At 42.4% G+C, this 72,089-nt stretch overlaps 2 protein-coding genes and 1 long non-coding RNA gene across 3 annotated transcripts; all 3 read left to right on the top strand.

The window, feature by feature from the left end:
• Window positions 1–4,632: 4,632 nt before the first annotated feature.
• LOC109149052 lies at window positions 4,633–6,553 on the top strand. Its single transcript, XR_002048911.1, has 2 exons — window positions 4,633–5,141; window positions 5,933–6,553. It is a non-coding gene; the product is annotated as an uncharacterized LOC109149052 (long non-coding RNA).
• Window positions 6,554–32,781: 26,228 nt separating this feature from the next.
• Window positions 32,782–53,655, top strand: LOC109149049 (methylsterol monooxygenase 1-1-like). The gene is made up of 3 exons (XM_019296671.1): window positions 32,782–33,100; window positions 46,334–46,481; window positions 53,611–53,655. Exons 1-3 carry the CDS (start codon window positions 32,823–32,825, stop codon window positions 53,653–53,655), a joined length of 471 nt encoding a protein of 156 aa, XP_019152216.1. The 5' UTR covers window positions 32,782–32,822.
• Window positions 53,656–62,919: 9,264 nt separating this feature from the next.
• Window positions 62,920–66,174, top strand: LOC109149046 (protein FAR1-RELATED SEQUENCE 12-like). The gene is made up of 7 exons (XM_019296670.1): window positions 62,920–63,013; window positions 63,354–63,431; window positions 63,522–63,808; window positions 63,908–64,469; window positions 64,554–64,587; window positions 65,071–65,383; window positions 65,764–66,174. Exons 1-7 carry the CDS (start codon window positions 62,920–62,922, stop codon window positions 66,172–66,174), a joined length of 1,779 nt encoding a protein of 592 aa, XP_019152215.1.
• Window positions 66,175–72,089: the final 5,915 nt, after the last annotated feature.

Below are 72,089 nucleotides of genomic sequence, written 5' to 3'. Positions count from 1 at the left end.
TAGTGTTTTCCATTAGCAAAACTTAACTAGAGAAACAACCTTTTGTATCGATCCCCACAGACGGCGCCAATGTTGGTTTTACGGCTTAGGGCAGCTGGACGGCGTGTTAACACAACCGTAAAGTACTAAGTAAACAAAGGAATATTTGGAGTAAAAGGTGAGTCAGAGTAACGATAAGTGTATTGAATTCAGAACCCTCTATAATGTGACCTTAGGGGTATTTATACAAGGAATATGGCCTTGAAGAAGGAAAGAAAGAAGAAATTAACTAAAATAATCTTAAGAAAGCTACTAAAATTGCTAGAATATCTTTCTAATGTGAAAAAAAGAAGTTACTTGCCGCACAAGGAAAACAATCTTTGTTGAATCTGCTTTAACTGCGACGCGCACTTGATCGGGGACACACCGACTGCCTAGTCTGGTCCTAACCGAGGAGACTGGTACACCGCCCGAGTGCCATACTATCCTCAGGCTGTCAGGGGGCCTTCCTCCCCATACTACTAAGTGTGCTAGTCGCCTCCACCGGACTGCCTATAGCATACCTGACTAGGTACCCAGTCAGGGGTATCCATCAATAATTATTATTATTATTATTATTATTATTATTATTATTATTATTATTATTATTATTATTATTATTATTATTATTATTATTGTATTGTGAGAAAAGTAATTATAGAAGTTTAATTAATCTTATTTAAGTCCAAGTTTTCAATATTTATAAGAAGAACTCCACCTTTATCCCCATTGTTTTTTAGTAATCCTCAACTGCACATCTACTCATATGGATGACTAAGTTTATTACTCACTTTTTACTTGAGAGCATATTCACGCACACATAATCGACGGGACTGGGGTTAAACTTTTGATATCCTAATCTAAAGTCAAATATGAAAAAGTGTTGATTTTCACATTCTAAATTTGCATCCTAATATTTACTAATTAATGTGTTAATAAAACTTTTTATATTTATTGATTGCTTATAAATTGTAAACCCACCACAAGTTAAAATAAAGAATTACACACATTAACTTAAAACCCCTCTTTGATTATTATATTGTTGGCAATTCTTTATTAACTTGATGTGAAAGATTAATATAGAAGTAGTTAATAAATAAAGCAAAGACTGTGGCACTTGGGTCTTCAATGATGCTCCGGAGGGCCTTGGTACCTTCCTCAGCCATGACGCAGGGGTGTCTTTATTCGTAGAGCTAGATAATCTTGAAGCTTAGCCTCTTTTTCTCTACAAATATATATATATATATATATATATATATATATATATATATATATATATATATATATATATATATATATATATATATATATAGTTAATAAATAAAGCATATTTATTTTAACGTCAATAAATATGAAATAATGATCTTAACTTATGAAAGATGTATATTTCACGTGAACTCTACCAAATTGACTTGTTAACTACTAAATTATATTAATTAAACGAACTTTGTAGTTTAAGTAGTCCAATTGATATAACTGTCTCAAATACTTAATTGATGGGCGCAACTAATTTAATTTACATGGCTTAATTGATGTGTAGTGCATCTAGACATCTAGACATATCTTCAAATTGAATTTGTTCCTCAACACATGCATTTGATAACACTAACATTTTAATTCCCTTAAATAAGGTAGCACATTGAACACACTAAATAATCTTTGAATTTACATGGCATGCATTGTCAAATTGTTATTATTAGTACTACAACATTGTTAGAATACGTGTATGTGGGGCAAATTATTACGTGGATCATGGTCCAAAATGACGTCGTTAAATTTTATGAATTAGAATAATGTACATTATGAGTTATAATAATATATCTTATGAGTTAGAATAATGTACTTTATGTGTTAGAATAATGTACTTTATGTGTTAGAATAATGTACTTAATGCATTAGAATAATGTACATTATCTATTAGAATAATGAAACTTCTGAGATAAAATAATATATTTTATGAATTAGAATAATGTATATTATGCTTTAGAATAATATATTTTGCAGTGATTCGCGTAAAAAAAGTTACACAAAACAACAACGTTTTTGAACTATGGTCCACACAGCTATGTGGACCACATTCTACGCAATAACTATAGTGTATGTGGTTCAAATCCTCTAAAGGAAGAAGTCAGTCCACATGGAGCACAACTATAGGATTTGTTATTCTGCATGTTCAAAGATCTCACCCCACAATTTTCTCTCCATTTATTTTCCTATTGAATTATACTATATATATGAGTATATGTATTCTCACATTCTACTCTGTCATCTTTATTCCATGATGTGACAACTAAGAATAAGTTATTTTGAGAAGTAGGGCTTAGTTTAAGAGTTTGATTAAAGGCCATTTTCGCCTGCTTAGGGAATGTGCTTTTCTCAAATCCTCTGTTATTCGATCACGTGAGTCCCAAAAGTATCAACATCAAAGACTTTTGAAAAAGAGTAGAAGTTAAAAGTAAAAAAATAGAAGCGCACCAAGTACTTTTCTTTCAAAAGTACTTTTCTTTCTTATTTTCTCTCTATCACTGTCATATAAATAGGTGTTGTAATAAGCCATCAAATTAAATCATCAATTCATTACAAAGTTATCTTTTACATCTCTTCCTTATATCTAGTTTAGATATTTTTGTGATACTTATTACATTATCGAGCTTGTAATATTTATTACACTACTACTCTTTATTACCAAATTTTGTCCCTAGCTACAATACTTTGTCTTTTTCCCCTTATTTATATTTTCAACTTTTCTATATAATTCTCAATTTCGATTATTTGTTTCCACACTATTATGCTATATTCCTAACAAACATGATATAACGTGGACGCTTTTATCAACAAAAGTTTACTCTGACTTTCTTTCATGAAATATTGTCTTTGTTATCACATGTGGGCTCCTACCTATACCTTTCAGATAGTACGTTGTTGCATGTGACTATGTGAGGTCGTTGTCTTGCAAACAACGATTGGGTTGATGATTATGGGACTGGGGAACACACTGCAATCCTAGTGAAAGCCAGTCTTCATATATACCACAGTTGTCATGGTTGGCCAATAAAATGCCTACTACATATACTTTTAAATTCTACTTCCTCGCTTTTAATTTATCATACGGGTCTCAACACTGTTGGAAATTATGGAATTTCCGGCCACCTGAAAGTGATCTTATATCAAGTCAAAAGTAAAAAGTTGTCGTAAATAGCAACACAGGTTTTTCCGGATACCAAAAGTGGTCGGAACAAAGCTTTTGACTTGATTTAAGATCATTTTCAGGTGGTCGGAAATTCCATAATTTCCAGCAGTGCAAAAACAATGTATATATAGATCAAAGATTTGTGAGATGAAATAAAAGTTGAGAGTAATAAATGAAAATCCATGTAGTATTTTTGGTAAGATAATAACCCATGTGATAACCTCCATCATTGAATTGAGAGTCAAGAAGTAGCCAACTTTTGAAACAACAATACTTATTGCATGGACCGCGGTCTACTGTGTGGACCACGATCGTTTTGCGTAATTTTTTTCACGCAACCAACTACAACATACATTTTTATAACTCATAATGTACATTATTCTAAAGTATAATGTACATACATTATTCTAATTCATAAAGTACATTATCTTACTCCAGAAGTTTCATTATTCTACCACATAATTCACATCTAACTCATAATGTTTATTATCCCAACTTATAAAATTCAACGACGTCGTTTTAGATCGTGGTCCACACAACCGTGTGGACCGATAATTTGCCTTGAAACATTGCACAATAATTCATTGATCAAAAGTTCTCTTGAGCCAAAGACGATGTACAAAATTGTTGCTTGGTGTAAAAAAAACATGTTCCATTGGTGAGTATAGTTGCCATATATTTGCAATAATTGGTGGTATTTGTTAGAGCAAATATATTTGCAATTCAAATTTATTGAGAAAACCTAATATGTTAAATTCAATGACGTATGTACTACTAGTGAATATCACAGTTATCCTATCGCAACTCACAAAAATAATACTATACACCTTAATTACTTTGCCAAACCTGCATATATATTATAATTTGGTCTTAAATAGTTGTCCATCAAGCTCAAATGTACTGTCAATGAGTGGCGTACAAATTGATTGGCAAGAAACTTTATGCTGCTGGCACTGACTTGGCCACTGTCCTATTGCGATTGAGTCTAGCTGATACTGAATCAGCCCCTGCTACTGAGAGTGGAGGAGATACTCCTACAGTATGAGTTACTTTGTCTACTATTCTGACAAAAAGGGGGAGAAGAACTTGAGGGGCAGAACATTAACTTGAGGGGGAGCATTACTGCATTACTTACCATTGCTTATTGTTTTTTGAGTTAATGACCAATTTAGTCCTTCGACTATTGCGAAACTACCGATTTGGTCCTCAATTATAATTCTTGCCAAATTAAGTCCTCAACTTTTTAATTTTTACCTGATCTCGTCCTCTGTCTATTTAACCGTGAAGCCTCTGTCTTCCTTAAGGATAGTAATGTAAATACACACAACCTTTGACTCAATGACTTTGAATCACTATTTACTGCCTTCTCCACATACCCTGAGATGGTTGAAGATAATCTGGACCGAGTTGCAGGAGTAATTCACCATAATTACGCTCAGAGTGGCTAGCATATAAGCTGTAAAATCGTCAGTCTTGGCCACTTTGTTCAACATAATCTTGATCAGTATATCCATTGCTCGTTCATACTCTGGTATGAGGACTTTCTTCTTAAATGAGAACTTGAGATTAGCAGGGGCTGCCTCAGATTTGATTTCTTCTCAGAAGTTCTGCGCGTTATAGGCGTACTGGGAGAGGTCAGGATGAGCTCCTTCAGGGATTGCAAAGTCGAATGCCGCCCTTATATCTCCCATGGCTCAAGTGAATTTCTTCTCCTACAATCCTCGTGTTCATAAATGATAAACCATTATGTGAAATCAAGCTTGTGAAGGTAGTCGTGGGTCAGAAATCTCATCAGCCCACAGTCGCTGAACCTCTGCATAATCTTCTCTGCCAGTTCTTTGACAGAGGCGTGTTGTATGAAACCATCTCGGTCTAGGAAGTGAAGTGGGTTTTAGAGAGAGAGACGGTGAAGGAGAAAATCAGTCCAGCAAAGGTTTGAATCTTCTTCCAAAAATATTCCCCACTCATTCCCATGCTTTTAACTTTTCCCTTTTTCTTAATTCCTGTTTGATTCTGGGTGCTGTGCTCAATTGCTTCAATTATTGCTTGCTTCAGTATGGGTTGGTGGGGTTTTCTTTCTTGGAAGCCATTAATGGAGAATTTTCAGAGCTTTGAGAGGGAGAAGGGAAATGAGTTCGATAGCTGTGTGTATTTACATAATTACATTACTATCCTTAAAGAAGACGGAGGCTTCACGGTGAAATAAACGGAGGATGAAATCGGGAAAAAATTGAAAAGTTGAGGGTTTAATTTGGTAAGAATCATAGTTGAGGACCAAATTGGTAGTTTTACAATAGTCGGAGGACCAAATCGGTCATTAACTCTTGTTTTTTGGTTATGCTTTTGGGTCTGTATTGTTTAAACTATTGTCCTCTAGTGAGGATCCTTTGAAGGCTTGGATATTTTATTATGCTAAGCAGCTATTTGTTAGTTTTTAGTTTAGCCGTTGTCTTTAAAGTTGTTATTAAACTTTTGTCAAATAATAGCCAAAGGGGGAGTTTGTTAGTGTTTAATATTGTTAAACCCTATTTTATGATTGGCTATATTGTGACAAATTAGATAGGCGTAGGTTTAGTGTCCATGTGATAACTGAAGAATATTCTATTAGAACATAAACTACACTAGGAGGTTTTTTGGAACCTAGCAGACGGTCTTCACAACCTTTCTTTCAAACCGGCATAGTAGTTACCATATTGTGGTTTTAAAAAACTATCCTTGTTGCAGTCATAATTACAAAAAAGAAGGCGTGACAAGTAATCTATGTCTACAAGGAAACCCTAGAAGATTACTTGTCATTCAAGATTCAGAGTTGTTTTATATGATAGAAGGATGTCGAAGCTTTGAAGACTTTTACACGAGAGATTAATGTTTGTTCGAGAGGCTCATTCTACGAGTTTCTAAAAGTCCATTCTCTAAATCATCATCTGATCTTCTTAATACTTTTGTGATCGGAGTTAAAGAAGACTTATTGAGAAAACAATTTGCAAAGTGATTATCCGTGGACCGTATTCCATTCATCTGCAGTGCAGTGGTGGGTAAGTCAATGAGACGGACAGCTACAACGTGGATCTCCAAACGAGGGACTCTTTGGACTACCGATTGCATGGATTTCCGCCTCAACAATCCTCTATAAGCTTCATCAGATTGGGTACTTACATTGTGAGGTATATCGCACATTGGGTTGAGATTGTGGTTTCTTTACCATCTGTATGATTGACTGGTTGTGATAGTGGATTAGACTCACTAATGGTGGTCCCAAGACGTAAAAACTGTTGTATCGAACTGGGTGTACAATACCTTGTGTATTTTTCTTCCTGTTTAACTTAATTTTCGCACTTTTTCTTATCTTTGTCACACGAACTGGTTGAAGAAACTTATTATACTGAGTTAGTGATAAGACAAACTCTCAATATAATCAAATTAATACTGAATCATTAAATAGATACAATCTATATATACACGAATACAGAAATTTCACTTAAGCTTTTCACAGGAGAACCCTTGTTAATCTTCTATGTAGATCAGAGATCTATGACAAATTCAACACACAAGGTTGAATGATCCTCCAAGATCTTAAATTTCTTTGAGTTTTTAAGTCTCTTGGAAAACTAGATGAATTGGCATATATAGCTTTTGAATGCTTTAGTGTTTGATATTAAGTAATAGACCTTCTATGTCTCATCTCTTTGGGATTTCTTCTATTTGTAGTTGTATTTTCAATATGTTCATTAGAGGGAACAAATTTAAATCTCCCACTTGCCATTAAAATATTGTGGCTGGATTTGACAAGTATAGATGACATCCAATAGCTACTTACAACTTGTCCATTAAATCCGGCTTTATGTGACTTTCATGGTAGTTTCTTAAAAAGCATGTATCCACATTTGATATTGTGAAAATTCTCCAAAAGTAGTAAGGATCGAACAGAGGATGTTGGTCGAAAGACCCTACTACTTATCATCCTATTATAAGCTCTGATACTTATCTGAATAGTCTTGTTGCTTGATATTGAAAAGTTGTACGTGCTGCTATGTAGAAGTTGTGTTGCTGAAAGTACTATTGCTCAGGGTTGCAAAACTCGGCCGCCTAGGCGCTAGGCGGCACCAAGCCTTGCCGTTTTGGCCTAAAGGCGGCCAAAACTCGGCCGGCCGCCTAGGCTGCCAACTCGGCCGAGTCGACCGATTTCGTCCGATTTTAACCGATTTCGTCCGATTTTGACCAATTTCGTCCGATGTCGTCTTTCATTAATTATTGATTTTAATATTATTATGACGTTATGACTTAGAAATTATCATTATTTCATTTATTTGGATGTGTTATTTGATTGAATGTTGAAAACAACCTCATTAAAATTGTCAAACTATAAGTCTGTTACTATTTTTTTTTTAATTTTTTTGGTGCCCGCCTAGCGCCGCCTAGATTCCGCCTAAGCGGCGGCTAGACCGCCTAGGCGCTAGGCGCTGCCCGGCCGCCCGACTTGCGCCTAGCGCCTACTGCAACCATGTTGTTGCTTGAACTTCTACTGTTTACAAAAGCCTTACACTAAAGTGTCATCTCGCATCATGAACCATAAACTAATTTTTTTTCGCCTAGCCTTTTTTGTAGGTTTTCCGATAAACACTATGACATGGCACCGATTTCTGCTTATTTGGGCTTATTTGTTATGTGACGCGGCTTTAATTAAATAAGATGTAGTCCATGTAAGCCTTAATTAAATAATAATTAAAAAATGGCTAAAACTAATTCACGCTTCCCTTCCCTCGATAAAATTCACCCCATTTCGCACGTCTGCCGCCTTAGTGGAAAAAAATCGCTGGACTCACCCGAACCCGTCGAGCCTCAGTGTTTTATGGATATTTCCTCCGTTTTTCCTGGTCGGCACCACCGAGGTCTTCACTTACGTCGGTGTAATGGCCTCAGGAGAAGAAACAAACTAATAGACTAAAGAAGGCAGAAGCAAAACAGCGTCGTTGGATGTCCGGCAGTTGCAACTTAAAAGTTGAAGAACGGACGACGTCGTTTGAAGGGTAGTTAGTAGTTGAATCTATTAGTCTGTTAGTAGCGAACTGAATGTATTAAAGGATTTGATTTTTCCAGTTTTGGCTATGTATGAATAATACTGAGTTCTTCGTTTTCTCACATCTCTCATCAACTCTCTCTCTCTCTCTCTCTACCTTTCTTTCTCTCTATCTTTTACCCCCTTTCGCAACCTAAAGCTTTACAATTAGTATCAGAGTCCTCTAATGGAGGCAAGAGTAAACTGATTGGAAGCAACCGTCACAGATTTGAATAACAGGATGGAGGATCAATCTAAGGCAATGCATGCCTTACCTGAAAGGATAATAGCTCAGGTAGATGCTAAGCTAAATGGTTGGAAGGATGAGATTCTAGAAACAATCCGATTGAATAGGCCGGCGGTGCCGGTAATAAACTCCATTCCCGGAGAATCGTCGGTTAATGGAGCTGGTCCAGCAGCGCGGTCAACCTCACAACTGTTGCTTAATCAACAAGGGATGAGACTGGGGAAGGCCCCTGCCGCTCTAATACCACCAGTCGAATTGGAGAATGGTGCATCCACTAACATCGAATCCAGCAGAAAAATTGAACCTGCTAGGATCGATAGGGATCGGGGATCAAGAGTTCCCAGGGAATCGCAGTTTAGATCACAGCTGGACAGCCCAATTATGAAGTACAAATATGATTTCCCTACATTTGAATATGATCAACCCCGATTGTGATAAGTAGATGTGAGAGATTCTTCTTAATGACTCATATCCCTAGAGCTGAGATTGTAAACATACTGTATATGAATTTGACTGGAAGGGTTGGGTTGTGGCTTGAAGGCTATTTGAATGGATTGTCTGGACCCTTCCAGTGGTCTATGTTTGCAGAAGCTATTTGCAAAAGGTTTGGGGGAGACAGTGGGGCAGTAATGGAGGAGTTTACAGGGTTTAGACAAGTTGGAGGGGTACTAGAATTTACAGATAAATTTGAGGAGTTTAGAGGCCTGCTATTCCAGAACCACCCCACTCTCACTGATGCCTATTTCTTAGAGGCTTACGTAGCTAGGCTCAAACATGCTCTTAGGTGCTTTGTGAGAACCTCTCAACCCCAAACCTTGGCAGATGCTATGTGGTTTGCCAAGCAATTTGAAAAAGGGCTCATAGCTACTGAACTACCTAAATCCACCAGCCAATATCTTCCAAAGTTCTCCCAACCCACAAACTCCCAATTCACCAAGACCTATAACACCAAAACCCTAGAAAACAAAATCCCTACCAATTCCCAAAGCAGTACTGCATCCAATAACCTAAATAGCACTGCCAAAGGGCCTGAATTAGCCGTGTTTAAGTCCCGGCTAATAGAACAAAATAGGTGCTTTAGGTTCTTTGAACCTTGGAAACTCGACCATAGGTGCAAGGGCTCTACCTTTAATATCATTGAAGATACTGAGTTCTATGATACCTCTGAGGATTTGAGGTAGTGAGGGATAAGAGCAAGAAGGCAGGAGGAACAGTAATCAGGCTGATGTGTCATTGTATGTTGTGATATGGGAGGAGAAGGGCTTAACACCATTAAACAACTGGGAACAGTTGGCAAACATCATATAGTAATCCTAGTTGATAGCAGAAGTACTAATAGCTTTTTAGATCCCAGAGTACTCACCCAACTAAGGATTCAATCTGATCTGAGAAGGCCCACCCCCTCAGTGTGATAGTAGCTAATGGGGAACAAATACTGTGTGACTCCATTTGCAGGGAACTGAAGTGGCAAATCCAAGGTGAGATGTTTGAAAAAGATTATAGAATGTTGAAACTAGGTGGTTGTGATATGGTCCTTGGCATGGATTGGACAGATCAGTTTGCACCTATCCAACTCCACACCAGGCCACCTAGTATTTCATTCCACATGGAGGGAAAGAAGGTTCCGTTAAAGGGGCTGAATAGAAAGGCAAACAGATTGCAATCAGCAACCAGGGGAGACATTAAGAAGTGGCAGAAGAGTGGGGTGCAAGGGTTCCTAGTCCAATGTGAAGGATTAGTTGTGAGGGAGTCTGAGATCATGTGTTTCTCAGTTCCTGTACAAACAGAACACAAGGAACTAGTAAATTTAATTAAGGAATTCCAAGAACTATTTGAAGAGCCAAAGTCCTTACCCCTAAAGAGAATTCATGATCATTCAATTCCCTTAATACCAGGGGCTCAACCTGTGAACAAGAAGCCCTACAGGTACTCATTTGATCAGAAGAACATCATAGAGAAAATGGTGGGGGAAATGCTGGGAACTGGAGTGATTGCAGAGAGAGTTTCACCCTTTGCTTCTCCTGTGTTGTTGGTACCAAAAAAAGACAACACTTGGATTTTGTATTGACTATAGGGCATTGAACAACATAACAGTCAAGAACAAATTCCCTATTCCTTTAGTGGAAGATCTTTTCTCTGAATTGGCTGGATCCAAATTCTTCACTAAGCTGGACCTAAGTGCAAGATATCATCAGGTGAGAATGCAAGAAGGGGAGAAGTATAAAACTACATTTAGAACTCAACAGGGCCTTTATGAGTTTAGAGTGATGCCCTTTGGCTTCACTTATGCACTATCCACTTTCCAAGCCCTTATAAATTATGTGTTCAAGCCCCTATTCAAAAATTTTGTCTTGGTTTTCTTTGATGATATATTGGTCTACAGTCCTGACTTGGAGAAACACTGGGATCATCTCAGGGCTGTGCTACAACTGATGAAGGAAAACCAGCTCCTAGCCAAGCTCAGCAAGTGCTCATTTACACAAAAAAAGTGTGGAATATCTAGGGCATATAATCTCAGAAACTGAGCTTGATACTGATCCAGCTAAGCTACAGGTTGTAGCTGAATGGCCAAAACCAGGGTCTGTTAAAGAGATTAGGGGATTCCTAGGATTGACTGGCTATTATAGGAGGTTTATTAAATCCTATGGAATTATCAGCAGGCCTGTAACAAACATGTTGAAGAAGAACTTCTTCTAGTGGAGTCTAGAAGCTGAAACTGCTTTCAGCAACCTTAAACAGACACTCTGCTTAGCACCTATTCTAGCCCTTCCAGACTTCAACAAAACTTTTGTCATAGAGGCTGATGCAAGTTACAAGGGCATGGGGGCTGTTCTGATTCAAGAAGGGAGACCTATACCCTATTTCAGTAAGGCTTTTGGTGATAAACATCTAGGGCTATCCCTTTATGAAAATGAATATCTTTCCATCATCAATGATGTTGAAAGGTGAAGATCATACCTAGTGGGAAGGCAATTCATCATGAAGACTGACCACCACAGTTTAAAATTTCTCCTAGAGCAAAAGATAACCACTGCTATTCAACAAAAAGGATTGGCCAAGCTGCTTGGGCTACATTATACAATACAATATAAAAAAAGGTGCTGATAATTGTGTTGTAGATGCCCTCTCTAGGAGAATAGCAGACCAAGAGCCTGAGTTGAATGCCATTCTCAGTATGAAACCCCAGTGGATGGAAGACGTGGCTGCAACCTGTAAAGGGGATATATGGGCTCAAGATAAGCTAACCTTAGTGCTTATTGCACCAGATGAAAACCCCAACGTAACTGCCAGGGAATGATTGATCAGATATAAGCAAAGATTGTATATTGGGAACAAGGGGAAATTGAGAGATTAGCTCATGGTGTAGATGCATAGTTCACCCTTGGGAGGCCACTTTGGCCAGAGGAGAAATTATCACAGACTCAAGTCCTTATTTTATTTGGATGGAATGAAGAAGGCAGTAGAAGAAATGGTAAGGCAGTGTGAGGTATGTCAGAAGTGTAAGTCAGAAAATGTGGCCACCCCTAGGTTGCTCCAACCATTAACTATCCATGATCAAGCCTGGAAGGGAATCTCAATGGATTTCATAGAGGGGTTGCCAAAGTCCCAAAGCAAGGAGGTCATATTAGTGGTGGTGGATATGCTCACCAAGTACAGCTACTTTATTGTCCTTTCACATCTCTATTCTGCTGAAAGTGTGGCCACAGAATTCATGGAAAACATCTACAAACTCCATGGGTTGACTGAGAGTATTGTGACAGACAGGGATAAGGTATTTCTCAGTAATTTCTGGCAGGCCATTTTCAAACAAATGAAGGTGCAGCTGTGTATGTCTACTGCTTATCATCCCCAGTCTAATGGCCAGACAGAGAGGGTGAACAGATGTGTGGAAATCTACCTGAGGTGTATGGTATTCAAAAAACCAAAGTCATGGGCCAAGTGGTTGCATTCGGTTGAATTTTGGTACAACACTAACTTCCACTCTTCCCTACATTGTACCCCTTTTCAGGCAATTTATGGCTACAAGCCTCCTATGCTGGCATTGGGAGATAATCCCAGAACTGGGAAAGAGGGATGGTTGGCTGAAAGAGAAGCACTGATGGCCATTTTGAAGGACAATTTGAGGGCAGCACGGAACGGAATGAAACAACGGGCAGATAAAAAGAGAAGTGAGAGAGAATTCCAAGTAGAGAATTGGGTTTACTTGAAGGTGCAACCATATCGACATGAAATTGTGGCTGTGATAACCAATATAAAGCTATCAACTAAGTATTATGGGCCTTACCAGGTGATAGAGAGGGTAGGAGTAGTGGCATATAGATTAGCCTTACCCCATGGTGCACAAATACACCCCGTGCTCCATATATCACAATTAAATAAGTCGGCAGGTGAGCATAGAGTGGTGCAAGAAGAGCCTCTCTTGACTGGTCAGGAAGGGGAAGTATTGGCGCATCCCATAGCTGCCTTAAACAAGAGGTTGGTTAAAAGCTAGGAACAATCAGGTAATGGTTCAAATATTAGTTCAATGGGCAAACCTACCGGTCGAAGCAGCTACTTGGGAAGATTACCATCACATTGTTAAGCAATTTCCTTCTTTTGATCCTTAGGGACAAGGATCTGGTAAAGAAGGGGGTAATGTAATGGCCTCAGGAGAAGAAACAAACTAACAGACTAAAGAAGGTAGAAGCAAAACGGCGTCGTTGGATGTCCGGCAGTTGCAACTTAAAAGCTGAAGAATGGACGACGTCATTTGAAGGATAGTTAGTAGTTGAATTTATTAGTCTGTTAGTAGCGAATTGAATGTATTAAAGGAGTTGATTTTTCAAGTTTTGGCTATGTGTGAATAATACTGAGTTCTTCGTTTTCTCACCTCTCTCATCAACTCTCTCTCTCTCTCTACCTCTCTTTCTCTCTATCTTTTACCCTCTTTTGTAGCCTAGGGCTTTACAGTCGGACAACTCGAATTCTTCTACGACGAGGCGACGAACGGGACGAGAAGTCTGAGCAGTGTGCTGTTCTTGAGCGAGATCGGAATTAGGAGCTGGCTAAGCACGGCGTTGGTGAAGATTGTGCACAGTGCCTCTGGTGATGGTGAAGGAGGGTGTCTTAGAGATAACCTAAATGACAGCAAACTTATTACTTCTACCCGATTAGTGTTTATCAGTTTCTGCAAATCCTATTTGTTTATTTTATATTTTAAAGAGTATTTATGTTTCATGGTAAAACCAACAATTAGAAAGAAAGTTGAATTTTAATTTATGCAGTCAAATCACAAAATTTTTGCTCACTGTCAGGGGAAAAGAAATTGAAGCAATTTGGACACTAGTTCATGTGCTGATAGCAATACTGTAGAATTAGTGTCCTTTTTTATAGGTTTCTGAGAAGAATTCTTAATTGTTATTAAGAGAATCAGGAAGTTGCGTTATATGTCCGTTACTGCAGCTGATGTTACAATGCATTGCTACAAGATGACAAGTTTAGTTTGCAAACAAATATTTGTTATGTTGTATTCAATTGTTGCGAGGAAATACAAGGCGCGAGATGGCAGTAGAGGGAGTGCTGTCGCCGATGAATCCATTGTTGTTGATCTAGTTTCCGGCCGACGGTCTAACTATGAAGCTGAACGATGTTGCAAATGGACTCCAGTATTTAATTATTATTTAATTAAAGCCACGTCACATAACAAATAAGTCCAAATCAGTAGAAACCGGCGCCATGTCGTAGTCTTTATCGGAAAATTTACAAAAAAGGTTAGGCGAAAAAAAAATAATTTATGATTCAAAATATCACTTATTAAAGATCATGGTGCGACATGAATAATCAAGAATGGTTTATAGTGCGGGATGACACTTTAGCCAAAGTCTTACTATTCCCAATCCATTGCTGCTTGAAGCTTATGCTGGTTGTGAGAGCCTAGCTTGCTGCTCTCATACCAATCATTATTGCATGGACCATGGTCCACACAATTGTATAGATCATAAATAAAAAGTACATTTTTAATATACTAAAGATACATTATTTATATACTAAAAGTACATTATTTTAATACTGAAAATACATTATTTTATATATACTATCAAATAATGTACCTTCAATACACAAATAATATACCTTTAATATATTAAAAATGTACCATATATTCATGGTCCATACAATAATTTGCCCTCTCCCCCTCGATCTTGTTGTCTATAAAATCTTGTTGCTTGATGTTGTCAGCGTCTACGTTAGCCTCCAAATACTTGCTGCTTCTGAGTGTTGTCTCTATCAACTCTTGCTCTTGTGACCTCATTTTGACGTCAGCATGCACAAAAGTCTTGTTGTATTGAATTTCTTTTGAATTCTAACTCTGAGGCGATTTTACAACTAACAAAGACTTGAATACTAGATTTATAACACTAAAAATTTAAGGGTCTAGAATCTTTCCTAAATTACATTATCTCTAACACTATTTACCTAGCTACTACAGGGTGTTTGGTTGGAGGAATTTTAAATTCCCTTCCCACTTAATTCCCACCTAATTCCAAAGGCCATTAAATTCCGTAGTTTGGTTGGAGGGAATTGCAATTCCATGGAATTGCAATTCCCCCATTTTCATAGAATTAAAATCCCATGTCCCCCCTGGTATTTTAATTCCTAGGAAAAAAAGATAGTGATGAGTCAAAATTACCCCTTCCTTTTTTAACCTAAAATTAATGTCTAACAACAATAATGGACATTTTTGACTTTATACTACTTATTCCCTTTCAATTCCCATGTATACCAAACATTGGAATTGAAATTCCCAGTAATTCTATTCCTATCAACCAAACACTGGAATTTAAATTCCCACTTTATTCCCAGTAATTCAACTCCCATGGAATTACAATTCCTTTCCCACATAATTCCCCCCTCCAACCAAACGCCCTGTAAAAGTAATTGCTGAATAGAAGCAATCTCAACCAACTTTGTATATTATCACGCGGTTCACCAACCCTCAACGTACTATTCATAAACCGATTTCCTCTCCTTCTCCATCACATATTATTCTATCCGCTGCAAAATTTTGGAAATAAAATCTTTTGGCTGCTCTTCTATTTTACTTCTTTCTTTCTTCTTCTTCTTCTCCGTCTTGTACGTTGGAATATTCTCCAATATATCGATCGAGAAGAAGAAATATAAATCTGGGCAGTAGCTATCATACATATATATAATGTTGCCTTATCAAACCCTTGAAGAAGCCCAGATGTCTCTAGGAAGAAACCTGACATTTGGAGAGACATTATGGTTCAAATACTCCGCCCAGAAATCTGATTACTTGTTGTACTGTCACAACACCCTCTTCTTCTTCATCTTCTACACTTTAGTCCCTCTACCCTGGATCATCATTGAGCGCCTGAGGTCTCACAAATTTGACAGATTCAAGATTCAACCCAGAGCTACTCATTCCTTGTCTCAGATCATACACTGCTACACAAAAGTCGTGCTCACTTTTGTCTTCTCCGTTTGCCCTCTCCAGATCTTATCCTATCCCATCATCAAGGTATGTATTTAATCGTGTGTGTATTATGCGCATGAAAATGTATTAGATTATCTCTCCCCCAGACAGGTAAAGTTCAAGAGAAAAACTTGGGGTTCAAAGAAAATATTCTTGATAATACATGAATTATTTGAAAGATTTGTTATGTTTCAGCTAAAAAAAAACTAAGTTGACGCTTGAATTGCACATATTATATTCTGCTCAACAGAATCAACTTTATTCCTCTCCCATTTTGTCTTTTCTCTCACTATAAATGTGGGTGGTCTTGAAGAAATCCAAGTATTCTTTATAATAAACCTTGTATGTTTGTTGTAATTCAAGTAATTGTAAATATTAGATTTTAATTTTATTAGAAAATTTACCATGCCTACAAATGTAAAGATCTGGCAAATTATTGTGTGGATCATGGTTCACACAGTGTTGTGTAAACCATAACAAAATATATATTTTTAATATACTATAAGTATATTATTCGTGTGTCGAATTTATATTATACAAAATAATGTATAGTCAGTACTCAGGTGATGTACTTTCGCTAAATATAATGTATATTTTTAATATACTAAAAATATAATATTTGTGTACTGAATTTACAATATTTGATAATATAGTCCACATAGCTGTGTGGACCATAATGATTGTGTAGATCTTGTGTTAACAAGTGTTTGTTTTATTATCAAAAAAAAAAAAAAACAAACAAAAAAGTGTTTGTTTTATTATTTTATTTACATTATCTTAGTACTTTTAATTATGTCAGAAATATAATGTGTTTTAGTAGTATGTACCTGTCGAGAATTGAAGCTCATTTTAGGTCCAAGAAAATTGATCCATGAATTCAAGATTCAACCAAGAACCAATCATTGCATGAGAGGATGAAAAGCTATAGGGAATTATTGAAGTAATGTGTATTTAAAACGCGACAAAATTAAAGTCTCTGTACTAAAAATCTAAAATATGTTTGCTTGTGCGCTTTCTTTTGTTTGTTTGTTTGTTTTTTTTTTTTTTTAATTTTATTTTTTGTTTTGTTTTTTTTTTTTGTTTTTTTTGTTTTTTTTTTTTTTTTGGTGTTTTTGTATTTCTTTAACTCACTTGCTTTAGTCTATAAACCGGACAAATCATATTTGACAAGCTAATAGAATGCTCGTCCAATGCATCAATGAAAGAAAGTACACTCCAGCCCGAAAAGTTTGTCTGAGATGATGAAACATGATTCTTATACAAAAAGTCCATAAATTCGATTCTCGTCACAATGGAAGCCGCGTTGCTGTGGGTTTTTCCTGTCCCCCGGATCTCTGCGCATTAATATTGTGTAAAATTATGCGTATAATATATCTGTCCAATATTAAAATGATAATTTTATTTAAATAGACTAAAAAAATTGATTTGTAAACTAAAAAAAAAAAAAAAAAAAAAAAAAAAAAAAAAAGATAGAGAAAAAAAAAAACTAATTTGTAAACTTAAATAGTCCCGGAAAAGTAAATAAAGTAAAGATAGAGAAATTTTATAGTGATTCTAGGATTGTGTAATTCTTCCACTCCACTCTTCATCTCCCGTTATAAGAAAATTCACTATGTAGCTAGAGTTTTTCCAAACAAGTTGACAGGATAATAGGGCTGGCACCCGACCCGGATCATAAGTGGGCATCTGACCCGGCGCCATATTTGACCTGGTACCACATGGAAACCCAACGGACAGAATTTCAACAGGTGTCACCTTTATTGCCATTGAAGCCACCATTGATGCCACAATTGATGAGAGAGAATTAAAGACTTAGCTCCCCCTTTATGTCCCATGTTGTTACCGTTAGCACCCTGGTATAAGTAGATGCTCCCCTCAGCTTGGGAGGACACACTGTACTTTCCATACTGAAACTAAGGCAATACAACTATTGTCACTGTCTTATTCGTTACTTTACAATATATTTCCGGTAACATATTTACCGTCATTGGTCCTTTCATTAAGAGCCTGAGTCCAATACTAAAGCAGGCTATGACACACACAACTCATTTCTTTTTCAACAACAAGCTTGAAAGAATGGTGTCCCGCAGCTCCCACGGTTCCCACAACGTGAACAATGGCAATGCCTCAGGTGACCTCCGGGACCAACTCACCAACAATCGCGGAGGGGACCTCCGAGAACAGCTCAACAACGGGAGGCCCGGGGACCTTCGAGACCAACTCAACAATGGAGGAAACCTCCGAGACCAACTCAACAATGGAGGGGACCTCCGAGACCAGCTCCACAATGGAGGGGCGAACCAAGTCGTGAACCTCCAGGCGACCATCCAGCAAGCAGTGGCAGCGGCACTAAACCAAGTGGCGGTGGGACTACAAGGCCAAGTGCCCCCGCCGCGGCCTCAGGAAATAGAAGTAGAATCTCCACGAAGGGTGGATGCCCAGAACGCAACTCGTGCCGCGAGGGTCGCAGGGCGACGCACTAGGACCGGGGGTCCGGGAGAGGGCACCCAGAGAAGCGGACCGGCCGGATGGCAACCTAGGCCCTCCCGCTCTGCCTTAGAACGGTTGGGACACGGGGCGCCTGCTCGGCAAGGGCCGGAGTCACGTGCCGAGGGATCCTCCGCTAGAGGCCCTCGCCGACACAAGGAAAGAGAAGCGGAGAGATCGCCCATAGAAAGGATGGGCGAGTCTCGTGGGCCGGCCCCGCGCCGCCACGGTTATGAGTCGGCCCCGCGTCGACACTCGGATGAACGACGCTTCGATGAACCGGCCCCGCGTCGGCACTCGGCGGAGCGACGCGTCGATGAGCGGGCTCCGCGTCGGCACTCAGCGGGCGAACGACGCATTGGTGTGCGGGTTCCACACCGACACTTGGATGGACGAAACGTCGAGGAACCAGCTCCGCGTCGACACTCAGATGGACGGCACGTCGACGAATTAGTCTCACACGTGGAGGAGCGGCAGCCGGCCCCGCGCCGACACCCTGACGAGTCGGCCCTAGTCGAAAGGCTGCAGAAAAGGATCGAGGAGTTAGCAAGAAGGGTGGAGGCACGGGAGCAGTCGCCGGAACCCGAGGTACGAATGGCAGCACCGTTCTCCCCAAGCATCATGGACGTACCTCTGCCGAGGGACTTCAGGTTACCCGCCATCAAGGCGTATAAGGGAGCCACTGATCCGCGTATCCACATGACTAGGTAAAAGGCTGCTATGGTGATAATTGGGGCAGGGGACGCCATCATGTGCCGAGCGTTCTTGTCCACCCTGGATGGAACGGTCCAAGATTGGTTCAACACCATCCCTAGCCCGGCCGGCCGGCAACCTAGGCCCTCCCGCTCTGCATTAGAAAGGTTGGGACACGGGGCGCCCGCTCGGCAAGGGCCGGAGTCGCGTGCCGAGGGATCCTCCGATAGAGGCCCTCGCCGACACGAGGAAAGAGAAGCGGAGAGATCGCCCATAGAAAGGATGGGCGAGTCTCGTGGGCCGGCCCCGCGCCGCCACGGTGATGAGTCGGCCCTGCGTCGACACTCGGATGAGCGACGCTTCGATGAACCGGCCCCGCGTCGGCACTCGGCGGAGCGACATGTCGATGAGCCGGCTCCGCGTCGGCACTCAGCGGGCGAACAACGCATTGGTGAGCGGGTTCCACACCGACACTTGGATGGACGAAACGTCGAGGAACCTGCTCCGCGTCAACACTCAGATGGATGGCACGTCGACGAATTAGCCCTACACGTGGAGGAGCGGCAGCCGGCCCCGCGCCGGTACCCTGACGAGTCGGCCCTAGTCGAAAGGCTGCAGAAAAGGATCGAGGAATTAGCAAGAAGGGTGGAGGCACGGGAGCAGTCGCAGGAACCCGAGGTACGAATGGCAGCACTGTTCTGCCCAAGCATCATGGACGTACCTATGCCGAGGGACTTCAGGTTACCCGCCGTCAAGGCGTACAAGGGAGCCACTGACCCGCGTGTCCACATTACTAGGTACAAGGCTGCTATGGTGATGATTGGGGCAGGGGACGCCATCATGTGCCGAGCGTTCTTGTCCACCCTGGATGGAACGGTCCAAGATTGGTTCAACACCATCCCTAGCCCGGCCGGCCGGCAACCTAGGCCCTCCCGCTCTGCATTAGAAAGGTTGGGACACGGGGCGCCCGCTCGGCAAGAGCCGGAGTCGCATGCCGAGGGATCCTCCGCAAGAGGCCCTCGCCGACACGAGGAAAGAGAAGCGGAGAGATCGACCATAGAAAGGATGGGCGAGTCTCGTGGGCCGGCCCCGCGCCGCCACGGTGATGAGTCGGCCCTGCGTCGACACTCGGATGAGCGACGCTTCGATGAACCGGCCCCGCGTCGGCACTCGGCGGAGCGACACGTCGATGAGCCGGCTCCGCGTCGGCACTCAGCGGGCGAACAACGCATTGGTGAGCGGGTTCCACACCGACACATGGATGGACGAAACGTCGAGGAACCTGCTCCGCGTCGACACTCAGATGGATGGCACGTCGACGAATTAGCCCTACACGTGGAGGAGCGGCAGCCGGCCCCGCGCCGGTACCCTGACGAGTCGGCCCTAGTCGAAAGGCTGCAGAAAAGGATCGAGGAATTAGCAAGAAGGGTGGAGGCACGGGAGCAGTCGCCGGAACCCGAGGTACGAATGGCAGCACCGTTCTGCCCAAGCATCATGGACGTACCTCTGCCGAGGGACTTCAGGTTACCCACCGTCAAGGCGTACAAGGGAGCCACTGACCCGCGTGTCCACATTACTAGGTACAAGGCTGCTATGGTGATGATTGGGGCAGGGGACGCCATCATGTGCCGAGCGTTCTTGTCCACCCTGGATGGAACGGTCCAAGATTGGTTCAACACCATCCCTAGCCCGGCTGGCCGGCAACCTAGGCCCTCCCGCTCTGCATTAGAAAGGTTGGGACACGGGGCGCCCGCTCGGCAAGGGCCGGAGTCGCATGCCGAGGGATCCTCCGCTAGAGGCCCTCGCCGACACGAGGAAAGAGAAGCGGAGAGATCGCCCATAGAAAGGATGGGCGAGTCTCGTGGGCCGGCCCCGCGCCGCCACGGTGATGAGTCGGCCCTGCGTCGACACTCGGATGAGCGACGCTTCGATGAACCGGCCCCGCGTCGGCACTCGGCGGAGCGACGCGTCGATGAGCCGGCTCCACGTCGGCACTCAGCGGGCGAACGACGCATTGGTGAGCGGGTTCCACACCGACACTTGGATGGACGAAACGTCGAGGTACCGGCTCCGCGTCGACACTCAGATGGATGGCACGTCGACGAATTAGTCCTACACGTGGAGGAGCGGCAGCCGGCCCCGCGCCGGTACCCTGACTAGTCGGCCCAAGTCGAAAGGCTGCAAAAAAGGATCTAGGAGTTAGCAAGAAGGGTGGAGGCACGGGAGCAGTCGCCGGAACCCGAGGTACGAATGGCAGCACCGTTCTCCCCAAGCATCATGGACGTACCTCTGCCGAGGGACTTCAGGTTACCCGCCATCAAGGCGTATAAGGGAGCCACTGATCCGCGTATCCACATGACTAGGTAAAAGGCTGCTATGGTGATAATTGGGGCAGGGGACGCCATCATGTGCCGAGCGTTCTTGTCCACCCTGGATGGAACGGTCCAAGATTGGTTCAACACCATCCCTAGCCCGGCCGGCCGGCAACCTAGGCCCTCCCGCTCTGCATTAGAAAGGTTGGGACACGGGGCGCCCGCTCGGCAAGGGCCGGAGTCGCGTGCCGAGGGATCCTCCGATAGAGGCCCTCGCCGACACGAGGAAAGAGAAGCGGAGAGATCGCCCATAGAAAGGATGGGCGAGTCTCGTGGGCCGGCCCCGCGCCGCCACGGTGATGAGTCGGCCCTGCGTCGACACTCGGATGAGCGACGCTTCGATGAACCGGCCCCGCGTCGGCACTCGGCGGAGCGACATGTCGATGAGCCGGCTCCGCGTCGGCACTCAGCGGGCGAACAACGCATTGGTGAGCGGGTTCCACACCGACACTTGGATGGACGAAACGTCGAGGAACCTGCTCCGCGTCAACACTCAGATGGATGGCACGTCGACGAATTAGCCCTACACGTGGAGGAGCGGCAGCCGGCCCCGCGCCGGTACCCTGACGAGTCGGCCCTAGTCGAAAGGCTGCAGAAAAGGATCGAGGAATTAGCAAGAAGGGTGGAGGCACGGGAGCAGTCGCAGGAACCCGAGGTACGAATGGCAGCACTGTTCTGCCCAAGCATCATGGACGTACCTATGCCGAGGGACTTCAGGTTACCCGCCGTCAAGGCGTACAAGGGAGCCACTGACCCGCGTGTCCACATTACTAGGTACAAGGCTGCTATGGTGATGATTGGGGCAGGGGACGCCATCATGTGCCGAGCGTTCTTGTCCACCCTGGATGGAACGGTCCAAGATTGGTTCAACACCATCCCTAGCCCGGCCGGCCGGCAACCTAGGCCCTCCCGCTCTGCATTAGAAAGGTTGGGACACGGGGCGCCCGCTCGGCAAGAGCCGGAGTCGCATGCCGAGGGATCCTCCGCAAGAGGCCCTCGCCGACACGAGGAAAGAGAAGCGGAGAGATCGACCATAGAAAGGATGGGCGAGTCTCGTGGGCCGGCCCCGCGCCGCCACGGTGATGAGTCGGCCCTGCGTCGACACTCGGATGAGCGACGCTTCGATGAACCGGCCCCGCGTCGGCACTCGGCGGAGCGACACGTCGATGAGCCGGCTCCGCGTCGGCACTCAGCGGGCGAACAACGCATTGGTGAGCGGGTTCCACACCGACACATGGATGGACGAAACGTCGAGGAACCTGCTCCGCGTCGACACTCAGATGGATGGCACGTCGACGAATTAGCCCTACACGTGGAGGAGCGGCAGCCGGCCCCGCGCCGGTACCCTGACGAGTCGGCCCTAGTCGAAAGGTTGCAGAAAAGGATCGAGGAATTAGCAAGAAGGGTGGAGGCACGGGAGCAGTCGCCGGAACCCGAGGTACGAATGGCAGCACCGTTCTGCCCAAGCATCATGGACGTACCTCTGCCGAGGGACTTCAGGTTACCCACCGTCAAGGCGTACAAGGGAGCCACTGACCCGCGTGTCCACATTACTAGGTACAAGGCTGCTATGGTGATGATTGGGGCAGGGGACGCCATCATGTGCCGAGCGTTCTTGTCCACCCTGGATGGAACGGTCCAAGATTGGTTCAACACCATCCCTAGCCCGGCCGGCCGGCAACCTAGGCCCTCCCGCTCTGCATTAGAAAGGTTGGGACACGGGGCGCCCGCTCGGCAAGAGCCGGAGTCGCATGCCGAGGGATCCTCCGCTAGAGGCCCTCGCCGACACGAGGAAAGAGAAGCGGAGAGATCGACCATAGAAAGGATGGGCGAGTCTCGTGGGCCGGCCCCGCGCCGCCACGGTGATGAGTCGGCCCTGCGTCGACACTCGGATGAGCGACGCTTCGATGAACCGGCCCCGCGTCGGCACTCGGCGGAGCGACACGTCGATGAGCCGGCTCCGCGTCGGCACTCAGCGGGCGAACAACGCATTGGTGAGCGGGTTCCACACCGACACATGGATGGACGAAACGTCGAGGAACCTGCTCCGCGTCGACACTCAGATGGATGGCACGTCGACGAATTAGCCCTACACGTGGAGGAGCGGCAGCCGGCCCCGCGCCGGTACCCTGACGAGTCAGCCCTAGTCGAAAGGCTGCAGAAAAGGATCGAGGAATTAGCAAGAAGGGTGGAGGCACGGGAGCAGTCGCCGGAACCCGAGGTACGAATGGCAGCACCGTTCTGCCCAAGCATCATGGACGTACCTCTGCCGAGGGACTTCAGGTTACCCACCGTCAAGGCGTACAAGGGAGCCACTGACCCGCGTGTCCACATTACTAGGTACAAGGCTGCTATGGTGATGATTGGGGCAGGGGACGCCATCATGTGCCGAGCGTTCTTGTCCACCCTGGATGGAACGGTCCAAGATTGGTTCAACACCATCCCTAGCCCGGCTGGCCGGCAACCTAGGCCCTCCCGCTCTGCATTAGAAAGGTTGGGACACGGGGCGCCCGCTCGGCAAGGGCCGGAGTCGCATGCCGAGGGATCCTCCGCTAGAGGCCCTCGCCGACACGAGGAAAGAGAAGCGGAGAGATCGCCCATAGAAAGGATGGGCGAGTCTCGTGGGCCGGCCCCGCGCCGCCACGGTGATGAGTCGGCCCTGCGTCGACACTCGGATGAGCGACGCTTCGATGAACCGGCCCCGCGTCGGCACTCGGCGGAGCGACGCGTCGATGAGCCGGCTCCACGTCGGCACTCAGCGGGCGAACGACGCATTGGTGAGCGGGTTCCACACCGACACTTGGATGGACGAAACGTCGAGGAACCGGCTCCGCGTCGACACTCAGATGGATGGCACGTCGACGAATTAGCCCTACACGTGGAGGAGCGGCAGCCGGCCCCGCGCCGGTACCCTGACTAGTCGGCCCAAGTCGAAAGGCTGCAAAAAAGGATCTAGGAGTTAGCAAGAAGGGTGGAGGCACGGGAGCAGTCGCCGGAACCCGAGGTACGAATGGCAGCACCGTTCTCCCCAAGCATCATGGACGTACCTCTGCCGAGGGACTTCAGGTTACCCGCCATCAAGGCGTACAAGGGAGCCACTGACCCGCGTGTCCACATGACTAGGTACAAGGCTGCTATGGTGATGATTGGGGTAGGGGACGCCATCATGTGCCGAGCGTTCTTGTCCACCCTGGATGGAACGTTCCAAGATTGGTTCAACACCATCCCTAGCCCGGCCGGCCGGCAACCTAGGCCCTCCCGCTCTGCCTTAGAACGGTTGGGACACGGGGCGCCCGCTCGGTAAGGGCCGGAGTCGCGTGCCGAGGGATCCTCCGCTAGAGGCCCTCACCGACACGAGGAAAGAGAAGCGGAGAGATCGCCCATAGAAAGGATGGGTGAGTCTCGTGGGCCGGCCCCGCGCCGCCACGGTGATGAGTTGGCCCCGCGTCGACACTCGGATGAGCGACGCTTCGATGAACCGGCCCCGCGTCGGCACTCGGCGGAGCGACGCGTCGACGAGCCGGCTTCGCGTCGGCACTTAGCGGGCGAACGACGCATTGGTGAGCGGGTTCCACACCGATACTTGGATGGACGAAACGTCGAGGAACCTGCTCCGCGTCGCCACGATCGGCCGAGGCGCACGCCTTAGCCACGATCAGTCGAGGCGGCTCCTTGACCACGATTGGCCAAGGCGACGCCTCGGCGACGATCGGCCGAGGCGCACGCCTTGGCCACGATCAGTCGGGGCGACGCCTCGACCACAATCGGCCAAGGCGACGCCTCGGCCACGATCAGCCGAGGTGCACGCCTCGGCCACGATCGGTCAAGGCGACACCTCGGCCACGATCGGTCGAGGCGACGCCTCGGCCACGATCGGTCGAGGCGACGCCTCGGCCACGATCGGTCGAGGCGACGCCTCGGCCACGATCGGTCGAGGCGACGCCTCGGCCGCGATCGGCCGGAGGCACGCACCTCGGCCTGCATACAAAAAAAATAAAAAGGGCCGAAGCTCATCTCGGGCACGATCAGCCGAAGCATCAGCTGTGATTAACCAAAATGCGCGCCTTGACTTGCCAACCTAGGCCGAAGCCCGTCTCGGCCAGCATAAAAAATAAAATAAAATCATATGTGATTTGTAAAATAAAATCACATACTCAGGATCAACCGGGATTCTGCATGATATCAAGCAAATTCAGTCTTACTCCGTAGTCAACTCAAACACATCCGTAGACTCAGGAGTAGGGGGGACTGGTGACAGGATAATAGGGCTGGCACCCGACCCAGATCATAAGTGGGTATCTGACCCGGCGCCATATTTGACCCGGTACCACATGGAAACCCAACGGACAGAATTCCAACAGGTGTCACCTTTATTGCCATTGAAGCCACCATTGATGCCACCATTGATGCCACAATTGATGAGAGAGAATTAAAGGCTTAGCTCCCCCTTTATGTCCCATGTTGTTACCGTTAGCACCCTGGTATAAGTAGATGCTCCCCTCATCTTGGGAGGACACACTGTACTTTCCATACTGAAACTAAGGCAATACAACTATTGTCACTGTCTTATTCGTTACTTTACAATATATTTCCGGTAACATATTTACCGTCACAAGTACAATAGTGAACTGGTCATATATTGTATTAAGATATCGTATGATATAGTTACATCCAGGGACGAACCCAGCATGGGGGCAGCTGCCCCCACTCTCCCACCCTCACCCCCACCCCTACCCCTATATTATCCTTGTATGTATATATGTATATATAGAACATGTTTTAAGTATAAGTATAATAAAACACAAAAATGTTAACAAGTATTGATTTGGTTTAGTTGGTAGGGTGTGTATTAGGCCTTTGGTAAAGTTAAGTGTTTGAATCTTATAGTGCACAAATATTGGTTTTATGACCTTTTACTATTATTAATAGTTACCATATATATTTTGAGATGTGTAATTAACAATGCATTTTCTATTCTAATTATTTTATCAAATTAATTATGTTTCATATTTTATTATGAATATTTTTATAAAGTTTTGATATGTTTTATTTTTTACTCATATCTAAAAATATTTATGATTATAATTTTTAAGCGTTCATCTTTTTTTTTCAAATTATCTTTTTCGTTGTAATGTCCACCCCCAGTGACAAATTATCCTGGGTCCGCCACTGATTTTGTCCAATGCCTAAATGAAAAGAAAGCTCATTCCTGGCTTTAATAATGCATTGCCATTCACGTACAACACTACTTCTTTATAAACTATCACAGTATGCGTACGTGTTGGTGCTAAAATAGTAAAATGAGTGTCCAATGTATTTGTTCAACATTAAAATGATTATTTTATTTAATATATTAAAAGTAATAAGAAATAAAAAAAATGATTTGTAAATTTCAAAACATATATTTTATTTTTTAAAAAAAATAAAATAAAAGATTTATTCAAAACTCAAAAGTGGTTAATAAAGCTACTTAGATTTTAATTAATAAAATTTAATACATTTTCTTTATCGCCTTTACTTTTGAAAAATTAGAACAAAACACATATAATTTTTTAAAATATAGTTATAGAGTTATTTGATTGTTTATATTGAGTTAAACAATAAGCTAGACTATTATTCCAAGAGATATGTAAGACTTTCTCAAAACATGGCAAGCACTGTACAAGGTATCTCATTGCTAATTTTGGATGTTGACAAGTTATTCAAGGTGGACCTTTGCCTAAACAAGCAAGTTGCGTAAAAAAAAAAAAAAAAAAAAAAAAAAAAGTGAAAAAAATCATAATTTATAAATATATTGCAAGCAATAGTTGGCTAAAAGTTCACAAGTGTCAGATCAAGGTAAAATAAAATATTGCAAGTTGCATGCATATTCCAAATTTGTCGATCTCTTTCTAATGGACAAAATTGAATCCAATTGTAAATAGGAGTAAAGAATGGTGAAAGAAAATAAAATGCAACAAACAAACTCTTACATCTAGATAACTTTTAGCAATCTTTTTTCAAACTCAGTCCAGATTACTCCAAAACTCTGAAAGTTTCAAGGGTTATCTAACAATACTTAGAGTCTTCTATAGTTGGAGGATTTGTCAACTTTGATTGAATTGGTGCTATAATAATCTCTGTGTAGTAGAAAGATGAGGAGTAGTAGACTTGGTGAGCTCTTCTGAAATGCTTAACAAACTTGTGGTAAGCTTGGTGATCAAAACTCAAGTTTGCTTCACCGTAATTTGTGGAGACAAAGTTACTAGTGAATAAAGGAGACAAATAGATGAATTAAACTATTCTCAAACTACTATAAATTCTTCTCTTACTTTACTTTATCAGAGTTTATATTCTTACTTAGTCTTATTCGTACCTAAAAAGATTTTTATATTTACAATTAGCCAAGTGTGCTAAATTAATTTTTCAATGTCAAGCCTCGTAAAGTGTTTTGACTATCTAGATAAAATTTTTAACATAGTCTAAGTCTACTCTAAGAGGGTCTTATTGAGAAATTAACTTATTTAGTAGTTCACTTCAAAAATAATTTTTCTATAAAATTGTGAATAAATTTTAAATTAAAATTTGCTATGTTTATTCACTCCCTCTCCTCCACCTACTAAAATTGGGACCATTAGATTTGATAGAATATCTTTTTACATCTAATTTAGTTTTGAAATTAGTTAGATATTTATCTCAATGTCTAAAACTTATATATATATATATATATATATATATATATATATATATATATATATATATATATATATATATATATGTATGTATATGTATCCGACAAGTTTAAAGTAGATGAAAAAACAACACTAAATTTAAGGAAATACATAGTCATCACTTCCTCTTTATATATAGGTATATATAGTAAGATACTATGCTTACTCCTATTTTTTTAATTTTTACTGACGTAGCATTCAAGCACGTTTAAATAAAGAATTTTTTGACTATTTGGTTGTCATATCCTATTTAAAATTAGTTGGTGATGAATAGGTGAACATTAACCATTCAATCACGTCTTTCCATGATAAGTCACATCTCGAAATGAGCAGAGATTGAACTCAGCTAACCCGACCGACGCCCAACAAGCATGCTATAATCACTGTTGGAAATTATGAAATTCCCGACCACCTGAAAGTGATCTTATATCAAGTCGAAAGCAAAAAGTGATCGAAATAACAACAAAGGTTTTTTTGGATACCAAAAATGATCGGAACAAGGCTTTCGACTTGATTTAAAATAATTTTCAGGTGGTCGGAAATTCTATAATATCCAGCAGTGAATTTTTTTTTCAGTAATAAAACCAAAATATTTGACCAAGAATTTCTCTTTAGAGTTGCAATTATAATTGTTTATGATTTAATTTGCGTGCAGTGGGTTGGAATAAGGACAAGTTTGGCATTGCCGTCTTGGGGAGAGTAGTTTAAATTTTAAATCAAACAGGTCAAATTTGATATTAAAATTGAGCTCAAATTCGAGCCTAAACTCGAGCTAGAATTCGAGCTTGAACTCGAGCTCGAGTTCAGGCTCAAATTCGAGCTCGAGCAGCTCGACAATTGCCGAGCTCGAGCATCAGTTCATGAGCTCGAGCTCGAGCTCGATCAGTGCTATCATTAACGAGCATGAGCATGAGCCTACCCGGGCTCGGGCTCGACTCGGTTCGTTTACACCCCTAGCTAAAAGTTCACAAGTGTCAGATCAAGGTAAAATAAAATATTGCAAGTTGCATGTTCCAAATTTGTCAATCTCTTTCTAATGGATAAAATTGAATCCAATTGTAAATAGGAGTAAAGAATGGTGAAAGAAAATAAAATGCAACAAACAAACTCTTGCATCCAGATAACTTTTAGCAATCTTTTTTCAAACTCAGTCTAAATTACTCCAAGACTAAGTTCAAGGGTTATCTAACAATACTTAGAGTCTTTTATAGTTGGAGGATTTGTCAATTTTGATTGAATTGGTGTTATAATAATCTCTATGTGTAGTAGAAAGATGAGGAGTAGTAGACTTGGTGAGCTCTTCTGAAATGCTTAACAAACTTGTGGTAAGCTTGGTGATCAAAACACAAGTTTGATTCACTGTAATTTGTGGAGACAAAGTTACATATTAATGAATAAAGGAGATGAATAGATGAATTAAACTATTCTCAAACTACTACAAATCCTTCTCTTACTTTACTTTATCACAGTTTATATTCTTACTTAGTCTTATTCGTACCTAAAAAGGTTTTTACATTTACAATTAGCCAAGTGTGCTAAATTAATTTTTCAATGTGAAGAGCCTCGTAAAGTGTTTTGACTATCTAGTTAAAATTTTTAGCACAGTCTAAGTCTAATCTAAGAGAGTCTTGTTGAGAAATAACTTATTTAGTAGTCCACTTCAAAAATAATTTTTCTATAAAATTGTGAATAAATTTTAAATTAAAATTTGCTATGTTTATTCACTCCCTCTCCTCCATCTACTAAAATTGGGACCATTAGATTTGATACAATATCTTTTTACATCTAATTTAGTTTTGAAATTAGTTAGATATTTATCTCAATGTCTAAAACATATATATATATATATATATGGAAGAGTTCATGTGCGGATATATATAGCTTCCCGTGCGGTTAGATCTGAGCCGTTGATCAAATCTAAATCAACGGCTCAAATCAATGAAAATTTTAAAAAAAAAATGCGTGTTTGGAAGAAAGCCACGCACCTAAGTGTTAGATCTTAAGCACAAACTCAGGCACATTAAGTACAAAACTCACGCACATTAAGTACAAACTCACGCAAATTAAGTTCAAAACCCACACACATTAAGTACAAACTCACAAACTCACGCAAAGTACAAAATCCACGCACATTTTTGGACAAGAAGACGCGCTTTTGGTAGACGTTCTTGGTAGACGCTTGTGGTTTTGGTAGACACGTACTTTTGGTTTCGGTAGACGCTTTTGGTTTTGGTAGACGCTTTTGGTCATTTAGACGTGCTGCATGCTTCTTCATCCAACACACATTAAGCACAATCTCACGCACATTAAGCACAAAACCCACGCACTTTAAGTATTAACTCACAGACTTTAAGTTTCAACAATTACTGATATTAATCACTACCCTCACACACATTAAGCACAAACCCTATGCAAATTAAGCACAAACTCACACACCTTATGCACAAGACTCACGCATATTATATACAAAACTCATATTAATCACAGAACTGCTCACATTAATGTTGACCTAAATACAAAAATTACAAAATTGCCACTGCGTTTTTTTTTTTTTAAATTTTGGTAATCCTGGACGTTGATTTAAGCGAGATGAATGGTCCAGATTAAACCGCACAACCGCACCATATATATATATATATATATATATATATATATATATATATATATATATATATATATATATATATATATATATATATATAGAATAAAGTTTAAATGCGGCGGGGTCTTCCCGTGCGGCGGTGCAACGGAATTCCAGAATACACTAACAGTATTAACAATATGCACCAACAGTGTAATAAAAATACACCACAATGAAATGCAATAAAACATCACAAAATACACAACAGACTCAAAAAAAATACACCATATAACTCACCACCCCCAATGGTGTATTTTCGAACAGTGTATGGTGTTTTTACTCACACCTAATGGTGTGTGTTTGGTGATGCGGGGCTCTGTTTACTCTGTTTTGTGTGGTGTATTTTCCTAACGTTGATGGTGCATATTTGTTGAACTATTGGTGTTGCCGCACCGTAAGACACTGTCGCACCTGAACTCGCATATATATATATATATATATAATTGCACTCGGGTGCGAATGAAGCGCCCAGAAGGGAATATGCGAACGAATCAGCGCGCCACACATGTACAGATCTAATGGATTAAAAAAAATGCGGTGGTTTTTTCGTAAATAATTGAACATCGAAGTGCAAGTAAAATGTATTACAAGTGCATGTAAAATGTATTATAGGTGCAAGTAAAATTTACACTGAGCATCAATACTAAGTGAACATATGGTTATAAGTAGTTGCACCTATAGTTATAAGTAGGTGCACCTAGGTGCATGAATGTTTGCCGGAAGTGAATGTTAACAAGGCAAAATTACATGCACTTATAGGTGAAAGTAGTTGCACATATAGTTATAAGTAGTTGCACTTATAGTTATAAGTAGGTGCATGAATGTTTGCGGGAAGTGAATGCTAACTAGGCAAAATTACATGCACTTATAGGTGAAACTAGTTGCACCTATAGTTATAAGTAGTTGCACCTATAGTTATAAGTAGGTGCACCTAAGTGCATGAACGTTTGTAGGAAGTGAATGTTAACAAGGCAAAATTACATGTACTTATAGGTGAAAGTAGGTGCACTTGTAAGTGATTTTACTTGGACTTCGATGTTCAATTATTTACGAAAATGCCACCGCATTTTTTTTAATCTATTAGATTTGGACACATGTCGCGCGTTGATTCGTTCGCATATTCCGTCCTGGGCACTTATTCGCACCTGAGTGCATCACTATATATATATATATATATAAATGGATTGTGAATTCTTTTATCTTTAAATTTGAATAAAAATGAATGAAACTACAACAATTAAAAACAAATAAAAAATGTCAAGCATCTTGTACTTAGATGGCATGTGAGAGGTCAAGCTTCAGTGGAGGCGTTGTTTTTTTTTTGAATGCTACTAGCTCTATTACATTGTAGTATCTGTTCATATACTTTCTCAACCTATTGGAGGCCTTGTTGATTCTTTGTGTTTCATTAAGTTAAGAAATGAGAGGTCATGAGATAAAGGCTCAGTGAAATCCGAAAAAGTATGTTTCAACAGATACTACATCTTTCCATAATAAGCCACAGCTCAAAACGAGCCGGGAGCTGCACCCGGCAGACGCCCAACAAGCTTGCTATATTTTTTTTTCACTAATAAAACCAAAATATTTGACCAAGAATTTTCTTTAGAGTTGCAATTATAATTGTTTACTCCCTCTGTCCCATTTTGCATGTCTTACTTTCCTTTTTAGTTTGTCCCAAAATGTTGTCCTCTTTCCAAAATTGAACATCACCATCATTCTACTTTTTCCCAAATTACCCTTATGACTTTTGCTTTTATTCCCAAAAGTGAAAAAGTGAAGGGCATAATTGGAAAATACATAACATTTACTTTAATTCCTTAAAAAGCGTGCAAAAAGCAAATGAGACAACCAATTGGGGACGGAGGGAGTATGATTTAATTTGCGTGCAGTGGGTTGGAATAAGGACAAGTTTGGCATTGCCGTCTTGGGGAGAAATGTTGAGCCAAGTGTTGGTGTATTTCCTAGTAGAGGACTATGCCAATTACTGGCTCCACAGGATTCTCCACTGCAAATGGGGTTATGAGAAAATCCACAGAGTCCACCATGAATACATCGCTCCAATGGGTTTTGCAGCTCCCTATGCACATTGGGCAGAGATCCTAATTCTTGGCTTTGCTTCATTCCTTGGCCCTCTAATGGTCCCTTGCCACATCACCACCTTCTGGCTCTGGTTTATTTTGCGTCAAACCGAAGCAATTGAGACTCATAGCGGGTACTTACTCTTAATTCTTAATTCCGGTTTTCGCAGTTTTTGTCTTTGAGTTATAATTCAAACTAGTATTTGTCCCGTGCGATGCACGGAAAATATATTATAAAAATATATCTTATATGAAGTTTTTCCATATATAAAATTTTTGTTATTTAATAATTATTATGTGTGAATTCCTATGATAAAATTATGAATATAAATATATTTATAATTAAAATAATATTTAAGGTGGGTGATTACTACAAATCTTAAACTATATTAAAAATTTAGTACATAGTATTTAATATTACAAATTTTTAAGAACTTAGTAAACTATAATAGTAATTGAATTACAATTTTAGAGTCACCACGGATCAAAATTTTTATACCTTTGAGATTTCTAACTCTAGATGTAGCAACATACAGTTGACCTTTAAAGACCAAACAATCACAATCTTAGTTCAAACATTGATTTTTTTCTTCCAAATACTATCGAATTAAGTGTGTAATCAATAAAAGATGAGAACTAATAATTCGAGAATATAATCTTAATGTTACTAAGCCTATTTCACGTCAATTAAGTTGGAGAGTGTTGGTGGATAGTATCCAATGAATCCACGAATAACGCATCTTTGTCTCCGTAGTCCTCGATATGTACATCAACAATATTAAATATTAGGCCGCCTAGTTATGCTATATATTAATTTCAAACTTATGGACTTTGGGGTCGCACGTGTGGTGTGCATGCATGCTTCTTAAAGTCATATGGTCTTGTGGAAATTAAATGTAAATTTAATTTTCACAAGACCATATGGCTTTATTATAATTAAGATGTAAATTTAATAAGTTAATACTAGCTGGGGCTTTTAAAGTATAGTGGAATGGTCACGTTTAGTTCTAAACTTTCAATTTAATCACCTTTGATCCTTTAACTTTTAAATTTAACCAATAATTGTGATCATTCCGTTAGTTTAAGTAAGGACAAAGTTAGGACCAGGACTGACTAAAAATTCAAAAATTGAAGGACTACGAGTTATTAAATTGAAATTTTAAAACTAAATGTGGTGGTGTCATTATACTCGAATTACCTCAGCTGATATTAACTTTAACGAATTGATTGGAAACCCGGAAAATGATATCTGGAAATCATTTTCCGGGTTTTCACTATTTGGAAAGAAGGAAAATTTAAAGTCAACGAAAAATGAGTCATTGGTCAATGAAAAATGGGCTTGTTTTTCCTAAAAACAACTTCCCCTTTTCTAAAGGGGAAGTCATTTTCCGTATGTTGACTTTTCACTCTCTCCACTTTCACGCTAGTTTCTTCTTCATCTGCTGGCTTCGGAAACCAGTACTCACTGATTTCCGGCATTCTTCTGAAAACCAGTGAGCACTGGTTTCTTTTAAGCTTTGGTTTCCGGCGGGAAACCAGATTCCCGCCGGAAACCAAAGGTATTTTATTTTATTTTTTATAATAAAATACCAATTTGGTTTCCGCACGGAAACCAGACATGGTTTTCGTATCGGAAACCATGACATGGTGTCCGGCGCGGAAACCCAGATCTGGTTTCCGCCGGAAACCAATGAAGACCTTTTTTTTTTTTTTAATGTACTTATTTTTAAATATTATAGGATTATATTGAAAATTATTTTACTATTATTATTATAAATATTTTTAAATTCTAAATAAAATAATTAAAATATTTATTTATACAATTCTACTCATTTTTCAGAAAATGAACCAAACACACCGGTGCAGTTTTCCATAATGTAACCAAACACGGGAAAAGAAAATGTTTTTCAAAAAATGACTCGTTTTCCGGAAAATGACTCATTTTTCAGAAAACATTTTCTAGAAGTCATTTTCCTGCTTTCCAAACGGACCCTAATTTTAATCTTTAATTATCATGAGTTGCATCATAAAAATGACTCTTTTAGTCCTCTAGAAAATGAATAAACTATTTGTGAAAGTTAAATTTTAATTTAGTTCCTAATATATTTCTAAATGATGAAAATAGACACTTTTGTGATAATTAAGAATTAGGGTTAAAATGGAAACTCATGATAATTGAGAATTAAATTTACATTTGACTTATAACTTATGAATAAAAAATGTAATAATTCCTTTTTATATACATGATTTTAATTATTAAAATCTTATATAGAGAATTAGGTTTCAATTCGATCTTATCTCTCATTGATGTCAAGTTTATAATGTGACGGATATATTAGGAATCGACCCGCACCGACCCGGGGGCGCGAACAAGAACGGGTCCTGGGGCGGCGCCACGTACCCGCCCCGGGCGGGGCCTCGCCACGTGGCCCCCGCACGGGCCACGTCGGAGACCGGGCCGACCTCCAAATGGGCTCGGCCCGAGCCCATGACGGGCTCGGCCTGGCCCCACAGCACGGCCCGATCGCGAGACCAGGCGCGGTCAACTCGGATCTAACCACCCCCGCTTTAGGGGGTGGCGGTTAGGGGCGGGGGTTGTATAAAAACCCCCCACCTTGTCCAGTTAGGACACGATCTACTTTACGGACACACTTTGTACTGAAGAATCATTGTAATAGCCAATTCCACGGCATTTAATACAATCTACGGTCTCACGGTCTTTACTATATCATTCGTATCATTTATCTATTATTCGTACTCTTATTCGGGTTAGTTAAGTCGGACCCCCGGTTTAATTAATTCCATCAGTGGTGCTCTTGTTGAGAGCTGCTGTACAAGCTTAAGCGCTCTCTCCCCACTATTGTTCATCGACAGCGATGGCACGATCGAGATCCAGCTCTCGTCATACCAATGGTTCCCGCGGCACCCAGCTCGTCGCGAACGGGAACGGCCCCAACGGGGCCCCCGCCCCCAGCATCCAACCAGCCGCCTCCGCCAGGTCGGGGGAGGATCTGAGGGCCCAGCTCACCAACCACCGCAGTAGCGGTGCGACACCAGCTCCCCCCGCCACCCCCGCTCCAGCTCGTGCACTCATCCAGGAAGGGGTGGCGGTCTTCGAGCAAGCTTCCACCGCGCTGGCGTGCGTCGCGGCGGGCCTCCGAGCAAAGGAACAAGCCGCCCTGGGCGCCGCCGGGGGGGCGCCGGCGTCGCCTCCGCCTCCTCCTACCCGGGGGCGCAGCGGCCCGAGCACCCGCCCGCCCCAGGCACCTGTCACCCAGGGGGAGGTCAACTCGCCTCGACCATCGGAGAGGCGGGGAGGAGAAGATTCCCGCCGAGACCGTCAGCGTGACGACGATGGAAGGGCGCCGACCCAAACCAGGCCCGCCCTGGAGAGATTGGGCGATCGCGTGACAACCCGGGATAGGTTGGGTCCGAGGCCGGCCAATGGGCCACCGGCGGCGGAGTCATGCTCCCGCCGGCCGCCACGACAGGGATCGGTCACTCGGAGGTCGCCGAGCCGTGGGCCCCGCGCCCTACCGCGACACGAGGCAGCCTTGCGCGGGTCAGCAGGTCGGGTTCCCCGACTCCACCCGCGACGCGAGCAGGCCTCCCAGGTCGAACGATCGGGGGAAACGAAAGGTAGAGCTCCGAGCTCCCATCTGGTGGAGGTCGAGAAGCTGCAGAGGAGGATGGACGAGCTCCAACGGAAGATTGATGAGAGGGACGGGTCTCCGGAGCCCCAGGACGTGTTGGCCTCCCCATTCGCGGACACCATCATGGCAGAGCCCCTACCTCGAGACTTTCGCTTTCCCACCATTAAAGCATACTCGGGGACCACGGACCCGCGGGCACACCTGACCAGGTACAGAGCCGCCATGATGATCACCGAGGCAACAGACGCCATCCTATGCATGGGGTTCTTCGCCACCCCGGACGGGCAGGCACACGATTGGTTCGGGTCCCTCCCGGCGGGGTCCATCTCCACCTTCGCGGACCTCACCCGGCAGTTCCTATCCCATTTCGCCACCAGCATACAGCGGAAGAAGCAAATTGCCGACCTGTGTGATTTGAAGCAGGGGAGCTCGGAATTACTCGCTGAGTACCTCAGCAAGTGGAAGAAAGAGGCCATGGGGGTCGCCTACTTTGATGGGAAGTCGGCCATAGTGATTTTCCGGAACAACCTGAGGTCGAGCGCCTTTCACCAAGACCTCATCAGGTACCCCCCCAGGACCTATAACGACCTGATGGACAAGGCAGCAAGTTACGCTGACGCCGAGGCTGCCGAGAAGAGGAATAAAGAGCAGGAGGAAGGACGTGGTCGAAAAGACAAGGCACCCCAGGAGGAGCGCAAAGCACCGCGGGCGCACCGACGTGAGTATGCTGAGGGGCCCAGACTGAACCCCACACGCTATCTCACCCCGCTGACACAACCAGTGGGTACCATTTTGACGCACGCGGAGGACCAGGGAATCGTGGTGTTCCCGAAGGAGGAGTGCATGAAGATATCGGCGAGGGGGGATCCCAACAAGTACTGCAGGTTCCACAGGCAGAAGGGGCACGATACAGACGAATGCATCCTCTTGAAGCGACAAATCGAGGAACTCATCCAAATGGGTTACCTCGGCCAATTCATTAAGAGGCCCGGCCAGGCGCAAGGGCAGGCACAAGGGCAGGCGCAGGGCCAGAAGCCAGGTAACGTATGGAGGAAGGGGGGTGGCCAGGCGCCATCCACCTCGGCTCCCCGCAAGAGGGACCATCACGACCACAGCTCCGAGGAGGAGGAGAAGACGACGGAGGACTCCCAGCCCCCGAAGAAGCGGACCATCTACGTCATCTTTGGGGGGCCCGAGGGAGGGGACTCACCAGCCGAGCGGAAGAGGTGGGCGAGGAGCTTGTACGTGGGGGAGGTCACACGTACCCCCCACGAGAAGAAACCAAAGAGGGAGCCCATCATGTTCACTGACGCCGACCTGCCAGATGGGCCCTTCCCCCACCGAGACGCCCTGGTGGTTAAGCTGGACATAAACAACGTGGTGGTGCACCGGGTGCTCGTAGACACGGACAGCTCGGTGAACGTCATGTACTACGACACGTTCACCCAGCTGGGACTCTCAAGAGGACAGCTGGAGCAAGTACGGACCCCCCTGTCCGGGTTCACGGGGGACTCGATCGAAACGGAGGGGTCGATCAATTTGGAGGTGGAGATAGGCACCCCACCGCACACCAGGAGGTGGGAGGTCGAGTTCGTAGTCGTCAAGATCAGTTGCGCCCACAACATTATTCTCGGCCGGCCCGCCCTGGAAGACCTCAGGTGTGTGATTTCCATGGAGCACCTGTGTCTCAAGTTCCCAACACCAACCGGGGTTGGGGTCGTCCGGGGAGACCAAAAGGTGAGCTGCAGCTGCTACCTGAAGGCGTGCCGCCAAATTGGTCAGAAGGACCTCCAGGTCCATACCATTGCTGAGAAGGCGTTTCGAGAGGAGGCAGGTCGACCTCGAGCCGAGCCCGTGGTCGAGACAGAGGAGGTCATCCTCGACCTCAGCTGACCTGACCGGGTCGTGAAGGTAGGGGTCGGCCTCCCGGCCGACCTCCGGGCACGGATAATCGACACCATCAGGAGCTACAAGGAGGTCTTCGCATGGGGCCCTGAGGATATGCCGGGCCTGAGCCGAGACGTGATCACGCACAAGCTGGCTGTCGACCCCGCGGTCAAGCCAGTCCAGCAACGCAAAAGGTACCTCTCCGCTGAGAGGAGGCAGTTCGTCAAAAAGGAGGTCGACACCCTGCTAGAGATCGGCCATATCCGGGAGGTCATATACCCCACGTGGTTAGCAAACGTAGTCCTCGCCCCGAAGCCACCCACCTGGAGGATGTGCGTGGACTACACCGACCTCAACAAGGCCTGCCCTATGGACCCCTTCCCCCTCCCCAACATTGACCAGCTGGTGGACGAGACTGCAGGTTGTGCCCTTATGAGCTTCCTAGATGCATTCCGGGGGTACCACCAAATTTTCATGGAGGAAGCCGACGAGGAGAAAACGGCCTTCACCACGCCAGAGGGGGTCTATTGCTACAAAGTCATGGCTTTCGGACTGAAAAATTCGGGCGCCACCTACACCCGAATGGTGGCCAAGGTGTTCAAGCAGGTCCTCGGCCGCAACCTCCAGGCCTACGTTGACGACATGATCGTCAAGAGCACCGACGCCGACCTCCACACGGACGACCTTACCGAGGTATTTTCGATTATGCAACGCTTTAATTTACGGTTGAACCCTAAGAAGTGTACTTTCGGGGTACACGGGGGGAAATTTTTGGGGTACATGGTCTCGAAGAGGGGCATTGAGCCCAACCCCGACAAGATCAAGGCCATCCTGGACATGGAACCTCCGAGGTCCCTCCGGGAGGTCCAGCACCTCAACGGCCGGTTGGCAGCCTTGGGCCGTTTCCTTTCGAGGTCGGCCGAGAAATCGTTGCCATTCTTTGGAGTCCTAAAAAAGACGAAGGGCTTCGAGTGGTCCGAAGAGTGCCAGAAGGCGTTCGAGGACCTCAAGACGTACCTCATGTCACTCCCCCCCTGGCCAAACCCGTTAAGGGGGAGGTCCTATACCTCTACCTGGGCATCTCGCAGGCCGCGGTCAGCTCCGTGCTGGTCCGGGACGACGAGGGGGTCCAGCGGCCCGTATACTACACGAGCTAAGCTCTACGGGGAGCGGAGGTCAGGTACACGCCCATGGAGAAGGCTATCTTCGCGGTAGATGCGACGGCGAAAAAGCTGAACCACTACTTCCAGGCCCACCCCGTGCAGGTCCTCACAAATCAGCCACTAGACGCGGTGCTGAGGGCCTCGGGGTCGGCCAGCAGGTTGGTCAGGTGGGCCATGCGGCTGAGCCAATTCGACATCCAATTCAAGCCCAGACCCGCCATCAAGGGGCAGGCACTGGCTGACTTCATAGTCGAGTGCACCGCCCGGGAGGCCACGGGGCGGGTCCGGGAGGACGACGAGGAATGGTGGACCCTCTCAACGGACGGGTCCTCCAGCGCCAAAAGTTGCGGGGGTGGGGTCGTACTCATAACCCCGGAGGGATTCCGGGCCTACTACGCCCTCCGCTTCGCGTTCAAGTTGTCCAACAACGAAGCCGAGTATGAGGCGCTCCTAGGGGGGCTCCGCCTCGCACTAAACATGAGGGTGGAAAAGCTCAAAATCCGGTGTGACTCCAGACTCGTCGTGGGACAGGTCACAGGTGAATTTGAGGCAAGTGACGAAAGAATGAGGAGGTACCGGGACGTGGCGCTCCAGCTATTGGGGCAGCTGATCAACTACGAGGTCCTACAGGTGCCTCGGGACCAGAATACAGACGCTGACATCTTGTCCAAGCTCGCCCAAGGGGCCCCAGAACATATCTCAAAAATAGCTCGAATCGAGGATTTCGAGAGGTCGAGCCTGGACGCCTACCCGGTCCTACCCGTGCAAACCAAGCCTCCTTGCTGGCTAGACCACCTCAAGGAATACAAGAGAACAGGTGCACTGCCTCCCGACGAGGCCGATGCCAAATTGGTGAGACGACGAGCCACCACATACGTAATCATGGGGGACACACTTTACAAGAGATCCTATAACGGCGCCTTGTTGCGCTGCCTGTACCCGGACGAAGCCAGGGCAGTCATGGAAGAAATCCACGAGGGGACCTGCTCCGCCCACCAAGGGGCCTTCGCCATGTCCCGAAGGGCCATCATACAGGGGTACTTTTGGCCCAAAATGGCCAAGGAGTGCGCTGACTACGCTAGGGGTTGCGAAACCTGCCAGCATTTCCAGGTCACCCCCGGCCGACCCGCCACGAGCTACACCCCCATCAGCTCGGTCATCCCCTTCTCCAGGTGGGGAGTGGACCTAGTGGGAGCTCTGCCTATGGGGTCGGGAAAAAAGAAATACCTCATAGTGGCAGTGGACTACTTTACCAAGTGGGTGGAGGCGGAACCACTGGCGACCATAACAAGCGCCCGTTGCAAGCACTTTGTGTACAAAAACATCTTGTGCCGTTTTGGGGTCCCGATGCAACTCATTACCGACAACGGACGCCAATTCGAGGGGCAAGAGTTCAAGGGGTTCTGTGCAGAATGGCACATTACTCACAGTCGGGTGGCCGTGTGCTATCCCCAAGCAAATGGGCAGGTGGAGAATGCCAACCGCACCATAGTGGGCGGTCTGAAAAAGAAATTGGAATCCGCAGGGGGGCGTGGGTAGAGGAGCTCGACGCCATTCTGTGGGCCTACCGCACCACCCCCCGGAGGGCCACGGGGGAGACACCTTTCTCCCTGGCCTACGGGTCCGAAGCTCGAGCCCCGGCAGAGGTAGTCATACCTTCCCGCCGGGAGGAGGACTACGACCCCGACACGAATGAGGAGCACCATAGAACTGACCTCCACCTGATCGATGACAGGCGCGAAGCAGCTGCGATTCGAGCCGAGAATTATCAGAGACAAACCAAAGCTTACCATGACAAGCGGGTACGGCCCCGCTACTTCCAAGCGGGAGACTACGTGCTCAGGAGGAGAGAGGCAAGCCAGCCCCAGGCGGGAGGAAAATTTGCCCCTAATTGGGAGGGCCCGTACATTATAGCAGCCGTGGTCTGCCCGGGCAGCTACAAGCTCAAAACTCCCAAAGGAAAGATAATAGCCAGGGTCTGGAACTTTTACCCGAGCACCTGCTGAAATTTTACCAGTAGACATACCACGTGAGAGGCGGGTCTTGGCGTTGCTACTCTAGGAGGAGGACTATTCCCCTCCCCTAATAATGTCTTAGTGAGCGGCAATAGTCAGAATAAAATCGCATATTACAGAACACATTGTGCGCAGGATCCTTTTGTTACAAAGTTGGTTCTCATGCATTTTATCTCCCTTAAAAAAAAAAAAAAAAAAAAAAGTAGAAAAAATCACGAAACAGGGGGGAACGAGCGCTCACTCATGCCTTACCCCCCAGCGAACCCTAAGGGGGCACGAGGCCCGACCTCGCGTACAAACCCCGACGGAGGACGCACCCTAAGGGGGCACGAGGGCCGACCTCGCGTACAAACCCCGACGGAAGAGCCCAGTGGCACGGTCTTGACAGGCAGTGCCCGAGCAGCTAACGCGCACCCTAAGGGGGCACGAGGTCTAACCTCGCGTACAAACCCCGACGGAGGAGCCCGGTGGCCTGGTCCGACAGGACTGGGCCCAAGTGGTTTGGCGCACCCTAAGGGGGCACGAGGTCTGACCTCGCGTACAAACCCCGACGGAAGAGCCCAGTGGCGTAGTCCGCAAGGACTTAGCCTGAGAGGCTAACGCACCCTAAGGGGGCACGAGGTCCGGCCTCGCGTACCAACCCCGACGGGAGAGCCCGATGACATAGTCCCCTCGAACTTTGTCGAAGAGGCTAACACATGACCAAAAAAAAAAAAAAAAAAAAAACCCCTACATGGTTATGGCAGCAGGAACGCATAATTAAACATAAGCCATAAACATATAACGAAGATCCAACATTCGAAGCACAGCAAGATAGAGCAGGAAGAGTCATCAAAGGAAACAAACAGCAAAAGAGAGCAAGAGTACACGTCTAAAGTCTATGCCCGGATACACAAAACAGGGAAGGAGCTGAAACGGGCACAATCAAGGCTGCTCATCCGAACCCGGCGCGGCGGCAAGTGGCAGCTCAGTCGACGGTGCAACGGCAACAGTCACTCCCTCGGCCCCCTCATCCAAGTCAGGAACATGAACGCTCAGCAAAGTGGGAGAAATAACTCCCGAGGAGGCCACCAACTCCACAGGCTCGTCGGCGCGATCAAGGGGTGATAGTGAGAAGCCCGCCGCAGGGGTCACTGGCTCGGGGTTCTCCATCTCGACCGGCAGCTTAAGGGCGACCGGGTCGAAGGCATCTCCTTTCTGACGAAGGGCGGTGTAGATCTCCTGCTGCATAGCATATCGGCTCACCTGGAAGGCCATAGCACTCTCCTCCGCAATCGTTTCCTTCCCAGCATCACTAGCTAGCCACGAGGTGACTATATCGCCGCTGCGCCCACGGACATACTCCTCGGCATCGCGCTCGAACTCATCCGACTTCTTGTAGGCGGGGACGACCTGTGCAAGCTCCTCCGCATGCCTCTTCCGCTCCGCATCCAGGGCCTTTCGGGACTCAGCATCACGCCTGACCGCCTCATCGGCCCGCCTGGTCTCGGCCTCCAAAGCTCGCACCAGCTCACGAGCGCGACCCTGCTCATCCTCGACAAGGGCCACGGTGGACACGGCCCAACCCTGAGAAGAGACACAATCATAATAAAGCAACATCGAGGACTAAGTGCGATAAAGGAAGTCACAAGCAAGAATGCATACCTCGATGGTACGGAGGGCCTCTCGAACGACAGGGGGCAAGCTCCGCGTCGCGTGCTCGGCAGGCGGCGACGGGGGCGGTACAGCCGGTGGTACAGGGGGGCGGCTCGCCTGCGGCCGCGTCCCTCCCAGTGGGGGCGCACCAGGCTCAGAAGGGAGGACGCCAGACTGCGTGGTAACCTTCTGTCTCTTCGCAATGGGGCCACGCGCCACGACACGCTCAAGGAGCTCACGAAACGAAGACATGATGGGAGATCTCGCTGCAAAAGGAGACGAGCAAGGGTTAATCCATAAGCCATATGCACAAACAACGGGCCAGCGAAGGAAAGGGGAACAAACCACGAGTAGAGGCACGCGAAGGGCCGACAGCGGACCCGGAGGACCTGGGCTCGGCAAAGACCTCGCCCGAAGAACCCAAGGATCCCGGGGACTGCTCTGGGGGCTCATCGTCCGACAACTCGATCAAGGGACGTGCATCCGACTGGGGCGTACGCAGAAGGCGCGGGGGAATACGAGGTGGTAGCGGCCCATCCGATACAAAGCCCAGACTACGCATGTTCTCCGGCGTAATCATCTCGCCAATGATAATCTCTCCCCGATCGCCCCGGAAGGCATGGACGTCCCGGGCTAGAGCGGCCGTCTGGAGCGGGGCCCTGTGGCGCACAAACCTGTTGTTCCAAGATAGGAACGGCCGACGATCACCAACCGAGATGAAGACAAAGTGCGGTTTCCAATCTCTGTTGGTCTGATTGAAGTCATGGAACGTCTTCATACGCGCCCGGGCCGCTATACCCACAAACCCCTTACTGGCCTGGCCGGAGGACGAGGTGACTTGAAACAAACTCTGGAAGAGATCCATATAGGGCTTGACACGAATGGTGTGGCAGCGAAGCAAGAAGGCAAGAAGTAAGTAATGGGCATTCGGCACCAACTGCCCGGGTGCGATGCCGTAGTGGTTGAGGAAGGATTCGACGAAGGGATGAATAGGGAAGCGAAAACCAAGGTACATGGACTGCACGTGAACCCCGAAGAAGAGGGGTGTCGGCGGCTCGGTGACATTCCCCGACGGAGTAGGCAGGCGTACCTCGCCCGCAGATCCAACATAGCTCTTGGCCTCCTCAAACTCCTACACAGAGGTCTGAGCCAAGGTCGAGGCCGCGACGAGTGTCTCCAGAGGAGTGTACTGGACGGGATCCTCGTACGGGACCGCGAAGGGATCCTCCATGACGGGAGGATGGGCGTCTAATGGACCGTCGTACGGCATGGTGACCTCCCCAGAGGGGGAATGAGCAGGAAAAGGAGTGGGGGGGGGGGGGTCGCTAGTTTCGTCCATGGGGAGGACGTGAGTGTCTACGGAGTCCAAAAAATCGTCCAAGGAACCGGAAGAAGTGTACATGCACCGACTAAACCTACGAGATAAAAGAGATGGGGTATAAGAACGGGGCGTGCTTGACACATAAAAAATGAAAAAAAAAAAAATTTAGTCGTTAAGGACCCGGGCCCGGCCATGCCGAGGTCGGGCCGACCCCGGGGTCGGCACGGCCTCGGCGGGTGGGGTCGGCGGAGCCCAGGCCGGCGCCGGCGCATCCACGCTGTAGCAGGTGTCAAACAAAAAAAAAAAAGGGGAAGGCAGTTTGAGGGACCTCGGCCAAGGTCGGCAGAACAGGCCGGCCGGCACGGCCTCGGCGAGCGGGGTCGGCACGACCCGTCGCCGGGCGGCGGCGCGTCCCCGGCAGTGGGGGGCGGCCGTTGCCGTCCTCGCCGTGGCCCGAGCCCGGGGGGTCGGCCGGGGACCACGGGGGCGCGGCCTGCGAGCCACCCCGTGGCAGTGGCGGAACAGCGCCGCCGCGACGGAGCAGCGGCGTCGCGGCGGCGGCAGGGTGGTTCGAAAAAAAAAAACAGTAAAAAGAAAGGGAAGAGAGGGGTGTACCACGCTCGGGCCTACGGCTCGGCGACGGGGGAAGTTGGAGAGCGGCCGGAACTTGTTGCCACGGGCTCGCCGGAATTCGATGGTGGCTCGTCGGAAGTTGCCGCCGTGGGGTGGTCGCCGGAATCCGGTGGAGGGTGGTGGCTTGCCGGAGCTTTGGGGGAGAGGGGTGTGATGTTGGGATGGTAAAAGTGTAGAATAAGAGGGGAGAAGGGGTTTATATAGAAGAGGGGGAGATAGGAAGAGGGGGAATTTTGAAATTCAAAATGCAAAAAAGGGGGGGGGGGGGGGGGGGGGGGAAGATGAAAAGAGGGATGTGATTGGTTGAAAAGAGGGATGTGATTGGTTGACTTGGAGAAGATGACCAAGACCTAAGAGGACTCTACTGTGTATGTCCTAACAGATGAAGGAGTCATATTCCGGAGGGAATTTTTTCATCATTATCGCGAGAAGTACACTGGGACGGCAACTATAACGCGGGGACGCGGGCGTCACGGGGTCGGTATTTTTTGGAGGTCGGCCAGAGCGTCTACTCTCCTTCACTGACGATTACTCGCAGCTCGGAGAGTGGGGGACTGATGACGGATATATTAGGAATCGACCCGCACCGACCCGGGGGCGTGAACAAGAACGGGTCCCGGGGCGGCGCCATGTGGCCCCCGCACGGGCCACGTCGGAGGCCAGGCCGACCTCCAAATGGGCTCGGCCCGAGCCCATGACGGGCTCGGCCTAGCCCCACAGCACGGCCCGGTCGCGAGACCAGGCGCGGTCAACTCGGATCTAACCACCCCCGCTTTAGGGGGTGGCGGTTAGGGGCGGGGGTTGTATAAAAACCCCCCACCTTGTCCAGTTAGGACACGATCTACTTTACGGACACACTTTGTACTGAAGAATCATTGTAATAGCCAATTCCACGGTATTTAATACAATCTACGGTCTCACGGCCTTTACTATATCATTCGTATCATTTATCTATTATTCGTACTCTTATTCGGGTTAGTTAAGTCGGACCCCCGATTTAATTAATTCCATCATAATGAAATGGTATTCAAAATTCTGGACTTTTTTGTTTTTCTTGTAGTTATGAATTCCCATGGAGTCCTTCGAAGTACATTCCTTTCTATGGAGGTGCAATCTACCATGACTACCATCATTTTGTTGGGGAGAGCTGTAATAGCAATTTTGCATCGGTTTTCACTTACTGTGATACCATTTACGGCACAAACAAGGTTAGTTGATCAATAGTAAATAACTAAATACCAAATGTTTATAAACTCTAATTTTAAATCGATAATTAGTTACTTCACTATAACAATTTAAATTAGGGTCACACTTGTGTGAGACCATCTCATATATTCTTATTTGTCAGACGGGTCGAGTCAGGTCAAATCGATCAACATTCAACTGTCATACTTATATGCACAAATGTCATACTTATATGCTTAAATATAATACTAATCAGGATTAAAAATTTTGGTTACTTATAAGGAAACATGTAATACTTTTGAGGAAAAATGTAATACTTTTGTATTTTGATGTAAAAGTATTATATTTTCCATCAAAAGTATTACATTTTCCATAATAAGTAATGTTGGCAAGTGCCCCAAGGGAAAATATAATACTTTTGAAGAAAAATGTAATAATACTTTTAAATCGAAATGTAAAAGTATTACATTTTCCCTTAAAAGTATTACATTTACCTTTATAAGTAACAAAAAATTTATTTATGATTAGTATTACATTTGAATATATAAGTATGATATTTGTGATTTGTGTGTATAAGTATTACATTTTTATCTCGATCAGACTCGTCTTACGGTGAGACGGTCTCACACAAATTTTAGCCTTTAAATTATAATTAGTTATTGGCCTAATGATATATGCATTTGAGAAATGGTCCTAAGTATATATTTTTAACATGGTAAATTTATTAAGGATAATAATGTTAAATGCATTTACGGGACATTTGTTAAATGCATTTACGGGACATTTGGCTCAAGTAAGGGTGTTAGCGAATATAGCACTTAATAAACTACTCGTAGTGTTCGGTAAATATTCATTTATATACGTTTATTAAGTTAACCGAATATAAGTGAACAAATTTTGGAGCTCTTTTAATATATATATATATATATATATATATATATATATATATATATATACACGTATGTACGTATGAATCTGTGCACAACCTTGACGTTGCATCATCCAACGGCCCAAAACATGATGTACGGAATTTTTAAAATTTTGTCAATTTAGTTTCTTAAAGGGTCTAATTAACGAAATTTTAAACAATTCGAAGAACAAATTGGTTGAAATTAAAAACTATAGTACATTGATAGTAGTTGGGAAACAATGGAAGGACCAAAATGTGAATTTCCCCTTTAAACAAACAAGTTAATATTATATTCTCACAATCTAAACTAAAATGTTGATTACCCCTTTGGTCCTGTTTGGTAAAATGTTAGCCTATAAGCCAATTTTTACTTATTTGACCGCTATTAATTGTTTGACTTGGTTAAAAAATTAATATAAGTGTTTAGTTAATTAGCTTATTTTTGTAACTCTAGAATGCTAAAATTCAAAAAGTTACTCAAAACAACTTTCTCAATTAATTTTTTGAGAAAATAAATTATACCAAACAGCTACCAGCTAACAACTAATTTACCAAACATATTTCTACAATCAGCTAATGTTATCAACTAGTTATACCCTCTAATTAACCAATCAGCTAACAACCATTTACCAAACAGACCCATAGTTTTTTAATATAAAGTTGTAGTTGTTGATGTTTTTTTTTTTTGAAAGTTTGTAGTTGTTGATGTAGTTGATTAATTCATTAATAATTATTGAACACAAAATAATTTGCTTAAACGTCTTTTAGGACTATATCTGTCCATGTAAAAGACAAGGAATGGGAATAAAAGACAAACGTAATGCGTTAAAAATAGTTGACAAAATTTTTTTTTTAAAAGAAAAGTATTGGAGAAGACTTTTTAACATATTCCATTATTAGACAAATTATAATATCCACCATGGTCCACATTTCAAAATGAATCACAAATAAATGTTTAATTTAACTATATTGAAAATTCATTTTAATATAGTAAAAGTTTAATTTTAAGTACTATACCAAATAATAAACATTCAATACAAAAAAAAAAAATGAAACTTCAATATATTAAAAACGAACTTTTAAAACAATTGCTTTCTCTCTTTTTTTCATCTGTAAACGCCCTGCGACTCCATTCTCCGACTGCCGACTGACGCTCTAATGGAGGGTTGAGCCGGCGGTGCCATTAGTAGACTCCATCCTCTGGCTGTTTTAGGAATAAGCGTTAGATCTCAGATTATCTCCGATCGTTTTTTCAGAGAAGGCGTCAGAGACTCTTCATATCTGATAGGTTTTCTATCATCTTTTCCATTTATTTTGTTTTCTTTTGGTTCTATGTTATCCCTTTGTTCCTTTGACTAGTTTGTTTTCTCTCGTCTCTCTGGCGAGTGTTTCCCTCTCGTTTTTTTGGCGAGTTTTCCTCTCGTTTCTTTGGCGAGTTCTCTTTATAAACGTGGAATGATAAAATGGTCACATCAGAGTCAGGTTTGGCTATGTTTGACCAGATCTATGAAGAAGCATCGAGTTCTTCCAACAACTTCCGCTTCAAATTTATAAAATAGTCCGCGATCCAAGTTTTCTATAACATTGTTAGGAAATTTGTTTTTATGTCTGACTGTAAAGAATGCACTGTCATTCTAACGATCTGTATTGTAAACATTTCTTTTTATGATTAATGAATTAGCCTGAACTTATGTCACTGATTCACCTTACAAGGTGAATCATGGTCCATGGTATAATGATCTACTGTTAAGTTGCAACTAGGGGCGGAAATAGGCTAGGTTGGGGCGACGTTTGATAAATTAGGCATGTCCGGTTATGAGAATTTGAGGCCTGAACTTGTATGTAGGCTCTTTTTAGGCCTAAGTCTGAGCTTACAATAAGTCTAGCTTAGCCTAACACTTTTTTAAAGGCATATATGTAGGTCATTAAAGAGACTCTATTGTAGACTTTGAGTCTATTTAATAAGATCTACACGTTATATACTTTATATGGCTTACATATTTGTAAAAAAAAAAAAAAAACAATTTAAACCTACTATAACAATAATATACGAGTAGTTATAGTCTGTGAAGATACTACAACAACTAACATCATCAACCTCAATTGAATTTTTTAAAAAATTAAAAATTAAAATAAGAACTTGAGATCAACGGTTGATCAATCAAATGTCTCACTCCACCGCTTCCACTACTACTACTACTATGTATTATGCAATGATGAGTTTGCTATTCTGCTAGGAGGGAAACAGGAAACGACGGGAAAGTTAGAAAATTGAAAATTGAGATTATAATTTAAGTTTTACGGTTTTATATATATATATATATATATATATATATATATATATATATATATATATATATATATATATATATATATATATATATATATATATATATAATTAGGTTATGGTGCGGTTAGCGTGCCTAGGTGCGGTTGTGCGGTTTAATCTAGGTCATTCATCTCGCTTAAATCAACGTCAAGGATTGCCAAAAAAAAAATGCGGTGGCAATTTTGTAATTTTTGCATCTAGGTCAAAATTAAGGTGAGCGGATCTATGATTAATGTGTGTGAGTTTTGTATATAAGATGCGTAAGGTGCGCGAGTTTTGTGCTCAATGTGCGTGGGGTTGTGCTTAATGTGAGTAGTTGTTAAAACTTAAAGTGTGGACTTTTGTGCTTAAGGTGCGCGCGAGATTTGTTCTTAATGTGAGTGGAGTTTGTGCCTAATGTGCGTAGGGTTTGTGCTTAATGTGTGAGAGGTTAGTGATTAATGTCAATAGTTGTTGAAACTTAAGGTTTGTGAGTTCTTTTTTGAAAGGAGCCAATGCGGCATTTATTCAAAAAACTCTGAGATAGAGTCTGGAGGGACAGAGTCCCAGTACATAGCTGTAGAGTGTGTAAAAGCAGACGAAGCTAAGGTATGTGCTAAATAATTATCTAATCTAGGAATATAAATAACTGAACAGTAATTAATCGAGTCAATACTAGCTCTTGAGGCATCAATAGCGTAACCGAGATATGATATGATAATAGTAGGTGCAGATGTCAGGTATTGCTGTAGTATTAAGCAATCTGTGAAAAGGTGTATAGATCGTTCCCCACGATCCCATAGCCATGACAGGACTTCCTTGCATGCCAGAGCCTCGGCCATAAGCGGGGAGGAGCAGCTTGGTAGCGGAGCACTGAATGCCGAAACGTACCTTCCATCGTTGTTGAGAATTAATGCCCCAACAGTTGCTTTGTCTACTTCGTGCCAATCACCAGCATCGAAATAGCACTTGTTTGGCCCTGCAAGTGACGCCACAATGGGGCTCGGCAGTGGCAGATTGCGTCCGGTAGTAGCAGCCTGCTGGTGGCGGTCCTCTTCGTGGTCGTGCAACGGTGCGGCTACGGTGGAGTCCGGGGCAGCAGGCGGTGCAACCACAGTATGTCCGTTCCGTTCGGGGTGCACCTCTCTCCATGCACGTACCGCCGCGGTGGCCGCAGCTAACACTTTCTGTGGGCGTTGTAGACATGCATCCCATACGGCATTGTTTCTGGCCTTCGAAGTATAGAATTGCCGCTGCGTAGATCACCTTATCAGTGTCTAAAATATTCAATAATTCATCAAACCAAGTATGAAAAACATTTGTGACATTCGTGGGGATTGGAAGGTGGGATTGAGCCAAAATGGAACTTGCATAGTCACACATAACTAGAGCATGCATTATATCTTCATCCATGATTCCACACATGGCACAAGTGGGATCAAAATCTACTCTCTTTATAAGCAAATTTCTTGTGGTAGGGAGGATATTGCTCAGGGCTTTCCATAAGAAAGTTTTCCATTTGGGTGGGATCCTAAGCTTCCATAAGTTTAGCCATTTATCAAAACTGCCTGGTGTATCATTATAATTCCCAACAATTCGTCTATACCTGTCTTTTACAGTGTAGCTACCCGTCTGTGAGTTAATACTTAAAGTGCGTGGGTTTTGTGCTTAATGTGTGTGAGGTTGTGCTTAATGTGCGTGAGTTTTGTACTTAATGTGCATGAGTTTGTGCTTAATGTCAGTAGTTGTTGAAACTTAAAGTCTGTGAGTTAATATTTAAAGTGCGTGGGTTTTGTGCTTAATGTGCGTGAGGTTGTGCTTAATGTGTATGGGTTTTGTACTTAATGTGCGTGAGTTTGTGCTTAAGATCTAACACTTAAGGTGTGTGTTTCTATCACTTAAGGTGCGCCACTTTTAGCTTATGCTTCTTTCTTCCAGACACGCGCGCGTTTTTTTATATTTTAATTTTCATTGATTTGAGCCGTTGATCTAAATTTGATCAACGTCTCAGATCTAACCGCACAACCGCACGGGAAGCTATATCCGCACCTGAACGGCTGAACCCTTCCCATATATATATATATATATATATATATATATATATATATATATATATATATATATATATATATATATATATATATATATATATATATATATATATATATATATATATATATATATATATATATATATATATATATATAAGATAGACTTAATGCCAAGCCTGTAGTCTTATAAGATAGACTTTAAACATATAAGATATAGGCAAATTATACAGTGTTATATAGACCATAACAAAAAGTACATTTTTAATATATTAAATGTGCATTATTTTTGTACTGAATGTACATTATATAATATAATGTACACTCAGTACAAAAATAATGTACATACCCTGAATACAATGTACATTATTTTTGTGCTGAATATACATTATTTTTGTATTAAATGTATATTATTTTATAGTATACAAAATATGGTCCACACAACTTGTATGGACCATGGTCCACACAATAATGATTGAATGATATAAACTTAGGCCTATTTAGTTAAGTAGGTTTCAAAATAAGTATAAGCTGTAAGCCCAAACTAGGTCAATGTAGATCCAAACTAGGTCAAGTCGTCAAGGGACTAGTCTAACCTATTTCTACCCCTAGTTCAGTCGTTATATCGTAGACCGCAGTGCATGGCGCCGTTTCTTTAAGTAAAGAAACGGTCCGCCGTTACTGTTAACGGAGTCCGCATATTTGGTGTATTAAACACCAACTGACACTACAATATATCTAAACCGACACTGCCTCACGACAAATAAAACTGCAGTATATATAAAATGAAACTGAATAACATTTCATATATTTGAGTGTATACTATACAATGAAGCTGTAATTATATCAAAATGTTTATGTAGTTGTGTTTTAATAAAACTATATTATATATAAAATAAAGTTAAACAACATTTTCACATATTTTAGTCTATAAATATCGAATGAAACTGTAGTTATATCGAAGTGAAACTGTAGTTGTGTTGAACTGACACTGCATTGTATACAAAATGAAACAGAATAATAGAGTTACTTTTTACGGAAGGGTGAGAAACGACGGGAAACGAATGCCGTATCTTCTCATTAAACAAAACGACGTTGTTTTGATGTGCGGTGCATGATCGATCATGCACCGCGATGCCCGATATAATTTGCGCCCCTAGTTGTAAACAACTTTTCTTACAAATAGAGAAAAGGGTCAAATAGGCCCCTAAACTTTACTCAAAAGGACAATTAGGCCCCTAAACTTAAAAAAAAAAAAGAGCAATTAAACACTCGAACTTGTCATTTTAAGTCAAATAAACCCAATTTACCAGTAACCTACCAGTAACCTGTAGGTTACTGGTAAATTTTTGCCGTTGACCGCCGGAAGTCATTGTGACCGCCGCTAAAAACTTAAAAAAAAAAAAAAAAATTCGCCGGAGCAAATTTTCGATCGTCTTCTCCATTGGAGAGGACGACCAGAGGTGCTGGTCGCCTTCTCCAATGGAGAGGACGACCAGTCTGGTCGTCTACCAGCACCTATGGTCGTCCTCTCCATTGGAGAGGACGACCAGTGGTGCTGGTCTCCTTCTCCACCGGAGAAGACGACCGGCCGGTCGTCTTCTCTGGTGAAAGGCTTTAATATATATATGTCGCTGGAAATTTTATTTTTTCGCCAGAATATCGCCAGAATTTTAAATGACCTATTATTTCAGGTAAATAACCGGTTACTGGGTTTAGATGCTCAAAAATAACAAGTGTTTAATTGCTCTTTTTTTAAAGTTTAGGAGCCTAATTGCTCTTTTGAGTAAAGTTTAAGGGTCTATTTGACCCTTTTCTCCTTACAAATATTTTCCATTTGTTAATTCTTTTCTATTTATAATTGGGTTTTTGTTGCATTTTTTTAGGGATACCAATATCATCAGAAGCGAATCTTTGAAAAGGTATTATGATTATTTTTTTCTTACAATACTCTTTCATTTAAAAATAATAATAATCTTACTATTATATCACTAGTACTTTCACCCGTGCGTTGCACAGAATAAATTTGTTATAATATTTTAATAATATTTGAAACGATATACAATTGTATAAATTATAACTTCGAATATTATATAGTGCAATTTAAGAATTGATCGAGTTGGATCGATTATGTTTTCAGATGTTATCATTGCTTGAATTCGAGCAAATAATTGTCCAATTAATAGCCAACGTGTAGATGTACGCATCTGGTGCTGAAACTTTAGAAATTTTATATATTAGTGTTTATGATTTGTATAAATTGGGCTAATTATCTCTTTGTCTAGCAACTCAGTTATAGAAATTATTTGTACGGAAGATATATTTTCTATGTAGATATATACCAATTTTGTCATCTTTGCATTAAAAGAAAACATAATATCATTGGTTTGAATTACACATTATTGAAAACCTCTTTGTAGACGACATTGATAGTAGCAACAATATTTTGTCCATCCTCTTCGAGAGCTAACACCATCAGGCCATCAGGATGGGTGCTCGGGAAAAAGTCAAGTACAATTGACCGTGATTAAAGACCGGTTTTTTCAACAATAACTCAACGTGAGTTAGTGTTTGGCCCTGACTTTTGTTGATAGTCATGGCATATGCGAGCATCAACGAGAATTGTTTACGTTGGAACTTGAAGGGCAATCTCGTACCAGAACGGGTGAGAGACATTCGGGGGATAAGAACTTTGGTTCCTTGATGTGTCTCATTAACTATTCTTGCTTCGACAATGTGATCTTCCAATTTTGTGACATTGAGGCGCGTAGCGTTGCAAAGACCAAGAGAGTGGTCTATATTCTGCAATAACATAACATGTGCACCAGCCTTTAATGTCAATGAATAATTAGGAAGCCCAGCTAATCTCAAGCTATTTAAGAATTCAGGAGTGTGTACTTCTAATAGATTTTCACCGTCTAATTCTGCCTTAAATATGTTCGACTTTCTGCACTGTTCATTTCACACATGTACTAATTAATTTGATCAACGACATCTAAAGTCGGTGACATCGCTCGGCCTTCTAGGTGCGACTAATCAAGCATGCCAGATCTCGCACTTGCGAAGGTGCTTTCCACTATAGTTGCTATTACAGCGGGTCCACATTTCAACAGAAACAGTACCGGAATATCGATCTCAAACAAACCGCCGTTTACAACCCCTGTAATCCCATCTCCGATGTCTGCAATCCATTTTGAAAACCAATCAACTGTCTGTCTATCTTCCTCTTAAGCTAAGCTCTGTAGTCTCAAGTTCTTCGTGAGCCTCAATACCTTGCAATTTATCTAGAGGTATGAAGAAGTAATAGTGGCTCTGACAACTATTGTCTATTGGTCTCGTTGCTTTTGGAATAACGGGAAGAATCTATCTAAAATCACCGCCCAAAACTACTATTTTTCACCAAATGTCTTTTCAGCACTACCTGGTATGGCAAACCTCAATAGATCTCTCATGGTTTTGTCCATATAGCCTCAAAACAGTGTTTGTGCGTCATCAGTGCTTCGTCCCATATTATCAATTTGTTCCTCAAAACATAATTAATTCATTTCCAGTCATAAAAATAATCTGGTATGTGTGTAATATTCATTTCCATTCATAAAAAAAGAATCGAGTATGTGTTTAATAATCATTTCCATTTTCCTTTGGCCTGGCCAATTAGTTAGTTAATTATAAAGCGCGCGTGCACACACACACACACACACATATTAATTTGAGTCGATTTTTAATATTAATTTCCTTTTTCATTTGGCCTGATTTCCGTGCCAATTAGTTACAGAATATTAATAACAGACTCCCGTGGGTAATATTCATTTCCTTTTTTCGTTCATAAAAGAATTAATATTCATTTCTATATAATTAATAAGTAATATAATTATAAAATATAATTGTCGATTATATTTCCAGTGAAATATTGATATATTCATTTCCTTTTTTCAGAGAAGTGTGACTTACCCCATCGGGAACGACATAATTCCGACCCAATATCTCCTACCGTCTACGGAACCAATCTCGTGGTTCAAACTCTGTGGAATCGGGTATCGAACTATTAGTGTGCACACCCCCTAACCAAGATTCCAAGCCTGGCGGGCAGTTTCCAACCTCGTAACGTGGGAATACGCCGCGCTACATATACTGGGCTCGCAATGTCCATAAATATCTCCCGAGAGGAACATAGTCCGAACGGTATCCTCCAAAACCTCACCGATATAAATAATACATAAATATATCTCTCATGCATGCAACAATTCTACTACTTCTCAATGCATCAAAGAATGCTATACCACATGCTTATGGTTTTTGAAAGTATTCTTGGGCTCACGTTGGCCCCTTATGCATTTTTGAAATATGACTCATGTGGAATGATAAAGTGCTCTATAACATGCTTCTAAATCATGTATAAACTAACATGAAGTATTCAAGAATATATCATCATGCTCGGTTTGCAACATAGCAATTTCTATACATTTCACTCAACAAATATGCTTCTATTCTCATTGATCAAATAATACAATTTAATCATACTTTCATAATGAGTCATATTCTCAAAGGATCATGATTCTTTACTCAATAAAATATCATTAGATCACAACAATCAAATAATTCTTCATACACAATAAACTAGCAAATTATTCACTATGTAGCAATTCTTCAAAAAATCCTTCATAACATACTTGTTTTCATAACATACTTGTTTTAATCAAAGCCAAAACGTGCGTTCAGACAATCCCGAAGAGTCGAGCCACAAGGGTCCGTAACACACAGCCCAAAACGACACGTAGCTGAGCCACAAGGGCCCGGCCATTGCACAAAAATCATTCACAGACAATACTCAGGGACCTGGGGCGGGACTCCTCATGGTCCGTCCCTGGAGCCCCGTTGAAGCGCCGGGACTAGGCAACGGCCCTCCTCTAGGGCCGTGCCCTAGTCCCGTGCCACCACGGCTCTAGCCGGCGGCCTTTCTGATGGGCCGCAGTTAGGGCCGCCACTCTGATCTGGTGCACACTGTGTTGTGCACCATATGATATTTCTCCTGCAAAATCTCATCCAAACAAGTCCAAAACAATCTCAACAACTCACAAACACATGCTAAATCACTTCTAAGCATAAACACATCAAAATCTCATAGTTTCTACTCATTTCTACTCAAAACTAGGCTTCACAGAGCAAAATTTAAAGAGGAATCCATGGGGTTATATGTAACACCCCCTAAAAACAAGCTATTTAAAAGCCTTAAACATGCAGATAACTGAGCTAAACAACAAACACAGCGAAAGACTAAAAGATAACTGGATAAGCATAAATCCAAGTCACGGGGTGTTATGCCACGTTCACCAACATGGATGAACGCTACGGCGATATCTGCATTGTTTACAACTAAACCATAGTCTCAAAAGTATACAACTAGATCGGCACACAGGCCATAAAACAGACGGGAGAAGCTACGCTAACAGGCACTAGACTGCGCACTCGCCTAGACATCACCTGAAAGAACACAATAAAACATGGGACGACGCCCGGTCAGCGAATAATGCTGGTAACCCACCAATACATGTGAAATAACATACATAGATAAGATATAAGTTGTAAAGCCATTTTCGAAACGGAATACATAAGTATATAAGTACAAAACCAAGAGCAATAGTCAATACAAGACTCAACACTCTCAACAAAGATACAGGAACACATCCCAAAACCACAAAGGATAACCACAACACAAAGGATAAAGACAAGACCAATGGCAACACATGCCCTTGTGACTACACACATCACAAGAAGAGAACTCACAACAACGGCTACACAAGCCCTCGTGACATCACCCATCACAAGTTGATATGCCTTCCTTATGCCCGGTTCCAACCTTATGGCTACCCCCAACCTTGTATCTTCTTCCAACCATTACCTCCAGGACCCCTGTACTTCTTAGTCCAACCTTTTCCCTCCTGGGACCGTCGTCCCCCACCAACGACCACCAACGAGACCACCAATTTCATAGCACGAGGGTACCGTACACACACATGGCAACACATGCCACCCAAGAATCACGTGAACCTTACACAAAGGTCACAACTCCATAATCACGTCACGGCCACCACGAGGACCGTTGCAATACCTTGGTGACTAGTGTCCCATACCCCTAATCGTGCAATCCAGGTAAAGCCACACACACATCACACCACAACAGGAATCAATCAACGGATCACAACGAAGATATGAAACCATACTCAATAAAGGAATGGATCACAGTCCAACAAAAACAACGATAAATAACACAAGTTATCATCCACTATTAGGAAGGTACAAACAACACACACGCTAGCATTTAAACACTGAACTAGCATACTTATCAAACGGGTAAACCAAAGATAGTTCCGAAGAACACACAAGACCCATCACAGTTCAACGAAACACAATGTTGAACACTTAGCACGATTCAAGACACCAAAACCTACATGGATGCCTACCATATAGTTCTAGACATACGAAACATCAAGAAGACACTCAAATAGTTCCACAAAAGAACAACGGGAAGTCAAAAGACCAAATACCGAGTCAAAAGGATCACAGGAAACAAATCCCCAAACAACCAACGTAGTGTACCCGCGGGTAGTGCCCCGCCCGTGGTTCCGCCCGCGGGAACACACTCCCATAAGCCTAGTACCCGCGGGTGGGGCGACGGGTGGTTCCCCGCCCGCCGTTCCGCCCGCGAGTACAATCCTGTACCACAAAAACACACTTCGCGGATTTTCATCTCCAAACTCAAATTCAAGTCCAAAACATGCCAAATCTCACCAAATACAACAAAATGGCTTGAATCAAAGGAAATGCCAAGCAATGGCACACAAGAACCCTAAACACAAGCTCTAGATATGCATTTTCACAAGACAATGCATAAACACTCATATTTCATAGCAAAACACATGTAGAATCCAAGAAATATTCATATAGGTAAGCAAAATAGATTTTGTAGAGCATGAGTTACCTCTTGTAGACTAAAGACTTCACTTTACACCTCAACAAGCTCTTCACTAGGCTCACATTCCAAACCCACTTCAAGAACATACCAAAAGATCATAAAGATCCTATATTTAAGAAAAGACACCTTAGATAAAACCAAAAACACAAGATGAACTTAGATCTTACTCTCATAGATGCCCAAATATAAGAAAGGTTGAATCTTGGAAGCAACTCTTGAAGTTTTGGCAAGGTTCCAACTTGGCTTGGAAGAAAAGCTACTCGCCTTTTAGAGAGAGGGTGGAGCTAGATTTTTAGAAAAGTGTAAGGAGAGAATGAAAGTGGTCTTACTAGGTTAGGTTACATTGCCAACAACAAGTGAAAGGTCAAGAATACCCTTACTAACATAAGGAAGTGTAAGGAACAAGGGAACTCCTTACAAAGCTCAATGTACAACCTTGACTTTGGGGTTGACTAGTCAATTACTAGTCCCCAACTATTAAATTTCAGGAATTTAAGGAATTAAATTACAAATTGAAATAGGATTAATTACTCAATTAATCCCTTAATTGGATTTGGATTTTGGGGTGTCACATTATACCTATTGTAGTCTAATCTTCTTGCTTGGATCTCTTATTCCTCTTGACCTTGCTTGAGCCTCCTTCACCACCTACACTTCCCAAACACGCCTTCTATCCTTAGCCTAGAACCTCAAAGACTAAAGGAAACTGGAAGAGAAAAGAGACTTGAATGAAGGATGAACAAGTTTACTAGGTTGTTGTTTCTCTCCTTGTTGTTGGCAGACAAGAATAGTGAGGAAGAGGCAAAGAATGAGATCAGGAAAATGAGATGAAATAAGGTGGTTTATATAGGGTTCAAAACCCTTGGATGATTCACAATGATTGGTTGAGGGCAAAGGAGTAATTCTACAAGCTAAAAGATGATTCAATAAGGGATTTTGGATGTCTTGTGGTCGACCATGTAACATGAACCATAGGCTAGAAATGTTATCTTTTATTATTTTGGGGTTGAAAGTGAATTTTCTCAAAAAGCTATTTGGATGGACACTTGTTTAAAAAATCCCTTTTGAATTCTCCGGGTCTTTCTCAGACAAAATTCTCAATTTAAATCTTGGTACGCGAAGTACCTGAAAACTTAGAGATTTTCGAATAGAATTCATTCCTTCGGTGTCGAATAAATTTTATAATGCAACGACATTATTTTATTTCAACCACCGATTGATCGCAAAAAATTTTAATGGGGTGAAAAAAAAAACTACTTTGGGATTTCTTAATACTGGATTTATAAAATGAAATTTTGGGTTGTTACAGTAGTGGTGCTAGAGGCACGGACCATGCGAATGACACTTCGGTGCTACCATGTTGGTGGACTTGTTAGCGGTTACGGAGTGGGGCATGTAGTTGCTCCGGATGAATAAGGGAGGCGATATAAGGGTGGCCTGGAGGTACAGGTTGGAACTGATATAAGGATGGAGAGGAGTAAAGGTTGGAACTTGGTATAAGGTTGGAAGATGGATTGTGTGCTTTGATGATTACTTGCTAATTGATTGTCATTGGATCCCATTGTTGCCTTTAATTGCTATTTATGAGCTTACTTGTCTATTATGCCTTGTCTTGTGTTCTTAGGATGCATGCTAGTCTTTATGATTGTTCTATAGTGTCAAGTCTATTGTTGTGTCTTGAGTCTTGATCTTGATTTAAAGCTAGAGTTTCTTAGATTATATATGTATTCCGGTTTCAAAATGATTTTCCTATATCTACCTATATTGTACTTAACGCGTGGGAGTGGGTTACCAGCATCATTCGCTGACGGTTGTTACACCGTATGTTTTTCAGGTACTGACTTGTAGCTTCAGAGCGCGTTAGACGAACTCGTGGATTTAGCTTAGTATTAATTAAATGGCCTGTGAGCCTTGAATTGTATTGTGGATATTAATTATAGTTTATGCCTTGTTTAGTTAACCTAGCCTGTGCATCTAGGTTCTCAAACCTAGATGTGGCATAGCACCCCGATACTTATGTTGTTAGTTCCACTTTGTTTGGATGATTAATGATAGATTTGCCTTTATTTCATAGGCTTTAAATCTTTTAAAAAAATTAGGGGTGTTACAAAACCTCTGAGAAGTAGGCCTTCGGGAAGTCAAGACGATCTTAAAAAAATGAAGAGTTGAAGACTCGAGAAGCTAAAGAGATGAAGAGTTGAGTACTAGAGAAGTTGAAGATCGGAAAAGTTGAATAATCGAGAAGCTGAAGATCTGAAGAGTTGAAGAGTTCAAGATTTGAGGAATAGAAGACTGAAAAGTTGAAGGAACGGAGAGTTCAAGACCAGAAGGTTCTATAGCCGAAAAGTGGAAGGGCCAACCTTAGCTGGATGGAAAGTAGGGGTAATGAAAAGTTAACATAAGCGAGAAGTTAATTTCCAAGTGGTAAAAGATTGACTAAGAAAAGTCAAACCCGAGAGGTTGCTAAGAAAAAGATCCAAAAGTTAACCATGAGAAGTCAATGGTTACTTTCTCGTATATACCATTCCATATGTTTGGATATTCTCTTAACAAACATTAATCATCCTCAAATACTCAATTGGCAAGAAGAATTTTACGAAGGAAAAGAAGTCCTAAGTACACATCCCAATGTAGATTTCCCAAATAAGCCTAGACATTTTGCACCATTCAAAAAGCAAGGAGCAGACGCAAAAGTAATATCAACGGCTAGATAATCTTACAAAGAGCTACTTACCACATTATCCACTGGTCATTGCACGCCGCAAGTTAATAGAATTTTGGAATTTGTTTCTCTCGATCTAATGAGGTGCTATAGGTCTATAAATACCTCCACTCAAGTCACAATGAGTTGCTAGTCATTTTGGAATCATCTAGCTGATCAATGGAGAGAGAGAGAGAGAGAGAGAGAGAGAGAGAGAGAGAGAGAGAGAGAGAGAGAGAGAGAGATAAAGCTCAAATTCAAGATCAAGAGCAATAGACTATGGCGTCTTCAAGAAGCATCTAAAGCCGAGTCGATTAATTGTATTGGAGATAGTGAACAACCTTTTGTTAAACCCAACCATCTCCACGTGGATAAATAGAAATATGTGAAGTAACAAGTGGTGATACTTGTGAAAAACATAGAGACTTGTGGTTGACTTTATGATCAAGGCACAAGTGCGCTTCATTGTACTAGCTAGTGTGATTAGTGCAATTCTCCTAAGGAGTTCTAGAAGAAGAGTGGAATAGGTTGAGTTAGCCGAACCACTATAAAAATCCTTCTTTCTCTAACCCTACCCCCTCCCCTCCTCCGACTTGTAATCTAAACTCATCGGGACCAACAATCTAATTTTATTATCGAATGAAGACTGGCTCATACAAGAAAAATTTGATGAATTCCAAGTCCAATGAAAGCCTATACCAAGGTCAAGCCTTGCTAACTTAGTACAAACTAGGTCGTCTAGAGCCATAGTCTACGATGTCCGAAGCTATAGTCTACTGACTCAATAATCTTAGTTTCATGAATCCAAAGATGTGATGCTTTACCTTGTAATAATCGTTCATGGTAGGCCTAGTTTGGGTGACTCAATTGTCAGGGTTAATAGCAATCATTATTCTAATATGGTCCACACAAGTTGTGTGGACCATATTTTGTCTACTGTAAAATAATGTATATTCAGTACAAAAATAATTTACATTCAATAAAAAAATAATGTACATTGTATTCAAGGAATGTACATTATTTTTGTTTTGAGTGTACATTATATTGTATAATATACATTCGGTACAAAAATAATGTACATTTAGTATATTAAAAATGTAATTTTTATTATGGTTCACATAACATTGTGTGGACCATGGTCCACACAATAATTTGCCAGTTAATATAGGATTAGAATACAAGGCCAAGTTTGCATTAATTGCTGAGCCCAGCCCACTCCAATTTTGAGCAATAAAACATGGCAAATTATGTTGTGGATCTGTATGCACCATGCATGGTGCATACAGGTCCACACGACGTCGTTTTAGCCTAATGACGCGGTGTTTTATAATAAAAAAAAAAAATCTGTTAACGGCGTTTACTTCCTTTTTGAGTTTGCTTCCAAGTTTCAAACTCAATCGATATCACCGGAATTGGCATTCGATATCACCGGAATCACGATCGCAATCTCAATCGCATTCGCAAATCGCAATCGCAAATCGAAATCGGAGTGGGGATCGGGAATTACAAAGTGATTGCTAGATGGAGGATGGAACAGAGCAGACGAATTCCGCAGTTGGTGATTGGCATTCGATTCAAGGTGATCTTGTTATTGTTTTTGCAATTGTTCCTTTTGGTTTTTTGTATGATTATGTGATTAGCAGTGATGTTTGTGTCTAGAATCTGCAAATAGTTGTGCAAAATCACGTAAGTAATTTCCATAATTGTATAACAACAATTCCAAAATTTGAAAACAATAATTCCATAATTTCATAAATATATTTCCAGAATTGCATGTCTATATATTCAGAATTAGCGGGGTACTCTGTTTTGGCAGTTTGTTGCGACTGTGTATCCAGAACTGTATAACTATATTTCCATAATCATATAACTATATATACAGAATATGTAGGCACTATGTTTTTGATGTTTGATGAACTGTTTGAAGTAATGTTCACCATGTCTATATAATGTAGTTAGTGAAGGCATTGTGGATGGTTCAGTGAGTTCATATCAAGTAGATGTAGATGTTGATGGATCTTCATCAATTCCAGGTTTATTCATAGTGGTTTACCTTTTAATTAGCAAATTCTGGTTAGGAATTATATGTTAATGGAATGGTTATTATTGTGTTATATTTGCAGTTGATCAAGATTTGGTTGGTTTGGTAGTAAGTAATGCTGATGAGGCTTTTGAGGTGTATAACAGTTATGCATATAGACTTGGTTTTAGTGTGAGGAAGGGTCATCAACGATACAAGGGATCTACGAACACAATTCAAATGAAGAAATTTTGTTGTTCTAAGGCTGGTTATAAGGCAAACAGTGGGGTTAAGGCTTATTCCAAAATTGACACAAGGACAGGGTGTGGAGCGTTTGTTCAATTTGACGTGGGTGATGATGGGTTGTGGACAGTTACAAAACACGAGAAAGTGCACAATCACGAGTTATGTGTGTTCAACAAGAGTCATCTACTTCGTTCACATAGGAGTGTCGGAGATAATTAGCTCTTATATTTACAAGGTTTGAAGGACAGTGGTATTGCATTGGCAGATGGTATTAGGTTCCTAAAACACCAATTAGGGGGGTCCCCTTTAGTTGGTTTCACCAGTAGAGATGCTTATAATTCAATGGCTGCGGATACTGTCAAGCGATTGGATGGAACGGATTCTAACTCTTTAATTGAAATTTTTAGGAGGAGGCAGTCTACCGAGACTGATTTTTTCTTTGATTTTGAACTTGATTTGGATGCAAGGTTGTGCAGTTTTTTTTGGAAGGATGGTCAAATGAGACGAGATTACGAGGTGTTTGGGGACTTGTTAGTGCATGATACGACATATCGCACAAACAAATACGATATGATTTGTGGCCCTTTCGTAGGGATGAATCACCATTACATGAATGTAATGTTTGGATGCGGGTTTTTGATGAATGAGAGGATAGAATCGTTTGTGTGGTTGTTTAAAGCGTTTTCAAGATCAATGGGTGGCAAGTCTCCACAGACTATTATGACAGATCAATGTGCAGCTATGGCTGTTGCTATATCTAAAGTGTTTCCAACATCACGTCATCGTCTTTGCATATGGCATATTGGTGAGAATTCAAAGAAGCATATCAAGACGTTAAGGAACAATAAGGATTTCTTGGATATGTTTAACTACGTGTTGAAATACACAGAGACCGAAGCTGAATTTCAATTCTATTGGACAAGGTATGTTAGTAATTAATCGTTTTTATTGCATTACGTTTCATATGCATATGAATTATGGATGTATAGTATAGTAATTATGGATGTATAGCAGGTGAACTGACTGGTGGTCACTGGAAATGTAGTCTATGGATTATGGATGTATAGTGCATCAATTATGGATATATAGTATTTCGATTATGGATATATAGCAGTTGAACTTTACTGGTGGTGCCTGGAAATGTAGTATATGGATTATGGATATATAGTATTCCGATTATGGATATATAGTATATCGATTATGGATATATAGCAGTTGAACTTACTGGTGGTGTCTGGAAATGTAGTAGTATGGATTATGGATATATAGTCTATCAATTATGGACATATAGTATTCCAATTATGTATATACAGCAGTAGAAATTCTGAGTATGTGTTAGATGTGGTGATGCTACTTGTTAATATTCTGCTTCATAAACATTTGGGATTTTGTCTTACCATTTTCAGGTTGGTGACTGACTATAAATGTCACAAGAATACTTGGTTAGAAAAGCTATATGATTGTAGGGAGAAGTGGTGTCCAGCATTTAACAAGGACTATTTTTCTGGGGGCATTCTATCATCACAAAGGAGTGAAACTACAAATCATTCGATTTCTAGAAGGTTGTCCAAGACAGCGGGTCTTTGTGATTTCTATTCATCGTTTGTAAGCGTAATTTCTGAATGGAGAAGTAAAGAGAACGGTGAAGACTTTCGGTGTGCTCAAGGGGTACCCGCTATGATGATGGAGCATGTGAAACTTCTTTCACATGCTAGAGAGGTATACACGATTGAGATATATTTTATGTTTGAGGAACAATTCATGAAAGGCAGTGCGTGTCATCAAGAGATGGTGTTGAATGATGGCCGTCAACAGAAGTATCACATGTGGTGGCCAGATATAGATATTATAAGGCATGAGGTTAGTTTTAACGCAGCCAACTTGGACATTTCTTGTAGTTGCAAGTTGATGTCTGAGTTGGGAATTCTATGTTGTCAATGTATACGCATTCTTCACGTACATTGTGTTTCTAGTATCCCCGACAAATATATACTTAAAAGATGGACTAAAAAGGTTATTGATGGTAGGAATGTCAACATTGATTCTATGGTTTATAATGTTGGTGTTCCTCCATCAATTTGGGTGTTCGATATTAGTAGAAAATTTCAAAGATTAGTTGTAGTCAAGATAGCAGCGTAGCTAGGAAATTGTGTGACGAAGCTGTTGATGATGTAAAGAAAAAGGTTGAAGCCGAGGTTGGGCATGTGCATATTGAAGACTGTGGTGTTTCATCTTCAAGTGGTGGTGTTCAAAATCCTTCAAGTCGGAGATTGAAAGGTGAGCGTAACAAAAGGAGGAGTGGTGTTATTGAAAAGAAGTACAGTCTTGCAAGGGGGAGAAGGAGTGCTGCAAATAAAGCTGCATTGAGTACAAAGGGTGCTGTTCAGTCTTTGGTGTTGGAAAACATATCCAAGCTTGCTGGGGATGGATACCTTGTACATCCAAGTTCTTCAAGTTCAAATTTTGTTCAGTTTAGTAAGGGTTTAGATGACAATGTATGTGTAGATTGAGAATTACAAGTTGTTATCATTGATTTTATGCAATTATGGACTTTTAGGTTTGTAATTCTGGATATGTAGTTTTGCAATTATGGAACTATAGTTATGAAATTATGGAATTACAGTTATGTAATTATGGAATTGTAGTCATGCAATTATGAAAGGTATGCAATTATGAAATTATAGTCATGCAATTATGAAAGTATAGTTATGCATTTATGCATGTGTAGTCCCCATTGTGATGGAATTTGTAGTTATGAAATTGTGGTGTATAGTTATGCAAGTATGGATGTATAGTTTTGCAATTATGGTATTATTGTTACGCAATTATGGAACTATCGTTATGCAATTATGGAATTGGTTATATGCAATTATGGAATTATAATTATGAAATTATGGAATTATAGTTATGCAATTATGGAACTATAGTTATGCAATTATGGATTTATAGTAGTCATGCAATTATAGATTTGATACGTGAAAACAAAAAAAAAAAAAAAAAAAAAAAAAGTAAAGAAAAGAAAAGAAAAGAAAAGAGAAAGAGGTGCATAGATCAGATGTAAATTGTTATTCAGCTATTAACATCATGCATTCACATTCACAAAATACAAGTCACATTGTCAGTGTAGTTCACAAAAACTTTCTCATTGTTTAGAATTCAGTCAACATGTTGAAGAATATTCATTCAATTCTTCTTCGAAACTCTTTTGGCCGCTTGCAGAACCTCCCCCCTGACTTCATTCATTCTCCACTTTATGAGGTTGGCAGCATATTTCACTCGCAGTTCACACATGAAGTTTGCCTATAAACAAAGAACATTAAGTAATTAGTCATTTGCAGTTTTATTTATTTTTTAATGTATTTTGAAACTATAATATGTATGGTAGTCTTACATTCAAGCGCATATTCTTCTTGAATCCTGGCTGCCAGTCTTGTAGAGTCCCTCGGAATGTCTCCATATGCCGGAGTACATAGATCCCGCAATCAGTGACGTTTTCAGTGTTTGCCCAGTCCAACTTAAGGTACTTTATATCAACTTTTTGCAATTTCACATACAAGGAGTGGCACCGGCCTTAAGGTAACCACTGAATGCTTCAATCTGGTCAGAAAAGTTAGTTTAGTGTTAATAATGCTTTTAAGTCAATAGATAGGTAATGGTAAGAATGTCAAGTTTTTTTTTTATCAAAATTACCAATAAGTGTGGGCAGTTGCCATATTTGTCCTTCTCCGAAACATCAGCTGGTAACTCATTGTTGTCAATGACCTGTACTTTATGTTCTTTCACATTGAAGCAGACCAAGAAGTAGTGACCATGGCGATGAACTGCGAAAAATATCTAATTCCAATTCAAAGTTAAAGCAATGTTAGTATTTTTTTGGACATGATAAAGTCAAATTGGACATGGGTAATAGAACTTACCCGATCTGCATCACTGATGTCTAGGTTCCCGAAGCTGGTTATTTCATAGCTCAATCTCTCATTGAAATTCTTCATTTTTATGTGAGTTGGGAGATCCTTCATCCACTAGTCATTGGGATCAATTTGAAGCTGCACATACAAATGCAGGAATGAGTAGTCATAATCCAAATAATATTTGTTGAAAATGTTAAAGTTATACATACAGAGTTATATATATACACTTCCAGAATTGTACAACTATAGTTCCATAATTGCATAACTATAATTCCATAATTTCATAACAATAATTCCATAATTGCATATCTACAATTCCATAATTGCATAACTATAGTTCTATAATTGCATAACTATAATTCCAGAATTACAAAACTATAAAACCAGGGGTTCACAGGTACACATCCAGAACTGAATAACTACATATCCATAATCTAAAAACTATATATTCATAATTTGTGAACACTTACATGTACTAGGGTGGAGAAGTAGACCCGCTTTGTCTCCCCAACCGCACGAGACCTGTTTAGAAATGTAAAACATAGGGACCAGACATCTAGGAAGCTGCTCAGTAGCTCACCATTGCACAGAGTTGCAAAATCGTCCCTTGACAAGTAGTAATCACCATATTTGAACAATGTCTCTCTACAATACAGTAAATAAATAAATATAAGAACATAAATTAATGAATAAAATTTAAGTAAAATAGGTGGATGGAAACATACCCTCCCGGGTGCTCACTTGAGGCTTCCAAAAATGCGTAGTTTGAAAAAAACTTTTCTTTGGGAGTTGCATTATTGATGGAGCCTTTGTTCTTATTCCAATATGGTGACCTCAAATAAAGCGGGATGTTCCTGAATTTGTGCACAGGTCTCTTTCTCACAGTAACATCCTCAACATCAGATTCACTTTCTTCCATAGCTCTGTTGTCCAGAAAAAAACAGAGGCAGTTCATAACCCCACAAGTATAATTCCAGAATTGTATAACTACATTTCCATAATCTATAAACTATATGTCCATAATTTGTGAAATACATATCCATAATTGTAAAGAAATCAATGTCAATAGTTGAATAAGAATATATTCATATTAATCAAACTTAATATTCATAATTATTGATGAATTGAAAACCATATTCATAGTCTAAATCTGCATAAGAAAGCAGTAACCTACTTATCAAATTCATCAATCTCAGCAGCAGCTTGGGCAGCAGGGGTAGTAGGAGTGGTGGATTTTTTGAATGGCACTCTGATTAGTAATGGAGTTGCTTCCTTCTCTGTGTGAGGTTGATACTCCTGCATTCCTCACAATGTTATCCACCAGGGTGTCCAAAGGCTGCTGTTGAGATGGTGGTGGGGTGGGTGTAGAGCGTCCAACTAGCTCAAACGATGGGACTTCTATTTCCATTTCTTTTCTTGTTTTTTCAAAAGCTGCTACCAGAGAATCAACTGCTGATGTGAAGCTTTCACTTCCGAAGAAGATGTCATCCAATTGCGAGGCAGTTGGGCTAGGAGTCGGTTGAATTGTGCTTGCAGCACTCAGCATTGTTGATATTCCTGAAAAAGCCTTCTTCATGATTTCAACCGGGGCCCCTTGCTTGCCAATGTCAGACATGACCTGACCGAACTCAAGGACATCTACTGTAAGCCGTTGAAGCACATTTGTTACTCGGCCAACATTAGTCAGAGGCACAGATGGAGCTGGAATAGATGGTGTAGCAGCAGGGCTGCACACTGGCCTTGGTATTGCAGTAGGAGGAGGTGCAGGTCGGGGTGATGATGTAGATGCAATGGCAGTAGGTCTCTGAAATCGAGGGATAACTTTGCCCTTACCAAAACCCCCTGATTTTATCTCAGCCGATACTCGCTTGCGTACAAGGCTTTTTGTCCAAGCTTTTATTGCTGGGAATGTGCGGTTGACAGTCATGCCTCTGAACTCTACTCGGTCAAAGTAGAAGAGCTTCAAGAATTACAGAAGAGTATGTTAAGGAATTGAATAACTACATATTTAGAATTGTATGGATACACATTCTTATTTTCATAACTATAATTCCATAATTATAAAACTACATATCCAGAATTGCATAACTATAATTCCATAATTGCACGACTATAATTCCATAATTGGATGACTATAATTCCATAATCCATAAACTACACATCTATAATTGAATAACTATAATTCCATAATTGTAAAAATATTATTCCATTATTGGAAAACCACAATTCCACAATTACAAAACTACACATCCATAAGGGCATAACCACACATACAGAATTGCATATCTATGATTCCATAATTGCATGAATATAATTCCATAATTACAAAACCACACATTCATAATTGTAAAACAATAATTCCATAATTTCAAAACCATAATTCCACAAATACAAAACTACACATCCATAGGTGCATAAGCACACATCCAGAATTGAATATCTACAATTACATAATTGCATAAATATAATTCCATAATTAGAACAGTTTATGTATAATGGGATCTTACCAGGATGGATACCATTGGACCTCCAAAGGATCTGGTAGGAGAGTCTTTGTAAATGTCATACGAATCAATTAAAGACTTGTACGTGTATTTGCACCAATTAAGTCTTGAGATTGCCCGGATGTTGAGCAATGACTTGATAACTCGATAGTTGGCATATCTTCCAGTATTTCCCCGGAGCAGAGATGAGATAGCAAACACCACAAAGTCTCTCTTGAAGGCATCTCCATGGTCACCTCTCCTGATTATTTCATCAGTCATCTTTGTTGTTATGGGTGACCCTGACTTGACATTCCATCTTTTCCTCCACTCAGTCAGGACCTTATTATATGCAGCTGTAGAATTTTCCTCACTCTTTGTACCTTCCTCAACATCTCTCTTCCCCCGGGGGAGTCCCAAGATGTATTCAACATCCTCTTCACCGACATGTAGATGGTCACCATCCAATATGAAGTCTGATTTGAAAACATCAAACCTTTGCAGAAGATACTCAACAAGTTGTGAGTAATTGCTTGAGAATTGTAGGTGCAGCAGCCCTCCAAAACCCATATCAATCACAGCATCCTTTTGGTCCTGTGTTAGACGCTGGACAAGGTCATACATTTGCTTGGGACCCATTCGTGTACTGAAGTAATTCACATCAGGGTCCCGTACTTTCTCTCGCTTTTGTGGTGGTGCCCTCTTTCTTTTCACAGCTGCTGGTTGTTGCCTTGTCGAAGGCTCTGCTTGATCTTCCTGGGCAGGGGTGAGTTGAGCAGCTTGTGAGCTCAATACTGCTCTGGTTGTTCTCTTTTTTACAGACTTCACAAATTGACCAAGCGTAGCGTCATCTGCCACACCTGACTCATCCATTTCTGCAAATAAAAAACATCAAGTGAGGTTAACAAAGTACTATATCCAAAACTTCATAACTACAATTCCATAAACACACAACTATACTTCCAGAATTGTAAAACTACAATTCCATAATCTCATAAGTATACCCACAAGGCAAGTTATGCTAAAAAGGATTTGAATGCAGTTTGGTGCACAGAGTAAGGTTCACAGAGTAATACATCCAAAACTGTATAACTATAATTCCATAAACGCACAATTATACTTCCAAAATTGTACAACTACAATTCCATAAGTATACCCACAAGGCAAATTATGCTAAAAAGGCATTGATGCAGTTTGGTGCACAGAGTAAGGTTCACAGAGTACTACATCCAAAACTCTATAACTACAATTCCATAAACACACAACTATATTTCCAGAATTGTAAAACTACAATTCCATAAGTATACCCACAAGGCAAATTATGCTAAGAAGGCATGAATGCAGTTTGGTGCACAGAGTAAGGTTAACAGAGTACTACACCCAAAACTGTATATCTACAATTCCATAAATGCACAACTATACTTCCAAAATTGTACAACTACAGTTCCATAAACTTATAAATATACTCATAAACCCATAATCATAACCATACACGTTAATAATCAAATAACTATACATTCATACAAGATTAAACAGTATAAAACCCTAGTTTAAAATTTCATAAACATATACTCAAAATGAATGCTTGTTTTGTGTAAATGCATTATGTATCAACGTAAAATGCATTTATACCTGTTATAGGATGATGATGAGCTCTGGTTTATAGAGAAAGCGCAGTTGAATATGCGATGATCGGACGCTGGCGACAATAGCGACGACGAGTGTGTGTGAAAGCTAGAAAATGCTGAAGAAATGGTAAGGAAATGGAGATGATTGAAGCGTCTACGGAGGGTATCGTGTTGGAGAAGGAAGGGAGTGCGGGAAGTGAAATGCAATGGAGAAGAAACGAAGGAGCATTGTTTTATATTTAAAAAAAAAAATCTGATTGGTGGAGTGAAACGGTGCCACTAACGGCACCGTTACTCCCTAAACGACGTCGTGTGGATTCGGATGCACCAAGTATGGTGCAAACGGATGCACAGCATAACGATTGATAAAACAATCATTATGTTGTGCATCCGTATGCACCAT

This window comes from Ipomoea nil, unplaced genomic scaffold (assembly GCF_001879475.1).
Source record: "Ipomoea nil cultivar Tokyo-kokei standard unplaced genomic scaffold, Asagao_1.1 scaffold2149, whole genome shotgun sequence".
Classification (NCBI taxonomy): domain Eukaryota; kingdom Viridiplantae; phylum Streptophyta; class Magnoliopsida; order Solanales; family Convolvulaceae; genus Ipomoea; species Ipomoea nil.
The sequence above is the reverse complement of the archived record's forward strand: the minus strand, read 5'-3'. Positions and strand labels throughout refer to the sequence as shown.

What these genes read in the sequence shown, in the direction of transcription:
- LOC109149049 (XM_019296671.1), top strand. Translation starts at nt 32,823, where the DNA reads ATGTTGAGCCAAGTGTTGGTGTATTTCCTAGTAGAGGACTATGCCAAT. An exon ending in GCAATTGAGACTCATAGCGG is followed by an intron (nt 33,101 to 46,333) that starts GTACTTACTCTT and finishes TTTTTCTTGTAG; the next exon opens with TTATGAATTCCCATGGAGTC. An exon ending in CCATTTACGGCACAAACAAG is followed by an intron (nt 46,482 to 53,610) that starts GTTAGTTGATCA and finishes GCATTTTTTTAG; the next exon opens with GGATACCAATATCATCAGAA.
- LOC109149046 (XM_019296670.1), top strand. Translation starts at nt 62,920, where the DNA reads ATGGAGGATGGAACAGAGCAGACGAATTCCGCAGTTGGTGATTGGCAT. An exon ending in CAGTTACAAAACACGAGAAA is followed by an intron (nt 63,809 to 63,907) that starts GTGCACAATCAC and finishes CAAGGTTTGAAG; the next exon opens with GACAGTGGTATTGCATTGGC. An exon ending in TTTCAATTCTATTGGACAAG is followed by an intron (nt 64,588 to 65,070) that starts GTATGTTAGTAA and finishes TACCATTTTCAG; the next exon opens with GTTGGTGACTGACTATAAAT.